This window comes from Oncorhynchus nerka, linkage group LG3 (assembly GCF_034236695.1).
Source record: "Oncorhynchus nerka isolate Pitt River linkage group LG3, Oner_Uvic_2.0, whole genome shotgun sequence".
NCBI classification, from domain to species: Eukaryota; Metazoa; Chordata; class Actinopteri; order Salmoniformes; family Salmonidae; genus Oncorhynchus; species Oncorhynchus nerka.
The window spans coordinates 46351372-46423000 of record NC_088398.1 but is presented as its reverse complement, the minus strand read 5'-3'; the positions used below and the strand labels follow the sequence as shown (position 1 = coordinate 46423000).

The 71629-nt window shown below is 38.5% G+C and overlaps 8 protein-coding genes across 9 annotated transcripts; all 8 read right to left on the bottom strand.

Moving 5' to 3' along the window:
• Positions 1-10096: 10096 nt before the first annotated feature.
• LOC115109337 (homeobox protein Hox-D1-like) lies at positions 10097-11659 on the bottom strand. Its single transcript, XM_029634134.1, has 2 exons — positions 11025-11659; positions 10097-10921 (listed from the first exon to the last, which is right to left on the bottom strand). The coding sequence occupies exons 1-2, from the start codon at positions 11587-11589 to the stop codon at positions 10581-10583; spliced, it is 906 nt and encodes a 301-aa protein (XP_029489994.1). The 5' UTR covers positions 11590-11659; the 3' UTR covers positions 10097-10580.
• A 3071-nt stretch (positions 11660-14730) lies between these two features.
• hoxd3a (homeobox D3a) lies at positions 14731-36514 on the bottom strand. Of its 2 annotated transcripts, none has more exons than XM_029634115.2 (4): positions 36231-36514; positions 19251-19313; positions 16458-17001; positions 14731-16245 (listed from the first exon to the last, which is right to left on the bottom strand). In XM_029634115.2, exons 3-4 carry the CDS (start codon positions 16909-16911, stop codon positions 15506-15508), a joined length of 1194 nt encoding a protein of 397 aa, XP_029489975.1. In that variant the 5' UTR covers positions 16912-17001; positions 19251-19313; positions 36231-36514; the 3' UTR covers positions 14731-15505. The 2 variants fall into 2 exon arrangements, with proteins under 2 accessions (XP_029489975.1, XP_029489981.1); XM_029634121.2 differs by lacking the exon at positions 36231-36514 and adding an exon at positions 23594-23876.
• hoxd4a (homeobox D4a) lies at positions 24538-29227 on the bottom strand. Its single transcript, XM_029634149.2, has 2 exons — positions 27673-29227; positions 24538-27248 (listed from the first exon to the last, which is right to left on the bottom strand). The coding sequence occupies exons 1-2, from the start codon at positions 28139-28141 to the stop codon at positions 26947-26949; spliced, it is 771 nt and encodes a 256-aa protein (XP_029490009.1). The 5' UTR covers positions 28142-29227; the 3' UTR covers positions 24538-26946.
• Positions 36515-40047: 3533 nt separating the features above from the next.
• On the bottom strand, positions 40048-42902 carry hoxd9a (homeobox D9a). The gene is made up of 2 exons (XM_029634094.2): positions 42272-42902; positions 40048-41969 (listed from the first exon to the last, which is right to left on the bottom strand). Exons 1-2 carry the CDS (start codon positions 42825-42827, stop codon positions 41725-41727), a joined length of 801 nt encoding a protein of 266 aa, XP_029489954.1. The 5' UTR covers positions 42828-42902; the 3' UTR covers positions 40048-41724.
• Positions 42903-45338: 2436 nt separating this feature from the next.
• On the bottom strand, positions 45339-47921 carry hoxd10a (homeobox D10a). Its single transcript, XM_029634068.1, has 2 exons — positions 46822-47921; positions 45339-46101 (listed from the first exon to the last, which is right to left on the bottom strand). The coding sequence occupies exons 1-2, from the start codon at positions 47555-47557 to the stop codon at positions 45827-45829; spliced, it is 1011 nt and encodes a 336-aa protein (XP_029489928.1). The 5' UTR covers positions 47558-47921; the 3' UTR covers positions 45339-45826.
• Positions 47922-50480: 2559 nt separating this feature from the next.
• On the bottom strand, positions 50481-53893 carry hoxd11a (homeobox D11a). Its single transcript, XM_029634081.2, has 2 exons — positions 53039-53893; positions 50481-52372 (listed from the first exon to the last, which is right to left on the bottom strand). The coding sequence occupies exons 1-2, from the start codon at positions 53655-53657 to the stop codon at positions 52140-52142; spliced, it is 852 nt and encodes a 283-aa protein (XP_029489941.1). The 5' UTR covers positions 53658-53893; the 3' UTR covers positions 50481-52139.
• A 3695-nt stretch (positions 53894-57588) lies between these two features.
• hoxd12a (homeobox D12a) lies at positions 57589-59329 on the bottom strand. The gene is made up of 2 exons (XM_029643951.1): positions 58756-59329; positions 57589-58529 (listed from the first exon to the last, which is right to left on the bottom strand). Exons 1-2 carry the CDS (start codon positions 59324-59326, stop codon positions 58291-58293), a joined length of 810 nt encoding a protein of 269 aa, XP_029499811.1. The 5' UTR covers positions 59327-59329; the 3' UTR covers positions 57589-58290.
• A 3255-nt stretch (positions 59330-62584) lies between these two features.
• On the bottom strand, positions 62585-63691 carry hoxd13a (homeobox D13a). Its single transcript, XM_029643941.1, has 2 exons — positions 63112-63691; positions 62585-62844 (listed from the first exon to the last, which is right to left on the bottom strand). Exons 1-2 carry the CDS (start codon positions 63689-63691, stop codon positions 62585-62587), a joined length of 840 nt encoding a protein of 279 aa, XP_029499801.1.
• Positions 63692-71629: the final 7938 nt, after the last annotated feature.

Genomic DNA, 71629 nt, shown 5'->3' with positions numbered 1-71629 from the left:
TAAAAGGGAACATTGTAATGCCCTCTTCATTGACCTGTCAGAAAACTTTCAATACTGTTGATCACTCACTGCTAGTTCAGAGGCTTTCATCAGTTGGCCTAGACCAGGCTGCGTGTAACTGGTTTACATATGACTTGACAGATAGAACTCAATGTGTATCTACTGATGGTGTTAAATCAGTTTTCCTGGATATTACGAAAGGTGTCCCGCAGGGGTCGATTCTGGGTCCTGTACTTTTTACTGTTTACATTAACAATATCGAGTTGTCTGTAAGAAAAAATTGTCACCTGCACCTGCACTGCCGAAAAGCCTGGTCAACAGTATCAATCTGAACTACAGTCTGCCTTCATTGTATTACAGAAATACTTTATTGACCTGAAATTAGGACTGAATGCAGGTAAAACAAAGTATATGTTGTTCTCTAGAGGGCATAAAAATAAGTCTGATTTAAGCATATGTACTTTGGATGGTATCCATATTGATCATGTCCCTGCTTGTATTTATCTGGGTAGATGAAAATCTGTCTTTTTAAAAGCATATTGATGAGTTAGTTAAGAAGCTGAGAATAAAAATGGGCTTCCTCTATAGAGGTAGATCCTGCCGCTCGCTAAATAGTAGAAAGCAGATTATTCAGTCGACATTCCTATCAGTCCTAGACTATGACGACATCATCTATATGAATGCAGCTGTCACTTCCTTAAAGCCCTTTAGATGCAGTTTATCATAGAGCACTGTGCTTTATTACGGGCAACAATTATGGAACTCATCACTGCATTCTCTACCAGAAAGATGGTTGGTCCTCTTTGATGTCACGTAGGTTGATACATTGCTATGTTTTATAAAGCCCTTTTACAAAAAGTCACACTGTACCTAAGATCAATACTAAACTTTAGACATATGAGTTACCACACGGTCTCAGGGATGGCTAAATTCCTTTGGTCTCTGCTGAGTTAGGTAAATCAGCATTTAGTTTTCTTGCACCTTATTTGTGGAACAATCTTCAAAATGTTCTTAAATGTGATGTTCTGGTGCCTCTAGTGTAATTCAGAAACCTGATTGGGGACCTTATTTCTGATGAATGGGTTTGTTTTTTATAACCGTGTGTTCTTTCTGCTTGCATTTTGTATTTACATTTTGATGTGTGTATTTTCTGTCATTTCTGTAATTCAGGACTCCTCTGTTATTAAATGGATCTTGGTTTTAGTATGACTCCCTGATAAAATAAAGGTTAAATAAAAAAATAAAAAATACAAACATGATAACATGCTACATATCAACACAAACTACAAGGCAAATTAAAAAGCTGGATAGAGGTTGTAAGGAAGTAGTTATGTATTTTGATATATATAAAAGTCTGATCGATTTGTGCTCCAGTGTGGCTGGGCTGAAGATTGATGAATGTACTGTTGCTATGTGCAGTCTCTGCTGCCTGCCTGTTCATATTGAGGTATGTTCGTTTCTTGCCGTGCCTTCGCCTCAGTAAGCTAGACTATTGGTCCAAGTTCAGATACAACTTGATTTTCTCTGTGGATGAAGGGTACCTTAGGGGCAGTGGGGGAGGGGTGGAGGGGAGAGTGAGTGAGAGAAGAGGGCAGAGAGTGTTAGCATTTGTAGCTCACAGAGATGCTCAGTTCGAGGCAGAGGCCAGGGCATAAAATAAATCCATTGTAGCCGCTCAGCCTTACTGCTGACAGAAATTAAATTGTGTCCAATGACTTCTTATATAACACCACAAGGTCTGTGTCAATATTGCCACAGGGCTTCGGTAGTACTGGCCAGGCACAAACGGCTTTCTGTTGCTTCTGCCATATTTAAGCTCTCATATTCTTCTCCTTCTCAACAACAATCCGAGGGGGGAAAACAAATGACATCAGTGCAGCAATAGCAAACGGTGTCCTTGAAAAAACACTGTAAATAATACTTGCACAACATGCAGAGTTTTATGAAGGTTTGATAGGATAAGTGATAATGACAGGAGTTGTCTTCCCTGGTCATTGTGCGTTTTCAGAGGGCATTGTGCCTCCCTATCCTTCCCATCACGGTCCTCTCCTCTCCCATCATCAGCATGTGTCACACCGGTTTCTCTGTCTGCAGCTCACCAACGCCCTGCTCAATCAGCTAACCAGATCTCTGAGGGAGCAAATCTACTTTCTCTTGAGCAGAAATTAATCCATTCCTTTATAGCCTGTGAACGATGGCCTATTTTATATGAGGGCTGGAACAATGTGCTCAGTCTTCCTAGAAGGAAATGAAATCAAAGTCTAATTGGATTTTGAATGCTACATTAGAAACACTGCCACTGCCTGACCGACACTCACCTACATTTAACAGAAGATATATGCAGGTATACTAACAACACACAGTGGCTATTGTTTCCATACAACCCCCTCGCTGTGAGCTGGAGCCCTAGCTGCAAAACGAGAAAGCCATCAAATCCCACGCTTAGTCACCGTTTGATGGAATCTACCAAGACAGATACAGTGCTCCGACAAGTCGAGATTGACAGGTTGATACGGGGGCGACGTTGAATGTGTTCATAATAGCTGGCTGGATGGAATGCAGGGCAAGAGCAGCGAAGATAAATGGCATCTTCTTTTTCTGCTGTATGGACCCTGCTGTTGAGCCTAGTTCACAGAGAGTTCACTTAAACAGCAGGTTCTGTCATGGTCCTTTTCATTGGATTCCCTCTCGACTATCTCTCTGGCAGCCCTAGGGTAATGGATGAGGTGCAAGCCTCCAACAAAGGGCTCATCTGCATCCACACGATAAAGTGTATTACAAAGGAGAGGCAGGTTGCTTTGAACAGGGACTCCTCTCGGAGCTTCCCACACATGGTCCTTATAAACAGCCAGTGTCTGTGATACACACAGAGGTAACCGTTCCAGAACACGGCAAGAGACCAATCCATTTGATATTTCATCATGAAACGTTGAGAGGACCTCCTGGATACAGGCTCATGTGACAACAACAAAAAGCTCATCCTTTTTCAATGCTGCTGAATGAACTATTGACCTATGGAGGACAGAAATGTACTACTCGGTTACAAACAATATTATCATGTGTAAACCAACACATTCCCAGATTTAACTTTTCAAAATCAAACTTAATGACGGAAGACGAACAGTATGGTCAACTTGAAAGGATTGGCAACGCATGTATATTATGGAGTGCAATGCACATTTATGTACAGTCTAAGATGATATGGTTCTTGCCTGGAGTCTGATATTGACTAGGGATTAGTATGGAGAGTGGACTGCAATGTGTAATTGACTGGATAGCCCTGAGGCCAGTGGATATGTTGGCCCTCTCAGCAGTCACACCTCAGCGCCTCCCAGTTGACAAGGCTGGGCTTGTAAAGAAAAATCACACTCCAGCAACGACATGTTCTAAAGCCATCCCCTGCCTGTGGAACAACATCAACATTCAGCCCTGTGAGCAGAGGACACCACATTTAAATATTAATCAGCTTAAGCCTTTAGCCCAGCTGGCTCTGCAAATAAGGACCAACCACTCCAGATCAGGAACAGTGAACACTGTGGTATCAGTTACCTTGTCTGTAACCCTAGGAACCCGGGAGAAGCCCTCTCGCCGCTCCAGCAAATGGGAGAGTCTGGCGGTGGAGAGGTGGAGCCTTGTTGCCACACCGCTTAGGGGAGAGAACAGATGGGGACATGCACTGGTTGTTGGGCCAACAGGACACTAGGACTGGCAGATTGCACATTTACATTTACGCTTCAGAGCAGGAAACACACCAGCCAATCACATGGACACAGACCACATGTTTCACTGCGTCCAACATATTCAGCATCCATAGCAGCCTGGTCAATTGCTGCAGGAATCTAAAATGGGGTCACTTATTCACTGAAGTGGGAGTTTAAGTTAGATGTTTATGTGATGGCTGTTCTATTCGACTACGCATGAAATATTAGTGCAATGGATGTAGTTTCAGCCGTTAACACAGACAAACTACATGGACTGAAAATGTGTACTATTCATCCTTTCAAAAAAAGTACATGCATTTCTGGATAAAATACCATGATATGATACATAGTATGTCTGATCTGGTGCGGTAAAGAATTGCAGGTCAGACACTTTAAAAACAAAAACAATCGGCAGCAGTGTTTCAGGGTAGAACAAATGTATTCAGATTATGTCTGGTGGGCAGGACGCATCCCAAAATCCTCCGGTTTGATTTAGCCCCATCTATCACTATTCTCTTTGGCAAACAGAATGTCATTGGTTCCCAGAAGAATTATAGGATTGCACTGCAGAAGACAAACAATTTACTGACACTTTGCCTCACTGAACAACACTGTCAGGCTGCCAGGAGCCATCCATTCTCAGCAATACGTCTTACTCCCTCCAGCCCACAGCAACATATTGGTGGAGGCACCAACCCATGATATTCTGTAAAGACTGTCCATGATATGTCTAATTTTAAAGGGCTAGCATCTCCTCAAACACTGAACTCTCCCAAAAAGCCATTTTTTCTGTACATTTTCATTTAGGATCCAACCGTGTAGTATAAGATGAACATCATAATTACAGACATAAATGTACCAACAGGAGAATGGCTGAAGTTTGCTTCTACATCAAAAGAATCAAGAATGTTTGAAGGGAATCTATCTCAAAATCTTCAACCTGTCTAATCAATATACTCCAGACTACTTTGTCCTAAAAGAGAAAACAGATAAGATCCTTTTTGGCAGCAGGCTTTTCTGCATTAAGACCCTCTCCAACAGTGTAAATTAAGTGAGGAGCCGGTGGAGTGTGGTGGAGGGAGCTCGTGGAAGGAGGAATGTGGGCCTGAGGCAGAGCTGAGTAGCAGAGCTGAGCAGCAGAGCAGCGAGATGCTCTAGGGGAGACATTGGAGCCCACGTTATACTGCACCAGGGCCAGAGAGCCTCGCTGCCTGACAGCCAGGACACGCCAGGACCACTGCCACCATATTCTCAGGACATTCACATTATTCAAAGATAAATGCATTGTCAATTTTATGTCTCCAATTACTAGATATGTGTGCTGCTTTACTCTTCCCGTAGCCAAAGGTGGGCTCACCTCCACCCGCCGCCAGACACAGACACACTACAAATGAAATCAAATGTATATGAATTATTTAACCCTGCTTCTCCCGTGCTTTTGGATTGGAGCGAGGCATAGGTTGGGGGGGGGGGGGGCATTGTACAATTGTTTGTCAAGCCTACCATAAGAATACAGTAGCATTGTATTATGATTTACCAAAAAATGCCTTCAAATTGACTTAGATCCCATACATGCTTCTGTGACACATTACTCCAATGTTTGACACACATACTACTCAGGCATGTGGACAGATGGGAGTCTACCTGTGCCTAGCACATGCCCCTTTGCCCTCACACTCGCCAAATGCCCTTTTGGTTGATAGTATAGATGTTGTTCTGAATCCACTGCCCGCAAGTCGTCGTGACGTCGTCAAGTAGAGCGCAATGGGACAAGGACATCCTGGCCGGCCAAACCCTCCCCTAACCCGGACGATGCTGGGCTAATTATACGCCGCCTCATGGGACTCCCGTTCGTGGCCGGCTGTGACACAGCCTGGGATTGAACCCGTTTCTGTAGTGATGCCTCTAGCACTGTGATGCAGTGCCTTAGACCACTGCGCCACCCGGGAGGCCCTTGGCCTTGGTATGTACTACCAAATTCTCTAAAACGACATTGGAGGAGGCTTATGGTGGAGAAATTAACATTTAATTATCTGGCAACAGCTCTGGTGGACATTGAATTTCGCGCTCCCTCAAAACTTGAGACATCTGTGGCATTGTGTTGTGTGACAAAACTGCACATTTTAGAGTGGCCTCTTATTGTCCCCAGCACATGGTACACCTGTGTAATGATCATGCTATTTAATCAGCTTCTTGATATGCTACACCTGTCAGCTGGATGGATTATCTTGGCAAAGGAGAAATACTCACAAATCACAAATTTGTGCACAACATTTGAGAGAAATAAACTTTTTGTGCATATAGAACATTTCTAGGATCTATTATTTCAGCTCATGTAGCATGGGACCAACACTTTACATGTTTCGTTTCTACTTTTGTTCAGTGTAGTTTAAATATCAACAGTACTGCCACAGCAGCATGACATTTGACTAACACTTGATAACACTTGATTCACATCATCATCAATATGTGCAGCAGAGAGCGGCAGAAAGACATAGAGAGGATCTGCTGCATCAACGACCCTCTGACTCAACTCCAGCCCTTCTTCAATGTGTCAGGGCAGAACCAACACGGGTAGTTTAGACTCTAGCTAACCACCATATGCTAAAAAATCCTAACAAGCCACTAGCCAGCCAGCCATATATCATGAGCTAGGAGACTGTGAATATTATGTTAAATTATTATTTAAGAATTTATGAGCATTGATAAATCACAATCAGTAAAAAATGTAATCAAGCTAGCTAACTAGTAGATTTACATCAATCATCAACATCAATGATAAGCTGACAGTCCACCCTCTTTTCTCTATGTCAATCATAGTCCCTCACGGAGTGATGTTAACTGCGGTCACATGGGTCATACTGGGGTACGGAAGTAAAAATCCCTGAAAATGTTCTGTTGGTGCCCATTAAAATTGCGCCAAGTTTGCCTTGTTAAATCTTGTTAATTTTCTTCAATTAAATACCATGACTGTGTTCTCATTAGCTGGGAATGTTGTTTGAAATGTCTGATACAACATACTTCGTTGATATCATCATAAACCTACTGCATACCCCTTAAAAATATAGGTTTTTGTGTGAATGGTGTGCTATTAGCCTGCATCAATATAGCTATCGCTAGCATTCACTGGTTGAAGTAACTTTTGAGTGCAACGGCGTTGACCGGTATCTTTGACATGAATATATGTATCATTCACAACATTGGTACGGGAGCTATAACCCAGTTATAATAGTACAAAAAAAATCTGTACCCTGCTCATCTCCGCTTGCGTGAATTTCGTTGAAAACATGACTTAGCCGTGTGGGGCTATGTATTTATGAGGCACTGTAACTAGCTTTCTTCATTTTGAGCACCTGCCCCCTGAAAGGTCTGTGTACTGCCCTGATACTACTACACTTTGAACCAAACCATTATGACACATTCCAAATCCCCTGTCCTTGAGGGGGCTGAGTACATGCACTTAGGTACATGTTCTTGCTGAAGGCAATCAGATCCACTCTTGGGATCTCTTCCGACGGATGGGGGTTTATCACAACCGTTTTCAGTGTTTTGGGCTTTGATGATAATGGGTGCGGCCTTCACACCACCACACATTAGAAACCTCCGACTTAGAGGATTACAGGCTCCCGCCACATCCGTAACCACACCAACAAGAGACAGGGCAAAAACAATTGTGAATTCATCCATGGACTTCAGCAGCATCTCAAACCATTACCTCAAAGTTCACGAGCCACTGAAAGTAGCATCATGTTTGCGAAACCTCTCAAATTTAGAAAAAGCATCTTCACTCTAACTATAATTCTGCTGATACTGTTTTGCTTTGGCACTGGATTGTTGAAATGACTCATCAAACAGATGAAATGCAACCTTAAGCCTTTTAAAATGCTGGTAGGCTAATTATTTCTGAGGAAGAGGTTTGACCAGCATGACCACCTAGATACATAAATCAGGACGGTAGAGATCTACTGGCCTGGCCAGAACAGGTAGGCTCTCTAACCAGAAGGCTCAGCTAATACTGATACTTAAAGTGTCACCAGCCAGTGTATGATAAGTTATTTGATTACCCATTATTTAACTTGCTTTCGTGGATGGACTGCTAACTTAAAAAATTTAAAAAGCCAACTCTTGAATAAAGCTGTCCGTACACTAATCAATTTCTCATATCTAATGGTCACAGACTATTTTACTGAAATAATGTGTCTAAGATTACAAATGAAAAGCACACAGGGTCATTCTTTATCCCGCAGACAGATTAAATTCCAGACCCTGTTACTGTAATAGGCACACTTGTAGCTCTCCATGAATTACAACTCTAATTACATTAGGGACTATTTTAAACAAAATAACACATTTCTCAGAATCCATATGTGTAATTTATAGCAAAGCCAGGTTCATTTTCCAGAGTAATCCATTTCTTGGTGTGGTAGAGGACTAATATAATTATGGGAAGAAGAGCTGAGAGCCAGGTATCGCAGTCAGCACAGAAGGTTTGGAAGATAAATGAAGATGCAATTTATTCAGTCATAATTTCATACCGAAAACGCCATCAAGGAGATCCATATTGGCATCAGCAAAGGGAAAGGCACTTGTAATAGGAAGCATTATAGACAAGGCAAGCGTTATATATTAAGGCTTATACAGTATATGACCCCCATTCCTGCATTATCACTAAGTTATTCTCCAGGTAACTGTGGAATGGAAGCGCCTTTTTGGTTATGCACTTTAGATTTGCCCTGGTTGGGTTACATATAGCAATAGTTTATCATATCAGAACTATCAAATAAGAGATTCATATATTAGAAATCTCATGAATACCTTTTTTATTAACAGTAAAAGATCAGCGGAAATGCATAGATTGACAACTCTATTATTTGACAGGGATGTGTAAAAATGTAAATAAGTGCTCATTGCAAACCTTGTCCAAAGCTGACATAATAGAGGAGGATGTTTGCAGTATAGTTAAAAGATCGAACTATAGGCTAGGCTTTGGCCTGTAACTATTGGTCTTCATTATTTGCATTTCTGACAACTACATCATGCTACAGAGTGAAACTGGTGGCTATGTGATCTTAAGATAAATGAATATGCACCCCAACTCAAATCGCACCAGTCATTTTGACATTACATGCTGTGTTTCTTTTACCACAAAAGGAAAATGCAGTCAGTGCATCCTCACAAAAAGTTCGATCATGCTACAGCCCATTGTTGAGTAGCCAACAATCTTTTACCTCACCTAGGCCGTTGTGTCCCATCATACCAACTCTAGAAGAGTGAATATTACTCCTATTAAATCAAATTCTCGAATAGTTGCTGGGTGGTTATATGGTGCATTACATGTCCATCCCTTGGTAGGCCTATGGTACAGATTCATTAATAATTTGTGAACATGAACAAGGCCAATCATAGACTTGGCTTGCTCGACGGGAAATGGGCTACAGCTTCGTTGGTCAGATTTCAACTTGATGAATTTACCAGAGTAAGACAGACCTTTGACACACTGTTACCTTCTTTTTATGTTTTATTTGTTTTCGTGTAGGTTTTCTTTCTCAATTTGGTCAGTTTGCAGAAGAAATAAATACTTATCTGACGTCATATCCATAGTCACTTGCTCCTCGATGAGCCGGGAAGAACTTATTCAACTCTCACATAACGCACACGTGCTTGCGTGTGTTTTCATTGGGTTGGGTTGAACTTGTGGTGACCCAGTACCCCTAGTGAGTTCCCCACTGTTCGATCTACACAAGCTTCCTCCTGGAGGGCCACGGTCCTTCCGTTCCTCAAATGTGAGTACTGGATATCAAAGAGGGTAAATGTGGCTATGAAGAAAACCCTGGGTTGCCGACCACTTTTCGCTCAGTGTTTGCATGTTAATTCTAGGTAGCTTAATCCTTACCACAACTCTAGTAATCAAAGACTTTAAAAGACTTTATGTTGTTCTGACAAGGGTCAGAAGCTTTCATTGTAAAATAAAAGATGTGTAGGGGGTGTAGTCCTAACATTAGCCTTTAGTTGTAATGCGTTTGCCACACAAACTCTGCGTGAGCAACACTACAGGTTTGTAACGAATTTTGACACACACGGAACTTTGTTTGTAGTTGAAAATGGACAAACCATTTGCAAAATTGACATTCATGAAAGGTGCGTTTTCAATCTGAGACTAAATACAACATGAATGTCGACATGAGTTATATGTATTTTATGAATTGCTGTCACTTCAAATGGTATAACTGCAGTGACTCTTCAATGATGCTATTATTATACTCAACAATCGTATATTTAAACCTGAGCGTTAGTGCATTCTTCAGCAGACTGAAGAAATATCCTGAGCACAACCTTACACCATGGCTTTTAAATAAAACATATTTGGTTCATTCAGGGTGACATAGACATACAGTATATGGGTAGTTAAATAGACTGTATAGCTCATGATAGAAGTCGGAGAGTAGGTTGAGAATGATGTAAACTTAATTGACATTTTATTAACAATTGCATTGCATCACTTCTAACACTTCGGGGCTTCCCCCTGCAAATGTCTGATTCACACTTGATTTTATAAACCTAATCTTTACATGATAAGGCATTTGGTTTAATATTTGGTTAATTCAGTGTAACGCTTCGATCAGTCATCAATAAGTAAGGCAATTATAGTTCAAGACACAAACAGTGGCCCTTGATTGAAACTTCACAAACAATTTCATTCACAACATGTTGGAACTTTCCCTCAGTCAGATAACTTAACAAAAGGCACCGTGTTAATTCTTAATATCATAAAAGACATTAGTGCAATTAGTGGGTGTATCTTATTTACAACAGATAAGAAAAGCCTAAGGTGACAACAGAAATCTGAGTAAACCACAATGATGTGCTCAACCCCTCCAGTTATCCGCTGTGGGAGAGCGTGATGGGGGAGCAGGGAGGGGATGAAACTGGAGAGTTGAGTTCTGATGATGGGGACGAGTCCGAGTTCTTCGATATGGGAGGCACGCACATCCCAGTAAGGCCTTCTTTCTCTCTCTTCTTTTGTTTCATTCTTCTGTTTTGAAACCATATTTTCACCTGGGTTTCATTCAGGTGCAAACTATGAGCTATCTCAACCCTTCTTGACCTGGTGAGATACTTGTTGAAATGAAATTCTTTTTCTAATTCTGTTAACTGCTTGGTTGTGAAATTTGTTCTTGGAATTGATCCGGCGTTCGATAATCCATATTCAATAGCTTTACCTGTAAAATAGTCAAATAACAATGTCAGGTTGAGTCTTTATAGTCAGTTAAAGTTAATCAATTATATGTTTTTTTTTTCAATTATAGAGTAGCATTTACTTACTGATTTTGGGGTTGCTTCTTTTGATTTTCATCCAGTCAAATGTATTTGCCAAAACTTGCGGCTCCTCTTGCCTAGGACCAGTTATTGGACAATTCTCATGGGATGGTGATGCATTCTGATGACTGGCATTGACGAATCCTCGCGATATCTTTATGCTCTGCCACTGCTGGTTTGTTTCTCTAATATCGTGGTAGTAGGTCTCTGTGGGATGGCTGGGGAAAGGACCGTTTCCTGAATATGCCGAGTTCACGCACTGGGTATGCACCCTGTTCTGTTCCACGTCGTTGTAGCATCCATACGCCAAATTATAAGCAAGTCCCTGATCCACGTAATTGCCATCAGATACAGATGCTTCGCTATCGCGTGGCACCTTAAACACACCTTGATGATGCACTCCTCCTGATAGCGACCGATTGCTGCTCTGGTGGTCCAGCATACCTGACGAAAGTCTCCCAACTATCTCCCCGTGGTACTGAAGTGTCCCTGGTTTGTGTTCGTCGTGACAGAATTTCACAGGCAATGGCATCATGTCGCCTTCCGAGTATAAGTCTAAATACGAGCTCATGTTGGCCCTTGTAAGTCGGCGTTGTAAATCCACCAGAGGTTAATGATTTCCAGCGCCCCTTGTCCTCATTAGTTAGCCTACTGTACTTCCTGGCCCAACATGTAAATATGACCCACTACTGAGCAGGCGTGGTCTGGGCCCCTTTTATCCAATCAGGGCCACAAAGTGGAGCACCCAAGTGAGCTGCACTTAACTTCGTTCCCTACGGACCGGCAAAGATGTGCATGGACTATAACTCCCAAGTACTTTCCATATAAATGACGGATATACTGTGTACGTCAAAACAATCATCATTGTTTGTGTTATAATGTGTATATAAGCTCATGTTTAAAGTTATTGTGAAGTAAACAGGAATGGGTTGGTTTTAGACATCCAATGTTTTGTAATTGTAATCATTATTACCCGTTTTATGTGTGAAAATGTAAAAGACGCGCTGGCATGCCTCTACCACCACTACTACGATTAGGCCTACTACCATAACAATAACAAAAAACTACTCCTACTAGGGCCTGTACTACTAGTAACGATAATAAATAATGACAATATCATATTTATTTATAGGCCCATATGATACTTTAACAGGGAAGCAGTAAAATGTATATCTATTATATATTTTTTTACTCGTAAATGTTATACTAAACAAGTTAACGTTGGCAGTGTTTATGTGTCAAAACAAACTGTTTGACACATTATCATGTTCACAATACATTTTTTATTGTTTAAATACATGCCGAATTCCACACACAGTTTTTCTGAAGTAGGCCTAGCGACCACAAAGCATGCACAGGCCTGCACCGCAAATGCCGACAAAGTGACTGAAATGATGGGGGTCCACGGATATATGACTAGCCATGCACAACAACAAAAAACATTTTGATAGAAGGATACTTAGCTATGTATGTTCAAGTGATAATGTGCCGCCCAGATACACACTATGCTGACAGCCAAGTACTCTAAATGCCTCCTGAATAGTACAGTTTCTGTCACCAATATCAGATAGGCCTACCAAATACAATTTCGAGATATATGAGAATAGTCTAAAATAACATTGTGGGACTTCTGTACAATAACTAATTGGAACTTATTTGAACCACATGGAGACAGACCTTAGTTTACAACCATGTGAGAGGGGGACTGGCGGGAACTACAGAGAAAGTTGCTCTTGGTTGATGCTGTAGCGTGACCAATGATAGGCTCCACCTGCACACTCTACTGCACACTCCACTGTAAACAAGAAATGTATGTCCCTCTTAATTTCCTTTGTAGTAGCTATAAGCTTCATAATAATCTTGCAATAATTAACTGAAGAGTATGCTTGAATGTCAAGCATATTGTTGACTAAATCAAATATATGGGCAAACCATCCCAGGGCCATTACCCATCATAAACCTATTAACGTTATGGCGCACGTGGGCAATCTGTTTCACCTTTATGGTGTGTTCATGTCATATATAAAACGAAAATATCACTGAAGGAATCATAGGTGCCACGTACCCTTTATGGAAGGATCAAACGTACATTTAATCTTAATTCACTCTTTGAATCCTTATTTGAATTGGCTTCCTTCTTTGGAGAGAGATTTATTTTTGGCTTTACCCCCATTATAATAGCTCCAGCGTTGGTTGGGTGCTGTGCGCAAAGTCCATTATATCAAGGTATCAACGTCATCGTTATCTGGATGGAGAAAATGTATGAGGAAAGATGAAAGGACAAGCTCACCGAGGGTTAAAATGGCCGCCATCTACTGTGTCGAACAAGATGGTACTTCAGTGCCTCTGATGTAGGGCATACAATCAAAGTAATTAAAAGGCTGAGATTCTATTTTAACATATTAGAAAAATGCAAATTATTAATCATGTGCTATAAACAGCTTTCGCGAATTACTTTAGTTTAATTTCATTCAGACGTTGAATCAGTCCATAATGCTTTTCTTATCTGAGGAATTGAATTGCATTGAACACATTTCCAGACCCACTTACTTTCTCTCGACGCCTCTAATGATACCTTCGGTGGCTCAGATTCGTTGTCTAAGCGCGCCCTCGTCCCTCTCATTCCGTGATATTTATTAAGCCAGGGCTATGTGCTCTTTGTACATCTACCAAAGTTTGGCCTCTCAGTTTGAAATGTGTTTCTAGAATTTGGAATGCAAATGCTTTGTTCACAAGGAGGTGGACTCAGTGTGGAGTCTGAAAGCGACGAGTTTTTGATTAATGAGCATTGAAATGTTCTCTCCAGTATGAAGAAAGGATGCGGGGCACTCTGCTATAGATGCCTAGCTCAACATAGCCTACCGCTGCAGCATCCATCCTTTGTCACTCACTAACGTTGAACAGACTATTGTAGAATATTAGGCCTATACTGTGGCCTATGTATTTTTCCGATTTACGAATATTTTGTTACGCAAATATATTATTTGTGCTTCTCAAACGTTAAAGAACACTCGAAGTGTTTTCTGTTGTTATACGCCTACACAGTATGTGGATTTGTTTAGCCTACAGTTTAAAATAATGACATATTGATAAAGGAAAATCCTCATTAAAAATGTGGAACGTGTGGTCTGCTTCACGATAAACTGTGGTAATAAATCAGCAACTTTGAGATGAAATATACGTTTTGGAAACAAAAAATAATTGGAAAAAGCAAATTAATTAGCCTTCCCTGTCAAAAATGGAGCTTACATTGTGAAGAATATAGTCTTCCTGCGCAATTTGACTTCAGGCCTAATAGGAGTGTCTGTGTCTTGGAAAATGTGCATTTCTTCAGCATCAAGCAGACATACACGGTATCTGGTTACTCTTTCGATTCAATTTCACTCTCCCCTCATATGTGAAAAACGGATAGTTTTCCGTGTGTGTCTGATTTGAGCGACGAGACATGCCATTTCTTTGTTAAGGCTATAAGCCTTCTATTTACTATGTAAATGGTGGCAATTTCACGTTTCTACGTCTGTTATGTGTATCAATAACGGTGCTTTTCATCCATTGTGTAAATTTAAGCACTTTATTTACAAAATGTTAAACACAATAAAATAGAACATTTTCATATCATTAGCGTTTCATAAATGTATGCATGGACAGTCCAACTGATGAAATAACAATGACGTGATATGAAAATTGGCAATGACGACAAAATGACATGCTGGTGTGTTACATTTTTATAATATTCGGTATTTCAAAAGGCTACATATAACTTTGTTTTTCATAGAGGCATTGACACAAGATAAATCATGAAAAATGCCCCAATACTCCAAGATTTACACTTAGGGGGTTTCTACTACAACAACATAAAACCACCAGCCATTGAAACCATGTCTTAAAACTAGCATTCACCAAAAACCTGTGTACCTATTGAAGGGCTATGATGTCAAAGTCTGTCGAACTATGTTGCATAAATTCTAGATGTCCATATAAATAGGCATATATGTAAATGATAAATAATGTGTGATACAAAAAATCGTTAAATAATTCATATAGGAAAGGAGATAAATGCAATTACAATCTTGGAAAAATAAATAAGACGCTTCAAATTTAGAAAATTTGAAATTAACAAACAGACACCTTAGAGTTTTTTTTTCTATAAAATCCATCCCTATAAAGATGGGTGACTACTGTCAGATCTACAGGACTTACCTTCAAGTAATGTTATGACATTTTCAGTCCCCATACTGCGCATTGCACTTCAGAAAACGAACAACTGACAAACAAACGGTCTCCCCTACGCATCCTCAACAGTCAAGAAAAATGTACCACAGCTATTCTTAGAAAATAATTACACAATAGCATTAATAGTAATATCAATAATAATACTGGGTAATACACATGACTCACTTGTAGTGTAATCATATAAATTACTTTAGACTAGTGAGGTAATAAAAGAGCGTAACATAATTTGGGCACACAGATGGAATCCTCACAAATTACAAATGTGTTAGTTTAGGCGCTTCCTGAATCCTTCCCTGAGACGCATGGTGAGAGGTGAGGTCTGTGTATGTGGGATGGGGGTCACAGGGTCCATGGTGGTGGTTGCCTGGAATCTGAGCGGCACAGCTGTAGTCCACGCTGGCGGATGAGGGATGAGGGAGATGGCCGAGGTTGAACATGGGGCCCGAGGCTGGCATGGAATCAACGAAATTTCCCCCAACGTACACCGGACTGCCTTGCAAATTAGCGTTGGCAAAGCCGCCATTGCCTTGCATGCTGTGGTGTTCGTATTCGGACCCCGGATACCTTTTTTGTTGCGGTATGCAACCACCTAATGGTGCCGTGTACGCAGCCAAGCCGTACATGTTTTGCTGGGGTTTGGCGAATGACGGGGGCGAGGGCGCATCATAGCTGAGGCTGTTTACATTTACAGAATATCCAATGTGATTTGGGCCACTTAATGGTGGGCTTCTGTCCGGGGAGTGTCCGATGGGAGAGTGCATTATCCCCTTAGCCTTCTGATCCTTTTTGTATTTCATCCTTCTGTTTTGAAACCAGATCTTTATTTGGCGCTCAGTGAGATTCAATAAATTAGCCATCTCCACTCTTCGGGGACGACACAGGTACCGGTTGAAATGGAACTCCTTCTCAAGTTCTACAAGTTGTGCACTGGTGTAGGCAGTTCGGACCCGTTTGGAGGCTGGACCAGGTGGACTTTTTTCATCGCAGGACTCACCTGAAAATACATAGTAAATACCATAAGTCTCTATGTATTATGAATGATTTCACATAGGCCTACGCAGTTGCCTAAAATGACCCATGCGCACAGTAGAATAATCGCCCTTTTACGCACGCATTACGCACCACCATGTCCAGACGAATCATGCTGAAACACACACACGCACGCGCACGCACGCACACACACACACACACACACACACACTGTACCTTCTGCAGTTGTACAATTGTTGCTGCTGTTGCTTTTCTGTTTGGCGTTCGATCGCGTCTCCTTCATCCATGGGAAAATTTGCTTGTTAATGACTGGGGTGGCAGTATTTGAAGCATTGTTTGGGGGAGATTTCTTCTTCTGAGATGAAGTGTTGCTGGAGTTAGGGGAAGATGCCGACAATGGAGGTGCCTGCGGCTGTTCACCAATACTCGACTGTTGGGTGTTTCCTTGGCTGCTACTTGGTCGCATGCAGTTGCCATTCATGTCATTGTCTTTATGAGTTGGTGGCCGTACAGTTGTGGTTTGTATTGGACAAACTGGACCCTGATAATCACTCTCAAGGTTAGAAGTGGGGTAGGGCTGGTGAGATGGGCCATACATATATGAGTCGGATTTGGGGTAAGAGTAGCTTCCAAAAAGTCCAGAATTATCGTAGTATGTAGCTTTCTGCATTGTGAAGATTCAAACCAAGGCCCTATCCAATGGCATGGGTGTTCTTGTATCACGTGATTGGAGTTTCCCACCGCCTCTGTATTCCTTGACCTACGAAGAGAATAGTTGTTAGGCTCATAATGCAGGCAATATGAATTGAACGTGTACTAAACCATGATTGAGCATACACTGTACTCTGGATTGAAAAATAACCTTCCATCAATAAACCGAACATTTAGTCATTTTCTTAAGATTCCTGATGTCTGGTGTTGGTTTCAGTATAAGTCCAGGCCATATTACAAACAAATACAATCATATTTGATCACGTGATCTATTATGAAAATAAAAACAAAAAAATGCTGTTTTGTAATAGTTATAACTTCACTTTCCAAACGATGCTTTCTTTAACTATCAAATCATCAATAGGCCTCTTCTTAACCTCTCCCCTTTGAACCATTTGGCATGTTTGGCACAAAAGAGTTAACGTTTAACTTTTGCCAAAAGATCTAAAAGATCTTCTTGAATGACTTAAGAAAATACGCTGAATCAGCATTTGGTTACCCACACAATATTCCTTTCAGTAGCCTAACTAATCACAAACCACCATCAGCTCTTACTTTCCTATTTAACACGTCAACATGTAATACGACTTCTCTCGTTTGATTTGGAAATCTGATTTATAAACGAAATCTCGTTCATATGTTTTGTTTATTTGTTGTTAACTTATTAAGTCCATCTCGCGCTCCTGTGTTTTTTTTAAATATTTTGAATGCTACTTCCATAACCTTATTCAAAAAGCAATTATTAAACCATGAAATTATTTTAGAAAATATTATCACAATGCACGTGTGCTTAAGGGGGGTTATGATGCTAAAAGAAGTGCCATCCCCTCTCCCTGTTTCTCACCAAAAATATTGGGGTGGTCGGAATGGGTGGGATCCCTATATGCTAATTATGTGCATATAAAACAAATGCATCGGTGTCAAAACTTTGCTCTTGAATTCTGGCACCCTCATGTAGCCTGTAATCAGTAAGCCTATATTTAGACTGTAGCTACCAATCTACCCGAGCCTAGACTACATATAAAAACGATATTTTTTTCACCCAACATATCTCACTGCTTTTGGAAACGATTTCACATTCAATTCTTGACATAAGTAACACACTGAATGACCAAGGCATGCATGGAGACAAACTAATAGCCTACAGTAGTTGAATCAGTCTTCCCTGAATGTCCGCGCGTGCATATCAATGCACCTGTCATTGTGGACCGCAGCAAAATTTATGACTGCAAATGTTATGGTCGTAAACGCCTTAGAGAGGAATGAAAAGAAAATCACTCCTCAAGACTTGCTACCCTCAGAAGTGTAAAACTAAGCGTAGGAGGAAGGCAAGCTAAAAAATGTCATACTCTGCAAGTTCTGCAGCAATAATAGAGAGGCCGTTTATATAAATCGAGCCTCAACAATCATTCTGCATTGCCGCTACTACGCTCTCGCAAACGCACGTTTGAAACCGCAGAAATGGAATCGTTTTGCTTATAAAGAGGACCATCGTCACTGACGCAAAAGTGGACATATTCCTGTTTGAAATTCGTATTGAGGTGATGGGATGACTGGTGAATTATGTTTTGATTTTAAATGCTACTTCTGAATGTCCCACTGGGCAAAAACTGGTTGAATCAACGTTGTTTCCACGCCATTTCAACAGCAAAATGATATGTCATGACGTTGACTCAACTTGGAAAACTTACTGGAATTGCAAAAAGCATAAGGGAATTTCGTATTTTTCCAAAAACCCTACTTTTAACCTAAATCCTATGATATTGAGACATTTTTTTGTTGATTTCACATTGAATTTACGTTAGTTGACAACTCAACCAAATGTAAATCCAAACTAAACGTTGAAATGACATCTGTGCCCAGTGGGGTATGTATATTTCATAACCAACTAGTGTATGTATATGTTCCCTATGTTCTGTTTAAACAAAGAAATGATGTTCTGTTGCAACTTGCATCTGGCCTTACTCTGCATTCTTGCATGTCAAGATGATGAACATTCTTCAATGTTTAAAGGATAAAGTGCATGTTTTAAACGAGCCACTGGTAGACTTGGCTATATTGGCCTACAAGGGAAACTGAACATGCTAATCCGAAGAATTGAATTAAACAGTGGAATTTATCATCTAGATCTTCTGTTTATCTTTACATTTTACTTAACTTTACCTTTTCAACACAGTTTTTTTAGAGTAAAAAAATGCATGCATAGGCCAATATAGGCCTATGGATGACACATACAGGCTTGTTTCCTATATGTGATGTGAATATGTAACGGAAGTTCATTAAATAAATGCTGCTCACCGTATTTTATGCAGATATGTGTCGTATTTTTCTTCACGTGCTCATCATTACATCCACCTCGACCTGAAAGCGAAAACAATACATGGAGTTTCACAAAACTGTTTGAGCACCACCATTTCCTCATTTTATTGGAAGGACATTGGATTAGTGTAGGGTAATCATTTCATATAACAAACTGCACCATTTCTATTGCTTAGATGTTCTATTGAAATGCCATCGTAGGCCTACTGGTTTTATTTTTTTTACATTGAGAATTTGATATAGCACCATAATGAACTTCTATGAACAAGTATCTATTCTAATCATCATAAGAGCATACGCGAGAAGAAATGGGACAATTCAGCAACCACAAATTCCAACACAATATTATTTATTTTAAGGCATTTTAAAACCGAAAATGTAGTTCAGTGATGGAGAAGAAAATCTTACACTGAAGATTCTAAACAAAGAAAGAGCTGGCCAAAATATTTAGCAGTCATAAGCCTTTTGGCTGACCTTTGGCTTGTTCAGCAATAACTCATAGATTAATGAACAACGAGCGGAAGGCGTTCAAGAAAGTCACAATGAAATCCTAACCACAGTACTTTTCACCCGTTTTTTAAAAGCTGAAACACTGCCTGACGATGGGACACATGGCCACATTTGAGGAGATAATCATCAGAAATAAGAAACTAGTCTGTAGGCTACTTGATGTAAGTTTTAACTATGCTTTACTTAGCTATCTGTAAACTAATAGAACATGATTGAGAATAGTGTCTCTCGGCAAATAGCAAATGTTATCATTGACATATAGCCTAGCGTGTTTTAGAAATGTGCAGAACTCCAAAATGATGTTGAAGTCGAAGTCGATATGTTTTGAGTGGATTTGAAAGTGTATTGTTACCACATGTTGTTACTACTCTGGCCAGACATGACTTGTCTTTTCAGACAACAATGTTTCTCGCCTACGCATTGCTACGGTAAGTTTGGTACATACAATGTCTGCTTGTATTTCATCGTTTTCTTTGTGTCCATTGTGCGCTTTGGATATAAAGTTTACTTTAAATATGGTTTATTTTGAACGTTTACTTTAGTAGTCAAAAATAACCAATAATATCCCTTTTGTGCAAGATATGATATAATTAACTAATTGTTCATACTTAAACATGTGTATAAAGCAAAAGGCCTATAGCTTTTATAAGCTTGTTAATTTGGCTACATTTAAGACGAATTTGAGTGTAAATCCTCCGAATTATTGGATGTGTTGTTTTTGTTATTGTCATTTGATTCTTATCGCTAGTTTGGCAGCTCTTTATAGCTTCCAGGCATATTTCCATTCAAATGTGTTGCCACACACATTCTAAACTAAGAATACTTTGCAAATATTTACTTGGAATACAATTGGTTTAAATTCAGTATTTGTCAGCCAGTCATATTTCGTTATCAAAGCGCACTATAGTCAGACAATAGTGAATTAAAAATCATTCATAATGACTTGAACATATATTACAGTCAATAACATAAAAGGACAAGTCAACCTGAGCAGTATTCGAACAATAGCCTATTGTGTAGACCTGTTCTTAATTCATATTTGATTCTCAAAGGCCTATAAAAAAAAACATTTGCGATTCAGAATTATCCAATAACTTCACGAAGGAATCATGTAAGCCTAAGTAAAAATGAGTGCAGAACGTCAACTGAAAGTGTTTCATATAGCCTATGTTATTTAAATAAAAAAATACGTCTATATCTATTTATATATTTCTTATTTACAAATGGAGAAATCCTGAAAGTAGTTCTCTAAACACAAATTAAAACAATTGAATCCATTCAAAATATTATAACATTTGCAGGTTAACAAAGCCATATAGCTGAAACCACATAAATCATGTCTAACATCACTGTGACGATAAGACAACAAATTAATGTGATTTACGATCTAACAACCTAGGAGTCCGAATGAAAAGTTCCTCTGCTTCTTTTTCCTTTTCTTTTGGTCAGTTTTCATCAAACTGCAAAATCAGCTGAAAACCAATTGTCAAAATACGTCTGTCCAAACTAACCTTTCAAAGTGGTTGCTCAAAATTGTGAACCTGCCTTAAAATCGTATCTAAGGTCCATAAGACTTAAGCTATAAGCGTAGTTACCGACAAGAGCGACATTAATAAAGATCAACTCCTTTGAATGGAATAAATCATATTTATTCTCTAGCATTGTGTAAAGCTATGGTTAAAGGTTGTATTTTGCCATACAATTGCTTACCTGTAAATCAATTTATCATATACTCGTGTTTCTTAGTCTCAATTCCTTTCCTTGCAGTCTCTAGAATATATCCTTCACCCTTTGTCTGTAGACAATACTGTCCTAAACCTGATCTTGCGGTTTTTCAGACATTTCCATATACCAATGCAGACAGTATTCCCGATAGAATGGAAAGACTCACGCTCAACTACCAATAAAAAACCAAGGCATCCTTATTCCACCCAAAAAAATCTGGCAATCATCTCCCATTGAAAAATACAGGTTTTCAGACACAGTCACCGAAATGAAACTATCATTAAGATTGTTGGTGTTTCAGGAAACCTTTATGATGACAAATAAAGGCACGGCCTTAAAATACAAGCATATTTGTTCACGTGATCGGGATGTTCTGATTGAGGCTGCTTCTGCAAGCAAACCTTGACTCCCAAATCCTTTTTTTTAAATGATGGCGTTTACATTTCTTTATCTGACCTGTGTCCATAGTGAAAATGATCAACTTGGATTTCATTCTGGTGATGATCTTCTTTCCATTGTAGAAATATAATTAGATGTTTTATTCGGTCAGGTCACTGGGCATACTATGCCAATTTAATGACACGGGTGGCTATTTAGTCATCTTTAAGAGATAATACATACATACAAAGTGCATTTCATGTTTACCTGATTATATAGCCCTTATACGGTATTTTGGTAATGTTTCATTTCTCATAAAACTGCTGTTGAAAGAGAAATGAATTAATAAAAATACAACCTTGATTAGAATGTAGTTTTGAGAATTCTGTACAAATGTGGGGTTCTGAACATAATTTCTGATACAGGATTGTACATTTGGACGTGTATTTAGATGCATTATTGGTACTTGAAACTGCTATCACCATTGTTATCACCATTGTTTAAAAAAATAAAACGTTTTTTTACCTCTACAATATGAGATGTGAGATGTGCATTTTAGAATGTTATGAAATCTATTGACCAATATTAATGCATAAGAAAAGGCCGGTGGAATTTTATACAAATAAACCAATTTGGAAACCCTCGTCTCTTCTGTGCTATTTCTCATGGTGTTCGGCCGTACGATAACTTGCTTTTGAGCCTGAACACATTCAAGGAAAGTCACATTTTCTGTTTCAGTCACTGTTTTCGATGTAAATAACAAAACTCCTTCAAATGACAATTCGTGAGCTCAAAAATCAACTGGAAGATGGAGATTTAACGCCATAAAAGACAGCGGGGAAGCTGGCCGAGAGGTAGGCCTATCTCGTACTGAGGAAAGGACGCAGGACTACTAGCGTCGCAGCATATGTTCATGGGGTAATAAAAGTGAAAGATTTACAGTGTTCGCCCGACCCCCCAACAGCCTCGCACCCTTTCAGGAATTACTGAGAATGATTTACAACGAGGCAGATAACTGTCAACCTGCTCAAACACTACTTTTACTACTCTCAGAAATACATTTCAAATTATGCCCCATCAACAATATAAACAATGTTAGCAAAGGGGAGTCATCCGAGTTCATTCCAAAGAGATATATTCTTACAACGTTTCCGATTTTTTGTTTTTTCCATTATGCAGGTAGCTGGCGTGTTATCCAAAGAATAGTCTAATATAAGCTTTTGTATTATGACATATTGCACTTGTACCACTTTGAAATGTTTTTCATCTTAACACACTGTTTACATTTTGTAACAGGCAATTTGGTGTAAACCAATAACTGAGTTGCTCTCTTTGGTGATATTATAAATCACAGAGGCCCGAGCATACAGCCCTCAAGAACGAACTAGAACTGCCCAACAGTGCTGCATTCATTCTGCCCACACATTCATAATCACAACCATTTCACACAGTAAAGGTGGCTGAAAACATTTACTTACTCACTTGCTAAGAAACATAACACGGATCTTAGTTGTAAAATATTACCACTTTATAATATCGACATTGTCCTCTTGGTCTATTGTTTTTCATAAAACCCACAGCACTGAAGAACCCATAACAAGTTCAGCCTGTCCAAGGCGCACTCATCAAAGGGCGCTATTTATCAAATATCTGACAGATATGGTCATTTACCATCTTACTCAAAAAAATAATTTAAAATATTTACCTACCAAGCTTCCATTGGTTGAGATGCTGTGCTAAAGTGCTGGCTACAGTTGCGTTGGGTATCGGAGCGTTTGGATATTATTTTCTTGGGATCTCTTCAGTTTTCAAGTCTGATAGAGTCCTCGCGATTAATGACGACGCCGTGTTTCTAGGGGACGTGCTGCATTAATTATTTAGACAATCACGTGGTCAGAAAAGGAGAGAGGAGCGGTATAGACTCCGAATTATATATTTGAATGCAGACAGCACAGTTTAATATATCTTAAAGGGCTGTCTCGCTTGGCGAAGACAGTTTCTGCGAACAGCAGGAAATCAAATATGGCCGTTTGAAAGCCATTGTGAGCGCGGCAATGGTGTATACCATATTCGGTGCAGTGTCATTAAAAATGGCACTGCTTATGGCTCTCATTTATTGTGTTCAGACATGTAGGTCAATGCACACTGCACATTGTCGGGCAAGTACTGAAATATGATTGCTTTTCTCAAACTCTGTGTTACATAAAAGGCATTTTATGATTATTCCCACGGTCATTTCAGTGAACAAGAGAGACCATTTACATGTTTACATGCCTCATAGGTCCACTGTGGAAAAGAAACATGAAAATATAATATTCAGCAATCCATTGGGATAGTCTTGAAAACACACGTACAACAACATGGGTTGCATGTGGAACTGTTGTTTAGCCTATGTTTAGGCTACATAAGGATTTTCTTGGTCCGAGTGAAGTTGGTGCAGTTTTCTTTCTTTTGCAATGACATCATCATGCTTGCACATTGAAATATATATAGTGGCAAACTGAAGATGAATATGTGTTAAGTGACACAAGGCTTCCCCAGTTAAACTTATAAAGGAGTGCGCGCAAATGTGAGGACACATGCACACCCGTGCACGCACGCACGCGCGCACACACACACAAAGAGAAACAGATAAGCACTCAAATGAAACAAGTTTTAATCCAAGCATGAACATTTTATTTGATCACAAATATAATCCCACTGATCCTGCATTCATAAAACCTATGGCACTGAATCTAACATTGATGTGGGTTAGGGGACATTCATGATTCTTGCTATAAAATGTAACTTACCGGCCAATGAAACACGTTATGTTAGTCAACTATGCCAACATTTTTTCAAACAAGCACAATTAAGTAAAACGTTGTCTGCGAGATGTGTGGTCAAACCCAACCCATAGGCTAAATCCTAATTTGAGGTATCGACTCGTAACCTTTGAGTAAATCATGGGTTGATGTCAATGAGAGAGACATGCATAAAGTTCGAGTTATGTGGGTGTATCGCAAGTAAGGCCATATTCCATGTTCTTGTATGCTTTGCTATGGAACCCAAATGTTACAGAATGCCTCATTTTACGCATTATGGAAATATTTTGGCGGTATCTGATATTTCACGATCACGAAAGCCACCAAAGACCGTGTGTGTGTGCGTGCTCGTGCGCGCGCACACATTGATTATCTATTTTATCTGCTCAATGGCCCAGCATGAACCTCTGAATACTTGATAAAGAAATCTATTGACAAACGTGAGTGCTCTGTGCCACCATAATGCATCAAGTAACAATCTTTATTTTTCCATGAAAGTTGTGCACGACACCTGTGAATGTACAGAGTAAAAAGCAGGTACAAAAATAAAGTCAGACAGGATTGCATATTAACATGGTGAGACATGAATACACAATCAGTACCGTTTGAGGTGCATCTGGCAGAATACATATAGGCTTTAAAAAGTTAGCCTGCATGTTTAACCGAGTTACATAAGCGTCCAATATTCTATAGCAAACCAATACTAAGGTAGAATAGAAAAAGTATCTAAATTAAACTCAATGTGAATAGCGCCTGTAAGAGAAACAAGGCTGTATTGGTCGGACGGGTCAAGGGTTTAGAGGTCACTCCTCGCGGCTGAAATGTGTCTAAGGCGATAGAAACAGTGTCCTCTGGATGAACCTGCCTCTGGAGCTTTTTGTCGAACTTCAGTTGAAATAGCTTTTCAACTTCTCATCATGAAGACTCTTCAGAGGGAAGACATCTTCGCAACACAAGAGGTTATGATTATTTTTGTCACGAGGACGATGATTGGAGTAATACAGGAATATCTGTCTTGAAACATGACATGAATGCCTGTGTGGCTTGGTTTGGTATAAATGAATGCCATAGTTAGATTTTAACGCCAGCTAAGCGCATGAATTAAACGATTTTACAATGCATAACAAAAGAGACAATTCTAATAATCCACAACAGTTTTGAACATATCTCATTAAATAAACGTTTGTGTCTCAAACATGTTCAGAACAGTTGTGGGTTTTAGGAAATGTACAGATATTTAATTAAATAAATAATCATAATGAAATGTAAACACTATATTTACAAAATTAGAATAATAAAAATGGGGGAAACATATGACACCTATTTTTAGTCCTCAACGTCCTTCACATTTAATATAGAGTTTTAATAGTGTTCTGTTTGATATGGATCCAAATAAAAATAGCGAAGTATCTTACAAAATATCAATTCGATGCAAAGAACAAGGGAACTCATGAAAGAGTTTCAGAAGCCATATGTGAGACCCTCTTTAAATGTACACTGTTTACAAAGATGTCAAGAGAGATTTATAACCGAATAAGGGCACTGGGAAAGGTCTGCACACAGGAATGTCTTGTTTCTCAATAGAATTTAACGCCATTTTAAAAACTTTATTGTATAAAAGATCAGAAAACGTAAACAGAAAAATTCAACCAGTTAGCACCCATAAATACGAGTTCACTACTTTAAAAAAAAACTAGGCTATATAAAAGTAACAAATATTGTCACAAATGTATGGATCAACTGATGCTTTGTGTGCAATGGCCATTTTATTTTTGCAATATATGAATCAAATATGGTTCTTTTTAGAAGCTTGATTTCATCACAAGACAATTTCCTATTAACGTGTACAAAAGTTTCACATAATTGTACGTTTTTTCCCCCTTTTAAATAAAGATATAAATGTTCAGGCAGTACTCTGACTTGTGTGGTGGAAAGAGAACCATAGCAAGCAAGAAGAGTAGGCCTACCACATGAAAACCTCTTTAACAGGCTTTCGTCCGAAAGCGAAAGTTCTCGTTCGATCTACTGCTACCTCTTTGAAGCATGTGAAGCATGTAGTGACGCACTCGTATCTTCTGAGCACCTATCAGTTATAATGTTGGAAGTTGACTCAATTCAGCGAGCCAACACACATCGAGGGTCCTTCTGAATGTAACTGCCTATGACGAAAATGCCATGTTTGAGATCATGCAAAGTCAAATGAGAAATCGTTTTTATAGGCCTACAGTTCATGTAAGATTCAAAATTTCCCACAATATTCATAAAGTTGTGATATCAGTCTGGTTATCCTTCTGAATACTTTGTAAATGTTGGCTGGAAGCCGATGCAGATCTTCCCTTTGTGTTCGGTAGTTTGTGGTCTTTTTTCCATTTCATTCTTCTGTTTTGAAACCAGATTTTGATCTGACGCTCGGAGAGAACGAGTGTATGGGCAATCTCTATGCGACGCCGCCTGGTCAGATACCTGTTAAAATGAAACTCCTTTTCCAGTTCCAAAACCTGCTGTCTTGTATAAGCTGTCCGAGACCGTTTCGGTTCAGGTCCTGTGTAGTCCGGGTTTACTGTGAGAAACAAAACACCAATGTGAGCCAATTAGGTCCCAGTTAACAAAAATAACAGCCCTTCACGGGACGCTCCAAACTTCTAGCTAAAAACAAAACAATGAAAAACTTGATCCAGAAATGAAATTGGACGAAACTATGACCAAACTTTCATTCAATTTGTTCTATTTTCACCCTCTTCATCTGAAATATTGTCGACACACAATAAAATAAAACAGTCATAAGGCAAGTGGACATTTCAAGAGCTCTGAGACGGCCACATAGACAGCGGCCTATTTCCTTAGCAATAAACATTTATGACTGGAGTAATTGACGGCCCCTTCAAAGAAACTCATAAATATTTCACGCAATAATTTTCATATGGCTAAATTCCTGGACCTCAGCTTGTCCCAACGAGACGTGGGGAGGAGAGAGTCAATCTTACCCGTAGTAACGTGGTGTTTCTTCATCCAGGGGTAAACTACTGTAGGCTGCTTGGCTTGTATCCCATGTTGGTTCTTTGTGTTTTGTTGCTGTCCACAAGTCCGGGGGCCAGTCACTTGGACCGGGGGACACGGCTCGGTCTGTGCAGTGAAAGGGCTAGGGTGGCTGGCTCGCTCATGCACATGACCCCGCGGCTGCACTGTAGAACCCTGCACAGTGGTACAACTGAAGGGTTGCTCAGTGTAGTTTGACCGTGGATAGATTCCTGGATGCTGGAAACCTGGGTCCTGCGCTGGACCGTAGTAGCCTGTCCCCTGGTCAGGTATATAGCTATTTTGCGAATATTCCTCACAAGGAGGAAATTTTGGGTCCACATACTTAGAGTCCACCATAAACGAACTCATGGTCATTAATTTCTGAAGGTAGAAAATACAAATTTTTCTCGAGTTGTCTTTTTTTCCACCCTCCATAAAGCCCTCCTACTTGCTGTCAACTGAATAAAGTTAGGGAACCATGTGACCAGATTGGCCAATGGAGGTAAAGCTAGTTCATTAACGGGTATACACTGCACACCTACAGCAGCAATTTCCACTGACTTAAAAAAAAACACCGAAATGATTTTGAATGAAAACAAATATTTAACCAGTTCCAATGCAGGATTGGCAATGTACTCGCTATGCTGAAAAATAAAATGTAACATTTTATGTACCTAATGTCAACAGTTTCATATCAATTGTGGTCATCCCTAACAGTCAATGGAAAATAATCTGAATGGATTAAATACAAAGTTTGGGTAGAGATGGACATTTAGATGGTTTTGTGTAATAATATGGTTAATATGCGTATTGTTCTACAATACTAAATCAAACTAAGGCCAGTGAGTCTGACAGATAAACAAACAAAAGATACAAAACGTCCCCCTGGCACAAAAAGAGGGGAATAAAGCCTGGGGACAATTGATGGGGACTGTCTTTGTCAAGAAGGGGTCATCCAAAAGTTACAAGAATCTCATCATTTCATCTACCCTATCCCTTTCAAAACTATTGAAAGAGCCTCGTGGCAACCAACCAATGCCAAACAGTCAATAATTCAATGATTGAAATGTTAAAACGTATGAAACCGTAAGAAAAAAATGCATTACTTTGATGCCATGTTAAAATCTGTTTAGATTTCAGTCTCCTATAACTTTTGTTATGGCAAGTTACTTTTTGTTCACTATCAAAACGAAAGGACTGTTTGGCTGTAATGATACGTGAACAGGCCAAAAAGTGACTCGTGTAAAAAGGCTTCTCCAAAAGCATGACTAGGACGATGTCTTTATATCAACGTAAATCACCAAATGAAATGACAAGTGACACTGAAAGAGCATATAACTCGAACATTTACTTTCACTATTAGAACAGATTCTACTCAATAGAATATATATAAATATCATTTTAAACAACCATTAGACACAATAGCTGGTACAATCCAGCAATCAAACGATGTGCACTCCATCATACAATGTTATAAATAGTTATGATTAGAAATTCTATAAAAGCAGTAAAGTAAATCGAAGTTTTTGCATCGACCATATACTCCCCTAGAATCGAATCTGTGACTGTTGTTTTATCACACAAATTCGGTTCTACAGGGTATATATAGACGACGGAATACAGGGGTCCCATCATTTCTCTCAATTCAAGAGTCCAGCCTTTAGATTCCGTTCTCAAAAAGACAAATAAAAAACCTATTCATACTCAATACACTCTTATACCGTCGACAATTGTAAGCAATGGATGTGTATCAAAATATGTTTCGATAAATTCCATCAAATCATAGCCCCTGATTAATCAGATCCAAAGTAGTTCATCAGTAAAATTAGCAATTCTGTTCCAGCTTCGAAATGCATTTAAAAAAAAATGTCAACCGGTTAGGCCTATTGGTTAGAGGTATAGGCAAACAACATAGGTCATTCACTATTAATTGGTATAGACTACCGATACTCACTTTGGAAGGATTCCATTTTTAAAAAACAAGTTAACCAGCCTACGCTCTACCCACAATCCGAGGCTTGAATATCGAGTGGACCCATAAGAAAAAAGCCTAAAGGCCACGAGGTCAAACTAAATCATTTGCAAACGTATCAAAAAGTTCAATTATTTTTACTTTAGCGACAGCTTAAAAAGTACAAAAGTTCACGATTCCCAAACGACCCTTCAGTTGACTACCTCCGTTGGTCTAAAGTCTAGGGAATATGCCACTATGCTATTGTCCTATAATAACATACCTTTTTGAATTAAATTAATATTTAAATTAAATTGTTCGTTTTAAAACACTTGATTGGCCATGTGCTTCACTTATTCACACAGGCCTTATGGTAAGATGCCCGAAGATGTGTCCTTAAATTATTTTCTCAAACTTATAGGCCAGGCCGACTTCATGTTTTGTTACTGGACAGTTTCAGTAGTCTAATTTCGGTAGTCGAATTCTAGTAGTTTAAGAACGAAGGTTATAGGCCGAACGTTTCACAACACGTCTACAACGTTTTCAAAAACTAAAATTGACCACATTAGAAGCCCTTATTTAACCTTGAGATAGTCGAAAGGTTTTCGTCCCATTTTCAAATGATCTTATTGTAAAATATTAATCACACTCTTTACACCTTTGTAATTACACGTCACAACATTTTAATGTGTTGGACAGCTTGACCTAGGTTTCACCTTGCCCTGAGACTTGTTCAGACAACTGCTCGGTCAAAGCCGAGATAGGATACCGAGGAACAAAAGAACGATGAAGTCAGCACTTGTCTTTATCCTTCGTTTGAACCAAGAATGAACCAACTTGCTATGTTTTGTGATCTATTTAGAGTTATGTTACTATACAACTGTTAATAGGTCATTGTTCCGATTTCAAGTAGCTATGTCACTAAAGCCAGATTCTATGCCAAAACACCATCGACAACATGTATAATTTAGCCTATGGATTTAAGTTGCAAAAAACATTTGTATTTCTCCTGGAATCTTATTTGTGGGCTATTTCTTATAAATAAAGAGACAATAAAGCTACTCTTTTAAACATGCCATCTTAGACTACTGAAATTCTTTTAGAAATGCAATTCTCATTTCAATAAAAATACCATCTCAATATAATATAGCCTGTCAATTGTAGGCCTATTAAAGCGGTTGTCAGTGCATTGAACTTCGAAATACACTAATTGTCAAAGTGGCAGACAGGCTGCAGAAAAACAATTTTTAAAAAGACTCCTTTACATTGCTAAAAGAGAAGAAAAAAAGAAAAACCTAGGCCTATGCCTACTGTAGTGTAGTCCTTTATAACACAATTCTGATTCGTGCATGTTGTCCTTGCCTCATGCTGCCTCATGTAAAAGTGTTTGTATTGGATAACAAACTAAATCATCACTTCCAATGTCATCACTTCACTTCCTACATAACGTCACAATGTAGGCCTATAGAAACACCCTGATATGGGTCAATTGACGATAGTACAAGGAATTATGATTCGATAATATTCTGTACACTACTAGGGGGCGCGATAGAGCATGGCTATTATTAAGATATTGTTGGGGTATTAAGATTCAGAAGGACTGATGTGTATTTAACTTAATTAATACAGTGTTGTAACAAGGCCTATGTCACCATAACGTAATTTAAGGAAACGCTAATAACTGTAAACGCCATTAAGTCTGTGACAACAGGTTGATATTTTTCCCTCCGAATTCAAAGACTTCAGATCCCCACAAGCCTATTAGCCATTGTCATTAAAATATGTGCGTATTGCAGACAAATTCAAAAATGTTACAGGTTTTAATAAACCATCACGCAATATTAGTCTATTTGAAGCAAAAACGAATATGCCTATAGGCTACAATATTAGCCATTGTCCAAAATGCATTGTTTATCTAACGACTGATTTGAACGATTATTGGTTATAACAGCCGTAAACAGCCAAGTATTGACATATTCAAACACTTCCTAATTGTTTCCCGTACATCCTGGCCAATGCAAAATACACATCCTACTGTGGTTAAAGTCGTGGATTTCGAAGCAGGCAAACAAAACTGCAGGAGACAGACATGTATACCTGATGACATCAGCATGCGCACGCAGTAGTTTTAGTAGCCTATCAAATGATAAAACAGAGCTCACCGCAAAGACCAACGTATTGCATCGAATAGGCAAACATATCCATGTTCAGACAAAACCAGAGGTTTATACTTGCTTCCACCAATTCCAAGGTCTATTCCAAGCCATCTGCACGGCCTTACTAATACACAATGAGGATTATATTTTGGCTTGTCAACTCCCAGGCCATAAAACAAAGTTTAATGGCATCACGTGCTCCCCCCACAGCCATTCATGACACCGCACTGGTGCCATAAATAACCCTCAAAGTTGCACTTATTCAATAATGCCGATTAGCTTGATGGTATAAAAAATAAAAGGGATGTATAATTATAATACATGTTATGCAATAAAAAATAAAAAATAATATATATATTTTTGTTTCACACTTGCTATTTCAAGTTCACCTTGTTGTGGAATTTAATGTGCGTCGTTAATATGAATATGTGTTTTTAGGTCAATAGAAGACATGTCAAAAGTCTAATAAAGTAATCTGTTCTATAGTTAGGTTCAAAATGATTGGCACCCTTGATAAAGATGAGCAAAAATAACTGTATAAAATAAATAATTACAAATACTGAGCTATATTGTATGCTCAAAAAGATGGAGAAATTAAATTATTTTATACTAATACAATTACTTGGAGAAAGATATCTTGTCCAGCAAGTAATAATATATATTTAATTTAAAGATGTTGGCACCCCTGTTTTTAATAACTTTCAATAGCCTACCTCACTTACTTTGCAAGGATAATGAACTGAGCCTTTTATTAAAGTATTTCATGAGTTAGAGAACACATTGGGAGGGATCTTAGAGCATTCATCCATGCAGAATCTTTCCAGATCCTTGATAACCTTCACTTCTTCAATTCAAATCACAGGTTTTCAATGAGGTTCAAGTCCGGAGACTGAGGCGGCCAATGCAAAATGTTGATTTTGGGATCAATTAACCATTTCTTTGTAGATATTGATCTGTGCTTGGGGTTATTGTCTTGCTGGAAGATACACTTCCGGCCACATTTCAGCCTCCTGGCAGAGGCAACCAGGTTTTTGGCTAAAATGTCCTGGTACTGTGTAAAGATCATGATGTCGTTGACTTGAACAAGGGCCCCAGGACCAGTGGAAGCAAAATAGCCCCATAACGTCAAAGATCCACCACCATATTTTACAGTAGGTATGGGTTTCATTTCTGCAAATGCCTCCTAATTTTGACGCCAAACCCACCACTGGTGTGTGTGTGGCCAAAGAGCTACATATTCATGTCATCTGACCGTAGCACCGGTTCCAATCCAAGTTCCAATGCCGTTTAGCAAACTCCAGCCATTTACATCTGTTGGATGACATGAAAATAGAACTCTCTGGCCACTCACACCAATGATGTGTTTGGTGTTGAAATGAGAATGTACATGTAAAAACGTACCCCATATACCTACTGTAAAATATGTTGGTGGATCTTTGATATTATGGGGCTATTTTGCTTCCACTGGTCCTGGGGCCCTTGTTAAGGTCAACCGCATCATCAACTTTACCCCAGTACCAGGACATTTTAGCCAAAAACCTGGTTGCCTCTGCCAGGAGGCTGAAACGTGGCTGCAAGTGTATCTTCCAGCAAGACAATAAGCCCAAGCCCAAGCACACATCAAAATCCATTGATACATTGTTAATTGACACAAAATCAACATTTTGCTATGGCTGTCTCAGTCTCCGGACTTGAACCCCATTGAAAACCTGTGGTTTGAATTGAAGAGGGCAGTTCAAAAACGCAGACGAAGGTTATCAAGGATCTGGAACGATTCTGGATGGAGGAATGGTCTAAGATCCCTCCGAATGTGTTCTCCAATATCACAAACATTTTAGAAAAAAGACTCAGTGCCATTATCCTGGCAAGGTGAGGTATTGAAAGGTATTGAAAAAAGTAATTGCCAATAACTTTGAACCCTATCTTTTTGATAAAATTAAGTATAACCACAAAATCTCTTTCTGTGGGCAGTTGTATTAGTATAAAATAATATAATTTCCCAATTGTTTTGAACAAACAATATAGATTCATATTTGTATAATTTATTTTATACAGTCTTTTTTGCTCATCTTAGTCAAGGGTGCCAATCATTTTGGACCTGGGAGAAACAGGTCAACATCTACCTATATCTACCATATTTGTTCTGCTTGACTGCTTGCCCATAAAGGCCTAACTTTTAAAAAACGGATGATGACTCTGTGATCCCTGACGTAGTCTACACACATCTGTGGGTGTTTCGCTCACCGTTTCCTTTCAGTAAAGTTTCATAAAAGATGCCCTGCTGGCTTGAGGTGATTCAGAAGCACACACGACTATTAAAACGTTCTAACCATCAAATGCATCACACGCATTTGTGTAGGCCAGTCTCATATGACTCCAATACTCTCCTTATTAACTAAACCCTCTTAAAAAAATAGTTTGGGCATACGAAAACGTCACCTACATATAGACTGATATTTCAATTCAGAAACCACTTCCTTTCAATTTCTTAGGCATACTACGCATCGCTCGGTCATATTGTGTAAGGACCAATCATATTCCAGGTCGGTGACCTATAAGGTAAACTATGCGGAAAAAGAACCAAGGGATAAGTGAATGTTGGACAACAGCGCCTCTTGCTGGAACATGATAATAATTTCCCTTTTTCAGCGTGTTCAGTTTTTCTCCCAATCAATATGGCACATAACCAATTTGTAGCATTTTAGCATAACCTGGATTTTAGCATAAACTTGCATGCCATTATATTTTGCTATATGTTTAAATGGTAGGCTTTGTATGCAGTTCAATCCGAGAAAAATCCATAGATGATCTAGGTTTATTATTCGTTCATCCCTTATACCGCAGATGATTGGATTAATATGCTCCCACGATGTTCAATAATTGCATAATGTATAGGCTAAACTAGACTGGCAATCCCAAAAAAATCCTTCGTATGGCTAACCACTGCAACCGCAAAATGTTTAACACTGCAATACAAAACACACACCAAACATAATAATCAAGGGAACTGTTCTCTCGCTCTGTTTATTTTTTTAGATCAATTATATATCTATACGTTGATGTACAGTGTAATATTGTATTTAATTTATGGGCGATATGATGTAAGAACGAACGAAGAACGAAATGACAACGCTATATCCATATATATATTGGGACGTGATGTGATTTCCGATCCAGAGTTAAGACTAGAAGCTAATCGAGTCATTTAAATGCTCCGCGTTTTGTCATTCGCAGGCCCCACTTTTATAGGCTGCCCTCGTTCCAGGCTTTCTCTCGTTTGCCGCATTGCAGTAAGGATGTAAATACTTTCGCAGCTGCCTGTCAGGCAACAGTGAAATACTGTCTTTGTTCCGTTGCCCCCCATCTCAGGCAGCTGAAAACATCTATGAAAACTGCTTCTCTGGTGGGAAAGCTCAACAACTGCATTTCTGAAAGGTTAACATTATATGTTGCATTTTTTTTCCACACGTGTGTGTGTTACAACATGACAAATTCAAATGTTCTAAACATCCATATCTGAAAATACAATGCAAATGGTTCCCTTGTTTAGTTCAACTATATAACAATGTGTAGGTCTATTGTTGTTATTATATGGCCTATGGAGCAATAGCTTGAGTGTAACGATATATTCACAAGTAGGCCTACACAACGTCCTTGATAGAACGTGGAACTAATATTAAGACCATATCAGGTGACTTCATACAAATTCCATCATGCAGATATCCATTACCTCGCACAACCGTAATGACATCGACTTCATGCACCAAAAGAGGACTAATGAATAGAATTCACTTAGAAAATCGAACTGTCTAAAATCATCTGGCAGCCAGCTCCTCAAAACTCAATTAGGCTGCGTGTCACTTCAGAGACATTATACAATCAATGATATATATATCAAACATACACAAAGATACACATATATAACGAAAACATATAGACGGACAGACATACAGACAGACGGACAGATACTGTTCAGACGTACAAACATCGAAATAACCCATCCCCGCAAGCACTTCAAAGTTAGTAAACATTCGTTTTAGGCTACTGAAGCTAAATATGCGTCCTAATATACATTAATCAGTTTGGCTAAACTAACATGAACACGTCAACCCATTGTCACAGCAAATTACAATTCAATCATACGTAGCCTATTGGTAAAATACCGATCACAGTTTTATGCGTTCAGATTCATGTTAAATGTAAACGTTCATTGGTGTTGACTCATAATACATGCATAACAGCAGTTTTAGTTATCTTAAACATGTGTCTTTTGGCTTTAGTCTATACATGTCATCTCGACTGAGGTTCTGATTAGCCTATACTGCTAATATACCCTGGTGCAACGAGACAGGAAGTAGCATAGAGAAATTCAATAAACAACCATTCTAACATGATGTTTGTAACATTAAATGCTTACCTAATGCAGTTGGGTAATCCATGTGTTTTCTTGTGGTGACTCTGTATAAATAATACATGATGTTACAGTGAAACTATACGGATGATGAACAGCAGAGGCTCTCCTTTCGATGTTCGGTATGCACACAGGAAGAAACGCTAGCCCTGACAAGTCAAGTAAATAACTATATAGTTATCGAGGATCTGGTAGGTTCACACTTTCATTCAGGCAATAATAAGGCAACTTTTGAGCGAGTGTAGGCTGAGCGTTTTGGTTGGGGACGGTATAGCAGCAGAATGCAGAGAAAAAACCGCTTGGGAAATCAGGAAAAGGGCCATGGAGACGTTTGCCTCTTGCACATGACCAGTGGCATCCAATGACAGGCGATAGAGGCACATAAAAAGGTCTATTACCAAGTTGTAAATTCTCCTCTCACAAAAAGACATTTCGACTGCAGCAATTCACCCTGTTTTGCGCATAATGGCGGGGGCCATTCCCCATTTCTTCTCAGAAAGCTTTGCTTGAAAATCTCATTTGGAAAGTTAACGAACAATGCCCCTGCTTCTTGAATTGAAATTGTACATGTTAGATTTTAACCGCAGAATAACCACATTTGCTAGTTTTGAGTCAGAAGATTCGTGCATACGGAATATATTATTTTTTTCTAACATTATAATAACATATATATTACCATGTTGACGAGCATAAACATCAGTTATACTAAACATGTTGAGTAAATGTCGAGCCTAAATATTTCATACAGCTAATAAACTATATTCTAGAATAGGTCAATGGTTGTAATAAAGTACATTTGGTCTTATATAACAGGAAACATGAGGCCAACATAGTATTTTTTTAGTTCATGAGGCCAACATAGTATTTTTTTTGTTCATGAGGCCAACATAGTATTTTTTTAGTTCATGAGGCCAACATAGTATTTTTTTTGTTGTAAAAACAAGATACAAAATAATAATGAAAACCTTCATTGGCACTGGCACTATGCAATATTTTTACCACTAATCAAAGATAATATTTTCATTAGCAACATTTCCGTTGTGGCTAAATGTATGTCTTGCGTTGGTTACAATGTCGCATAACGCATAACCGAAACAAATTCGACCAGGCTCAATGTGGCGTTGAAAATAGGGTACAACAAATATTTATTGAGAAGAAAAAAACTCTTTAGACCTACTAAGCTATGCATGCAGTAGTCCTCACACACCTTTTTGGCCAGACTATCATCCTTTACTCCTAGGATATTAAAATCATAAAATGAGGTGCTGTTCTAACTAACAAGTTATACTTGTGGGCCTATTTTTCATATATTGAATTCATAAAGGTGAAATAAAGGACCATGATTGAATATTTACGCAAATATAGGCTACCTAAACACAATAATACAGCACACATGCACGTATTATTAAGGCAAACCAAATGTATCCCTATTAGTCCAGGGAATCCAGGACTATGATTTTTTAAAGACTATTACGCATTATGTCATAAGATGTAAAAAAAATTTTTTTAAATACTATAATGTATTTTGGCGTATTAATCATTGCTCAGTATTTTCTTGGGGAAACTAAGCAACAAAGAAACATAAACTTACATTACATGTGTATGTTATTATTATTATTATTATGAGTACAATTCATTGTAGCAGTCTTTCTTTCATGATAGTACCAATGTGCTTCGGGTCTGTAAAGACAGCGAGAAGGCAGTGTACACAAATGGCCTTTAGGATGTTTTCGTGTGTATATTTCAGCGTGATTCGGCTGGGCATGGGTATGCGTAATGCGTGCGTAAAATGGGGATTGTATTCTGTTGCATTCTATTGTTGTGTTTCAGTGGGATTGGTACCATTGGAGACAGCATTTTTTAAATGGTAAACTCATTTTCTTAGTGTGGGGTCGACAGATCGAACCTTATCTCCCTGGTCACATGGGGTTGGAGGCAAAATTCTTTCTTCTGCTTCAGTTTTATGGCCTACCGACTGTCTGTTTCTTCTCCTCACTAGGGGTTAGAAGACTGCATTATGCAATGTTCCATTCCAGCATATTATCATTATTTTCAAAGAATTGTGCAATTTTACGGCAAGAGAAGGATATTTTTGAAAATAGTAAGCCTAGGAATTGGGCCTGTACGTGATTTGAAAGCACATTTTACGAGAATCAACCAACCTTGAGGTCTCATCCAGAGGAGCGTCTGTGGAAAAGACGGGCTTTCATTTAGGCGCTCTGGTAGTTCGCCAGTATTACCACCGGACGATTTATAGTCAAGGTATTGTAGCAGCTCGGTCTCTTGCGGTGTCGTAAAGGCTTGCTGTCTCTGTAAATTATCGTATTTGTGAAATTTAGAGCAGTCGCCATGACACGTAATTCCACAAGGATTCGGTTGATAACTTGCGCGCTGCTTTGCATGATTATAAAATTATTGAACTTGATGCAGAGGCTGCTACAGACCCAACAGACAAGCTTGTGGAAAGGCTCAATTGTAAGCTGCAAGAAATGCCTTTTCTGTTTGTAGGCCCAACTGCAATATAAAGGCTCGAAATAACAACACATTTCTGCCTAATTTTAAGGACAATTCCAACGATTCAATTGTGACTGGAGTAGGCTAGTTTTGTTGTCCAACAGTCTTACGGTTGGTTTAGTTTTTTAAATTCCAGAAGTCAGTAACTGTCGACTGCTGAACATTGATCAAGCACACCTAAAGACACATTTTCCGTTTCTTCTGATCCCAACGCATGAAAGGAACCAGGGACGGAAGAATGTTTTGCTATAGGTCGACTTGTCCTGCGGTATATATTATTTATATGTTTGTTTTTAATGAGACTCATAGATAACTTTGTCCCCAAAATAGCGGAAAAAAGAAACCTACAAAGAGGCAAGGTCAACAGATGATGATGATACAACCGCATACCGTAGGAGCAAAAACATCCTAGAATTATATGTACAGTAGTTAACATCACTGGATGAGGCTGAAAAAAAATACAAGTGGAGGGACTTCAGAGTTCAGTGTTTGTCCCATGAAAGAAAACAGTTCTAATATTTTCGTATATGTAGGCCTATCCTTTCCTTTTCATTGGTCTTCGCTAACATTTCAAGGACATTTCTGCTAGGCCTAGGTGAACCAATAAATCAACTAATACAAATAAACAAATAAATAATCGTAATTAATAATAATCCTATTAATTATCATAGTAACTCAAATCATTAATTACAAACTATTATACCGATTGCTCTAATGTAAAAGCATATTTTCACTGTTTTCTGTTATTAATGTAGGTATGGTTATAGGCTAATTACGCTCATTATATTTAAGGGTTAAAATAAAAAATCTAGTCAGCGACACAATACTAAATGAGAATTTTCGCCAAATCTATAATTGCAACTATAACACTCAATATGTTATTTGATGTAGGCCTATAGGCCTATATTCTATCTACCGATAAAAGCGATCTAACAAAGCCTCCAATCTTTAGAAAATATATATTTTTAATTAATTAATTGAATATTATATTTGAAACAAACATTTAGGGCCTATACCTCGATCAACCCATCGACCGCCATTGAGATGTAGTCTTGTGTAGAACAACGTCGCCCTCTAGCGCTCTTGATTACCAACAAAATGCTCCCCCAGTATAGAATAAGTTGTCTCTCTTCATTAACCAATAATACTATCTAGTAGACCACTTTAGCAATACTTGGAGAATAGGGGGAATTAATGTGTCAATCATCATTATTTATTTTCAGCAAAGTAACCAGAGCGATTACAAATTATGCATCAAAATCCAACTGTATTCTCAGATGTTTCAACACCCCCTGATAAACAATGTACGTTTCACATAAAACGCAGGTCTTTTTTTTTTACACACAGAACAGTAATTACATGTGACATTTCATGGAATTTCAGAAACAGGGTCTAAATCCACCCTTGCAGTGCCAATAGATCCACCGCTGTAAACGGCCTTCTAGGCAGCAGTCAAAGTGAAGTTTTGCCCTCTCAATAGGAAATGCAGTTGATGAATAAACGTGACTTTCTATCCATTAGGGGGTCTGATTTCCTCTCAGTCACGAAGACAGACAATTTATCGACCAGACACCCTGTAGAAAAAAATGGCTGCATTTCTGTTAGTCAGCAACAGACTCAAACACCCCAAGTAAGAGTGTTTCAAAGGAGAGTGCAATTATTGCCCTGGCTCATAAACTCATTTAGACCAGACGTCTAGCCATCTATATGGGTTTATTGGACCACGTTTCTTCCTGCTTTAAAGCAATTATACGTACAGGTTGGACAATAAATTGGAAATCCGTGCAACACCTCTCCCAATCATAAATTCTTTATTACTAGTCTTTTTAAACCATGTTCATTCTCCTACTTTTCAAGTGAAGTCCAACCACCTTGTAAGCCAAATTCATACTAGGAAAACAATCCTGAAATGGTAGTTCACTACACCAAGTGGCACCTTTTAGATGTTTCATTCTGCAGACCTTAAAACATTTTTTTAAAGACAACGAAATGTCCAATCATTGAATCTCCAGGCTCATACAGATTAACCAAAATAAATGTATTTAAGTGAAAGAAACGTTATCATTAAGCCTACGTCGCCCCTCATCAACCCATCTAATTATGTTTGCAATAAGGCGTTATTAGTCCTCCCTCTCAATTCTTACGAAGTACTGCTTTGATGCGATGGGGCCTACACTAGCCCATAGCTTTATATTAAGAGTCGGTTAATACACGTTGTTGAATTGGTGTTCAGAGCGTCAGGAATAACTATATACAGCAATGCATCTCAAATTGAAATATATATATATATATATATTCAAATACAATGTAGCTAGGCTAATAACAAGCATGTCTATATAGGGACAACCACTGCAAAACCACTGAGCAGAAAATGTGATTTAAGAACAATTTAACGGTTAAATACAGCCGGAATTGGATTGTAAAAATGCAGGAATATTAGCCTATGTAATGATTAAGGCTACGCCCAATAGCATTCTTGTCTTTTTGCAAAACTAGCAACCTCAGAAAAAACATGATGACAATATCATAAATACTCAAAAACATGACCCTTTCGTTTTAAATTCTTGCCCTAGAGTAGGACAAACATACTCAGTTGGCCTCTACTTTGTTAAATCATTTCCAATTTGCGTGAGGATTCTTTCGCCGAAATATAAAGCATAAATGCAACTTCTTAAAACATTCGATTTTTTTTTCTAAAAGGCTACACGACTAAGAAAACTATATATGCAAGCATATTATTCCCTGGTCTCATTTTGGGCATAAATACTCGAGCTCGGGTTAATCAATAGAGTAATTCGTTTAAGACTCAACATTTACTTTGATTAAAACAAAAAAGAAAGACAGCGTATTTCCGGGCATGTTGAGTCAACCTTTCCATTTGATACATCAACACAAAAATGCATAGCTTAAGCTCCAACCAACCTTTTATTCTAAGTAATCACAACAATATGATACATCAAAAGGCGAGGGACTACACCCAGTCTAGTTATAAGTGATCCTTACTGCCTCTCTCTCTGTTCATCTTTTTCATTTTCATTCTTCTGTTCTGGAACCAGATTTTGACCTGCCTTTCAGTTAAATTGAGAATTCGAGCAACTTCGTATCGTCGATCTCGTGTCAAATACATGTTGAAGAGGAATTCTTTTTCCAGTTCTAGTGTCTGATATTTCGTGTATGGACATCGCTTCTTCCTTGTTGACCGTGCATGAATCCAGTTTGCTGCAGGGTTGTCTGGAGAAGAGAGGGGACAAAGTTGAAACTCACATGAGAATAAGCAGGAAAACGAAATAAAATAGCAAATACAAGCATCGGAATGTAATTAAATACTGTATAATTGTGCAAAAGACTGAATTTGTGGATATAATTATTATCACACTTTTGTGTTAAATACCCACTTTACAGCAGTGGGTAGTTTTTTTCGGCCCGTGGTTATGAGCTAGACACTTTTATAGGTTAGTAAAACCTCCAGTTTTACACACCCAGCTCCTACAGTTCTTACGGTTGTAAATCAGGGGGCAATTCCGTTTACTTACTTGGGTCAAGTTGTTGTTGTTGTTTCTCTTCTTTAGGCTCGCTGTGACTCGACATATCACTGCCAACGCTCTCTTTGGTTACTTTTTCTGGGCATTCGGATACTCCACATGCGTAATCAGGGCCAGGGTCGACCACCGGAGTCTCTGTCTCAAAAGTGGCACTCTCAGTCCTTTTCGGTGGTAAACTTTCGGGCTTGGTTCCATAATGCCGACTGTTAGAGTGAAAGCCGGAGAAAGAAACGTTAGAAATTGGGTCTATCCAGGACCGAACATATCTGCTGTCTGCTGCGGAGAGATGGGACTGGTGGACGTAAGGATGGTAAATCCCTGACACTGCGGCAGTGGACTGCGTGTGAACAGAGGACCAAGACCCTGGGAAAACGGCTGACTTGGGTGCAAAACTGCAGGAGGAAAAATCTGCATTGTCCCCAACACCTGATGGCCTTGAGGTCGTAGTGTGCGGACCCTGGATAAAACGCGCCCCGTACACATCCTCCACTTCATGCCCCATTATAGAGTCCACATAATAGTTACTTAGAGTGCTACTGGTCGACATTTTTGGATCCCTTCGTAGTCATATAAAAGGTTACACTGTTACGGAAACCTTCCCTCTGAACAATCATAGTATTTTTGCTGGCTTAATCTTCAGGGATTGGTTACATGAATCACGTGATCATATTTACCAATACAGTGAGTAAATCAGTCCGCTGGTAACGGTAGGCCTATCTTTAATTTGCCTATTTATTCAAGAGTGCCAATAAAACCAAATGTTTGAAGAGAAAAAATGTAAAACCTTAAGAAATTCTGTGTTTCTGGGCCTTTTGAATGTGCATACATACGGTTGAGGGCGGTGCCGGACTATTTTTTTTTTTTTTTACGTCAACAGATTAATACACACATTTATTTCACAACCACCACTCAACATTGATGCCATTGCATATTATGCATGTAAACTCTTACAAGATATCGTCATAAGGTATGTCATACACTCAATGCCTGTAAAACATTTTATAGACTTCTGAGTTGTAAGTCCTCGTAAAATAAATGTAATAACATGCTGTAAAATAACGAGACACCATTTCCGCACCGACTCTGTTTTGGAATTGTTCGTTTTTATTAAACAGGAGTCACTTTCACTAGTTTGGTTGGTCTTGTAAGTTTGAATCCGGAAGTATTATTTGTATACAAATTGTATGTATCTAAAGGAGAGCCATAGGCCTAATGTTTTTATGATCAATAAAATCTTTATGAGGTGCGTTTGATTATACATTAATGTGCCCTTAATAAAACGGACTCTTGGCGCAACAAAGTGGATCTGTGCAGAGTAATGTCTAAAAATCTAGATTTAAGAGGGCCTTTTAGGTTTTCTTACTTTTGAGAACACATAACTTCTTGATTAGGCTATTAGTCGACGACTCACCGCAATAGCATTGGAACTAGCCTACTTTTGCAAACTCTCATCAAGACACATATACAATGAATAGGCCTAGAAACGTAAATAAAATCCATAAACCGATGTATTTCAAATCCATGGTCAGGATGGAGCAAAAACAAGGAGAAAGAAGGAACAGAACCACACCGCGGTGAGCTGCCAATGAAGTTGTGCTTGAACGTCATTAGGTCCATACATTAGGTCCCCGCTTCGTCAGCGTTTGCTCGAGAGACATAGCATATTATAGGTCTTGTTATAAGACCGTATAAGGGCTCACATATGCTTATAACACGTTATAGAGCATTAGCCTATACCTGGATGCTTTAAGTAAAGTGTTACCAAACGAATGATGCGGCCAAGGGGGCCAATGTTAAATAAAACCATACAATCGTTGTTGTTGGTGGTGGTGGTGTGTGTGTGTGTGTGTGTGCGTTTCAGCATTCATTCATCTGGACATGACGGGGTGATGTGTGAGTAAAAGTGAGGCAAAGGAAAGCGGAAAATAGGAGTACCGAGTTCAAATAGTCTGCACAGATAAAGAGCTATACACTTGGGTTGGACTGTACACAGTGGCTGAAGACAAGTCTACTAGTGGGCAAACTATATGCAATTATAAGCCTACAAAACAAAACAAACCATCTCATGACGTTTAACTGCATCAACATAAGCAACATTTTGAATCATGACAGAATGTTGCGCCAATATTTTATTTCAATTATTATTGTTTTTAATCAGAAGTAAACATTATTGTACACTATATATACACTATATTATATTTAGGTGGTATGGAAACAACCGTTTTGATCAATAAAGCAATTTAAATAGGCTATTGTTATAGGCCTATCCCTCTACACACTGAGAATAAATAGTTCTATATGGAAACCCTAATGAACCGTTTTTCTAAGAGTGTAGCGCATTTATAGTAGCATATATCCAGACGCCAATGGCTGTTTTGTAGGTTGATTAGGAACCTTCCCAGATCCGTGTAAATATCGTAACATGTTAGCTACATAGTTATATAGGGCATTATTGGATATTAGTCTTATTTTTGTGTATTTGAATAGAAGTAAGTATAAATGTGTATTTGGTGTATTTGAATAGGTTTTACAGTCCACGAACGCCAATTAGATACCTTATTCACAATCAACAGCTAAAATTACTTAACTTTACAGGCTAACTTTCTTTTTCATTACAGTCAAGTTGCTGAAAGCTAATTGAAAATAGTCCTAATAACTAATTAATGATATAATAATTAAAAAATAATTCAATAGATAATAACTTAAGGCCTATAAGATCATTTGAAAATAGCCGGGCCGAAATTATGTTGAGTGTAGCTTAACGCTAAAATTGAGATGCTTCATATTTGGGACCCTGCACACAGGCCTAAAGATAAAATACTTATATCGTTATTAGACTTGTTTTTCTCTTACTTTTCATTTACTTTGATTCTAGCACGATAACAATTTGAAGCTACGGACCAGTCCCTATGAATTTTAACGGAACTGAAAGAACGTTAGGGCCTATAGTGTACCAATTCCAGAAATAGTGCTCTACTTGACTTTTAATGTATTTCTTACACACCTGCCCGATGAAAAATCCTTGGCTTACTGCAAAACAAAACACTGAAATAAGAAATTACATTTGACAATCAATTTATTGCAGGATACATGCCACAAACATGCATAAGATGTACACTCATTTACATTGCTCACCACATTTATAAGCGGAAACGTTTAGAAGATTACTTACGATTCAGCTGACGGTTTGCGCTTAACTCTTAAACGAATGTTTAACTATTCAACCACTATTAATGTGCTTTCATGTCCGAAAAATAATAATCTTACAAACAAGTCACTGTGACTTCCTTAGACTCAATCAAACCAAACAGTCCAATAATGAATACCTACTATATTTTAATAATTTAAGACCTAGCCTCCTGTATGTACCCTGTGATGAAACATTCAAAATACACAATGCGTCACAATGTAAATGAGACAAAAATAGCAAATACAGTCACAGTTTCAGTGAAAAAAAACAACAACAAAAAAATAAGTCCAATGCTGCCACAGCACTACTTTGTAGAGAGAGGAAAGGGACAATTAAACAAGCATTTGTAAGCATGCTCACGAAAAGGTGAGATTTGAGGTAAGTTCCCGAATTCGGTTTTCCCTGCTCATTTTCTTGAGCTTCATCCTGCGGTTTTGAAACCAGATCTTGACTTGCCTGTCGGTGAGGTTAACGCCTTTACTGATCTCTAGACGGCGCTCTCGAGTCAGGTACATGTTGAATAAAAACTCCTTTTCCAATTCCAGCGTCTGGTGCTTTGTGTAGGGGCATCTTTTCTTCCTGCCGCTTTTTGCAGTCAACCAATTGCTCGTTGGAGGGTCAGTTTTGTTGTCTGAAATGAAATCAAACCAACACATGTTTTAACATGGCAAAATATGGAACTATCACAACTATGTTTTCTTTAGTCACACAGCTCTGATCAGAATGATAGAACGCTTCCGTTATATTGATTTAGTTTTAGCTTGTATGGGTATTGTTGGTTAGTAGTCGTAATCTGCTACTACCATGTTGAAATATTACAGGCTGTAAACTCTAACTAACAACACCTGCTCTAAATTACACGAGTTTTTAGACCAAAGTCATATTTGACATGCATATTAGGCATACTGATGAAATCCACTACAATACACGTTTGTTAGAGCCTGCCGGAGTATTTCCGTATTATAATTTCGGAGGAAATTGATAATCACAACACTGAGGATGAAGATACAAAACAGACTACAAGCCTTATGTCTACTAGATGTTAATAATATGGATTACACTTCAATAAATAAATATCATTTTCCCATATAATATTTACCCAAATATAAAATGGAATATTCTGTTTTGCTACAATCAACAAAGTAACACATACATTATAAATATAGAAGAGAATAGACCTCAATGCAAATATGTGCGGGTCGAACAGTTTCCTGTAGCATTTTACTGCAACCTGAGTAAGGCTCTCATTAAACATTACGACTTTAGGGCTGTTTGTGTTTTATATTGGGTTTTATGATGCTGGAGCGTTCATATTACACCATGACACGATTCATCCTTGTATTGTACCTACCTTTCGCTTCCTTCTTTGGCAACTCTGGGCTGGAGACTGAAGCTTCAGTGGAGCAATTCTTCTCCTCCTGCGCGCTCGACTTTGGATCCGGGCTTTCCGCGGGGATGGGTGTCCTGCTTATCTCCCGGTTATGCGGTATATCAGCAGTTTTCTTTTCCACTTCGACAAAGGAAGACAACTGCGGTTTGGGAGTAATTCTGTTGAGCTGCATCAATGTGGTGTTTGGACTCGTCATCTCGTGGCCATAGTCCTGGTGTTTCCCACTCGCGTAAGTTTGGCTCAGTCTGAAATAGCCCGGAACAGGGATCTCGGGGCCATCAACTGAACACGATTCGGGGATTATATTAGAATATACAGGGACATCGGACGAGTTGACCTTTGCTATCTTGTCTGAATACATGCAGTAATTACTCTCCTCCTTAATGTTTTGTGAAAATGTGCAATTGGGCATCTGGTTGGATGGTTGCTCTATTCTGCAAGATCTATTCGGATCTGTCCAGTTATCAATTTGAGGTATGTAAGAGTGGACATTCATGCCCATATTTTGGTGGTTGACGTCCCCTCGTTTACCGAGAGACGGCAGGAGTCCACAGGTTTGCATTCCATAAGTTCCCATTTCTGCACCGGACGGCATGTACATGTTGCTGCTGGAGTAAAAGCTGTCTGTTCTGCAAGCGCCAATCAACGAATCAACTAAAAACGTATTTGCAGCAGGAGAGCTGTTGGGAAAGGACATTTTTGGAGAAGTTTTAAAAAGGAGAGAGATGTCCTTTGTAGGCTGACATATCTAGCACAACAATCTCCGTGTTGCTCAGGATGCCTCTCTACCTACCACATGACAAGCTCACCAATGAAATTTGAAAATGGCCTTGAGACGCAGCCTCTTTTTCCATCACATGGACGAATTGACTCATGGCTGGGAGGCAGACGTGGTCAACAGCGACACCTAGAACACGGACTTGAAATTGATTCCAAGACTGACAAAGGACATCTTGAACATTTAGCCTGTTCTCTTTGCTTGGCATGAAACAAAATCAAAGCTGATGTGCATGGTCTTAACCTGAACATAATGTACAGTTGCATCAAGCTCCAATGCCCATGCCAATGCCCATGCCTTGACAACTTTAAACACCTTTAACACCATTTAAGTTCACGACTAATAGGTCATCTACTCACTTTTACAGGCTATAGAACTACTAAAGCCAATCCTTTGACATTAACTAAAAATAATGACGGTGTAGTGATCAAAATCTAATCCTAACTGGATAGAAAAATCCATTTTACAGGAGGTCATTAAACAAAATTAAAAACAAATATGACTATTATAGGCCTATATTTTTTTTGTTGTCGTTGAATTCTTAATTAAACAGCGTCTGGTTTATGTAGGATGTTATTCTCTCAAAATGAAAATGCAAGGAAAGCCTACACAGAGGTGATATCGATTACCCGGTTCAATTTTTTTCAGAACAATTGTAATAGCCTTTGAATGCCTGCTCTGGGTATGGCGCACGTAGTTTCTTTGTGACCTATATGACGGAATAGGAAACTAATGCATTTGAATAACAATCCACGACAGCGCTAAACACACACCTTTTCTCAATTCAGCATCTCACATCGGTTTAGCAGGTCCGCGTTTTCAAATAGGTAGATGATGTGGATTTTTTTTACCCAGAGAAATAGCATGAATTCACAAATCAACAAGTATACAGAAACAGATTATTTGCTGAATACGACTACTAATTGTATTTAGAAGACGCCATTAATGACACTCTGAATAGGCCTACCGCAATGAGCCAAGTTTGTGCACGTAGATTACTAAACAAAATAAATATGGGAGGAAAGTATCAGCCTATAGATTATATCTAATAGGCTATATATTTATTTGTGGCCTATGTACATTTGTTTCATGATGTTTCCTGAAATTTAAGCATCGATTTTTTTATAAATGAACCTATGATAGCCTACATGCCTGTAAATGAACCCAAATACATTGCATGCACGCGTAAGGGGAGCATTGTTTTTTAAACATGATTTCAACAATGAGAGCGCACATCCAAGGACGTCCAACAACAGCCTAGCCCTACGTCTGAAGCTTAACCTTCAAGGTTGTAGGCCAAAAACAATGCTTCTGGTCAACCCTAATATGAAGATGCTTCAAATGCACGTTTGAGAAATCTAACATATAAGCTCGATCGAAAGAAGAGTGCGAAAGATTACAATATAAGGAATTAATTACAAGTGCGATATATATGTGTAGGCTGCTCCAATATATGTCTAAATGAACAATAGCCTCAAATAGAATTTGCTCTCCAAAATATTTTTTAAGTTATAAATGTCCTATACGGATATACATGCCAAATGGTCAATTACGCAAAAAAATGCAGACATACAATATGCTTCTATTAAACATAGAAAATGAACAACTCACGTTTTAGGATAAGTTACGAATTCACCAGTGTGCCATGTGTTGTTTTTAACTTCAGGAATACAACATCAAAACCATCCAGGTGTTCTGACCGTGATTATAGTGCATTTAATAATTAAGCAAATCATTCCGTAAAATACAAACCCATGGTCTATTCAACATTTTAGGTTTACACATCCCATTTTAAATCATCCTTTTGCCCTATCAGGTAACATCGGTTGAAATGATTAGACATCATATTTACTAGATAAGGCTTAACGGCCGTCCAAATCAAAATACCTAGTTTAATGCATCGATAATGCACACGACAATTTCAGTCTAACCAGGGTTGATTGAGGAATCCAGAGAGGTCATGTGCCTTATTCCATCATGTAACAAGTATTTAATTACTTTAGGGTTTCCTTGGAATGGAAACTAAGTTTAACCCAGCATTATTTCAAGTCATGTTCAATATATGCCAGGGTCAAGTTGGACTTGGTGTCTTCTATAGGCCTATGATATACAAATCCACATAGTTAAGGCTACGGTTTAATCCACTTTAAAATGGTGGCGTTAGGAACAGTGATATTGACCCTTTGATTGCAATGCATGGAATGCATGAACGAAACAAAGTCTGCTTGGGCTACTGTGTTTTTATTTTATTTTAATTAAACTACGTTTACCAGAAGGAAGTCAAGTCAAAAAAGACAGCCAGATCACCGAACGTATGCTATATTCTATCACCAAACCACAAACAAGAACATTTACAAGCCTTTCAATAATATTCCAGACCACAGCTGTAATTCAACCTATGTGTGTTTTCATGCACAAACTCAGACCGAAACTTGCTACACGTCTGCCCTCGTGTGGTTAGAATAGGAACGAGCAGTCCTGCACATTTGTCTGCACAAATGTTTCTTCCCCAACTAGGCCTATTTCTTGAACCAAAAACCCAATAAAAATGTTAAATCAAAAGACTGACTGATATATGTGTGTTTGCGACTTATTTCCTACAGCTAGGAGTACAATTCGAATGATCAGATACACTAACATGTCCAACATGGCATGCCTATTAGACCACCTGGGCCTACATTTTTCAGCGGAAAGAAAATCATTACGCGATGCTAAAAGTGAAAAAATCACTGGTCACAGAAATATTTAGGCTTATTTAGGATGACACACTGGTCGACTGGTTCACTTTTAGTACACTGCAGTGCACTGCCTTACTTCGTTAAATTCAAACACACGAGGGACCTATCCGTGGATTCGAATTAAACCTTTGATTATGACACATATTTTTGGTTTCAGTGTTGTTACTTAAGCTAAACTATATTATACTCTTGTAAGACTGTAAGAAGTCGTGCGTAATGCTACCACATCAGAAGATTGCGGATGATTTCATGAATATTGCATTAGGCTAAATGTAATGCAACATCTTAATTGGTTAGTATGTAGAAGACAGTTATCAACTTCAAACAAGAAACTGTATCCCTGAATCTGCTTACTTTTCATACAGGAAAACTCACTGCTTCGCAGCCATATTGGAATCCTACTGCAATGCAGATATCATTCAGGAGGCGTCGTTTTTCAAGACATCAGCCAAAAGGCGCCAATAGCCTAGTTATTAATAAATAAGTGATAGGTGACGACATTGAAGTTATACGGGAAATTCAAAGGCAGGGAAGAACATTTATTAATTCAATTAACAATAGGCTATTTGATACAAATAATTAAAACAATTATACTAAATACGCCACTTTTTTAAAGCTGCCAAATCAAATCATAGGGTTTGGGTTTTCTTCGCTTGTATGTTAAATATGAAAAATAAAAAATATATATACTATAAATGCTTATATAAAGTAATAGATCGTTTTGATCGTGTACATTTTGCGTTCCTTTAAATTCAATAACCTGACAAGTAAACAGTAGCCTACTGCATTCTTCTAGACTATTTTGGGGTAGGGCCGCATTTGGAGTGGCCAGAGGGTCCAATAGCCCCCAATTTAGACATTTACAGCTACTTTTTAGTATACTGTCTAGACGGTTCAAGGTTTAGAAAACCGCCTAAGTGTAAGACAAAATAAAGGGAATAAAAGGTCTAGTCTAAACTTTGAAGTTGAAGCAAGTAAGAGGCGCTGCTTGGCTATAATAACAGGAAATGCACTGTATAGTCCTGTGGCCTACTGATATAACTACTAGTGCCAGAGCAATAGGTCATTTACAAATACATCAGATTGCTTTGACAAGAGCATCCCTATAGTAGAGTCTGAAAAACCTTGTTGAATTGTATGAAATTATGCATAACTGTTTTTCTATGCCAAATGTGGATCCTGACCAAAGTTATACGAAATGAGTTCGTTGTGATTGCAATTACACGAGGTAACGCATAACTACATTTGCCATGTGTACTTTATTTTGATATCACATAACCACAATATACATCACATGCTTCTACTAAATGCATACATAATTCTACTATTATAAATTACTTATTGTAGTCTACCTGACTGATTAATCTACTCAAAGCACGCGTTGCTTACTGCAATATTTTAGAATCCACCAAACGCCACCATGTAAACTTAAATAAATAAAAAAGATATGCATAGCCTAGAGATTATAATTAATTAGTATAATGATATACAAATGGACATTATGACGAGGTCTCCTGGAGGATTTCTTCACTGGATTGAATCTTATTTTAAATAACAGGATTCATGTGTTCATTGAGGTAAGTATTTATGTGACAGATGCCAAGAGCCTTGCATAGATAGATCCAGCCTGTTTGCAATGTTCACTATGCTGTGAGGTGTTTCACCTTCTGTTGTTTTGATAGATTATGAGATGTCCCCCAAAAAACTCTTTATTCGATCTGTTGTGAAGCATTTAGCAACTATTGACTCCAAATGCGTAGAGTTCAGAATAAGGGATTCCCAGTGAAATACTGAAGCCGGTCCCGGTTGAGCTTTTTCTCTTTCATTCTTCTGTTCTGGAACCAAATCTTCACCTGTCGATCTGTCAGGTTTAACATCCTTGACAACTGGAGCCGCTTCTCCTTGTTTATGTACACATTGAAAAAGAATTCTCGTTCAAGTTCTCGGATCTGGTATTTGGAGTAGGGGCATCTCTTTTTTCTGGACTTTGAAGAACCTAAACAAAGACCAAACACTTTATTTACTACAAACATGTAGTACAATGTAGTTCAGATCAAAGTTGGCTCAATGCTAGTCAGTAAAGAACATAATTAACAAGTTAGCCGAGTAAAAAGATCATCGTCCCACATGCATCCACAAACACACAAGCCGATATGCTCGTGCACGCGCGAGTGAGTGCGCGCGCACACACACACGCACACACTTTGAGTCCATGTCTGTCCTACACGGTTATTCTCTAAGTTATAGGTAAACCATTATAATGCAGCCAAAGAAAACCTCTTCACATAGCCTAGGCCTGTAGCCTACGTAGGCTATCCTCTATCTCGAATATTGCAGCATTGCCTACCTCTCTGTTTATATCATTATTTTATTACTTTGTAAATGCATTGTCATAAACAAATAGGCCTAATAAACATGCTTGCATTGTAATTTACACCATGCAAGCGAATCAGAGAACTTTAATTAAATCAGAAAACACAACACATCCGAAATATTGCAGTACAGCTCACCTAAACTGCTTTCCCATCGTAAATATTTTAACAACAGAAAAGTAAATCTTATTGGGGTATATAAAACCTTTGCATGCTTATAAAGGGGCACATAAAATCGGACCGACAAAAGTAGTGGACTTACTATAACCCCATTTAATGCTTGTACCTACTTGGGCCGTTGTTCTTGTCCCCAGCGCAGTTTGATATCGAATAATCATCTTCGTCTATGTCCTCAGTTGGGTCTCGTATAGACTCCTCAGATGTAGGCCTATCTGAAGTCTGTTTATTACACGCAGCATCTCCGGGGAGACTGGAGTGTGTCTTTTGTTTTGAGTCGTCAGGGTTGGGCTTCTCAGAGTTAACAGTCTCTAAGAACTGATCGAACCCTTGTGGAAGAACCCCATTTCGGCCGACATTTGTGAAGAAATTGCATGGCGAGCTCGTACCGCCGTGATGGCCGTACAAGGAATCATTTTTGAATATCATTTCCGCCCTGTTCGACGACTGGATTATGTCTCGGTGCATTATCTCGTCCGTTGAGTAGTAAGAAGCGTAATTGCCCCTGTAATGCCATTTGTTTGAGTGATCCAGTCCATAGTCTCTGAAAGACACTTCTCGAACAGGTTGGACTTGAGCTATGTTGGAAGAATAAGGAAAATTGATTTGACACGAAGTAGTCTGGGGTAAAAACGAGGAGACTGAAGAAAAATCAGGCGCCGAAACGTAATATGTACAACTCGGTAAATACATATTTGACGCACAGTTGCCACGCTCATCGTACTCCGCCATCTCTCCCCTTCACCCTTTTGCTATAGCGAAATAGAATTGGCAGCTTGAGTGTGTTAAACTTTGTCTATCTATTGCACCATAGGCGCGTGGAAAGGACCCGCGAGGGAGAAAAAATCGGAAACGTAGGCTGACGTGCAATTCATCTTTATCGATTCTCGAGGTAATTGTGTCATGTGATCCGGTTAAGGAATTACCATATATCAATATCAGTCATTAAGAACTGTCTAGAGCAACTCATGTGAGCGCACACGAGAGTTCATTGGTTGCCTGGATTCAGAAGCAACTCCTATGTAGATCTGCGCTCGCCCTCCGAAATAGACATTACTAAACAATCCCTGAGATATTTCATCAATGGGTTATTGCAATAGAATTCGAGTTAAAGAATGGCAAACCCACAACTTTGTATGTATTCCATGCAAGCCCTATATGTACGCACTATTATGAAAGTAGGACATTTATGCATCATGGTAGTTGAATACATATTAAGAAATACTTGTAGTTGACCTCCCCTTGGAGTCCAAGTTAAAGGGCACAGAATGTTCCCTCGTGCACAGTCTACTTCGCATCGAATACTATACACACACTTTTAACATTAGCCTACAATTACGCACAAGTTACGCGCGTAATAACTTGGACGGATAGATAAAACAAAAGTACATTTTTAACGCTCGTGCCTCAACAATACAAACAAATACACAAAATGCACCAAAACAAACTTCACAAACCTAATCTCAAATTATATTTCATAATCCACATAGGATACCAAAAACACAGAAAAGGTGAAAGGTAGAAAAGAAAAACATGAAGAGAACGAAAACAAGAAAGAGAGACATATAAAGACAATTTAATTATAGAGAAAGATTAGGACTAAGTGGGGGAAATATACTTTTCTGATTTCAATATCAACTATATTTTGACTCGCTTCCATTATATTTCCAGGCCCTATATTGTCTCCGAGCATTCATATTTTTTGTATTTTCCGATTTCAGAAACATATCCAGGCCTGAAAAAGGGATACATGGAATTTTTTTACCTGTTTGTTCGCCCCAAATCCAGAATCGTTCATTTTCCTCGTACATATGTAATTAGTGGTTGTTCGGATAAGATCTTCCAAAACATAAATTAAAAATAGAAGCGTCATCAGCATGATTGGCTGCAGGAAGTCTTTGCACTGCCAAGTACAAAACATCTCTGCTGGCTTTGACCGTCTGCGGTCTGAGACGATGTGCACCAAGCAATCACCAATAACGTCGGCACTCAAATAATTTTATTGCACAGACAAAAGGAAGTGTTCTAGTTTAAGTGTATCTTGTAGCTGTTGGAGGATAAACACTATGGTGGGTGGCGATTACTTTGTGCTTTAGACATTTTGAAACCGTAGCCTGAGAAATGTCTAGCCTACTTTCAACAGTATTTTAGAAGATAGTCTACAGGAGTTTCATTTTCAAGTTACACAATTTTTCACTTTACGCATAGAAATACATATGCCTATTAAATAATATATATAACGTGAAAGGAAAGTAAACAGTATAGCATTCAAATCCCTAACTAATTAGATCTCTAATTATTTGCACGGATAAAAATCTACACAAAAGAATCTACGTTTCTTTCGACAGGCCCAGGTTTATTTTGTAGTTGAACAGGAACACAATACTGAATTATTTTTGGGGGGCACTAAAAGTAACAAGTTATATATTTAGATCCTCAAACACACACGAAAAGCATAGTAGGCTATAGCATATATAAATAACCCCGAGAACAATAATAACACATGACGTTTGAGCGTTGCTGTTTGGACTGAAAAACTTGGCCCAAATGCAAAATGTTTTTGCAATGACACGTTTTCCATTCAGTCTCCCCGAAATGCTCGTGTTATTTTTCTATATATTGTACTACAGTGAATTATCATTATTTCTATTAATCTTCCAGTGAAAAATAAACCGTGAAACACACGAGTTAATACAATGTTAAAAAGTAATTACGCACAAATTATCCAGAAAGAATTTCCAAAAACTGGGAGCTACACAAAGATGAGAGAGTACTGTACATGCTACCCATGTACTAACTATATCAAAACAACATTATCTAGTCCTATACTACCAACAGTAGCATAATGCAAAAGAGATTGCATTGGCAATGAATACAGGTTGGTTGACATCGCAACAATGAGTAACCTGCAAACGGTCCTTGTAGACAAAATGGGCGATTTGGGCCTTGTTTTCACGCCCGTCTCATGTGGATGTGTCATCAAATAGATATATTCCTTCTTGCAAATACCACGTCTTTAAAGCACACAAAAACAAAAATCATTTGATTGTTGTTGTTTTCATGCCAAAATGAGTTTGAGTGCGTATTTTGCAACGCAAGATTACACACTAACTTGACCTTAACTTTGTTTTGGCGCCCTCCTATCTTGAGAGCATGAGCAGACGTCATCTGGCATAAAAATACCTTGCTGGACCAAAAAGACACCCCATTCCCCTTTGATCGCATTAAAACAATGGGATTGTAAACTAGCAAATATGATTTCAGAGTCATAAGGTAAATAACGGAACATAAACAACAAATGTTTAGCTATATGCCATTCTGAAGCATTTCAAGCGCTTGTGTGCTTTGGGAATAATGCTAGATTGTTTATAACAGTTAGGCCTATAGCCTCCTGCGTCCCTGATAGCCAACTAGAGATGACAATATATCCAGTGATGTAAAGCACTCAAGTAAAAATACTTTAAAGTACTACTTAAGTAGTTTTGGGAGGTATCTTTACTTTACTATTTATATTTTTAACAACTTTTACTCCGCTACATTCCTAAAAAAACTGATGTAGGTTTTACTCCATACATTTTCCCCGACACTCAAAAGCAGTCCTTACATTTCGAATGCTTTGAAGGATCTGATATGGCAGACTCTTTAAAAACAAATGCTTAATTTGTAGATGATGTCTGAGTTTTGAAGTATGCCCCTGGCTACAAGTAAATTAGAAAAACAAGAAAATCGTCCCATCTGGTTTCCTTAATATAAGGAATTTGAAATGATTTATACTTTTACTTTTGATAGTTAAATATATTTGAGCAATTTCATTTACTTTTTATACATAAGTAGGCTATATTTAAAACCAAATAGTCTACTTTTAGAATTTTACTCAAGTAGTATTTTACTGGGGGACTTTCACTTGGGTCATTTTCTATTGAGGTATCTTTACTTTTACTCAAGTGGTATTTTTTCCACCACTGAATATATCCTACAAGTTACTCCCTCGAAAACCCCAAAACCATTTATACATTTAACAATCAATTAATTCGTGTAAGGTAGGCTATTAAATTGAATATTTACAAGCAAACAAAGCGGTAAAGGTCATAGGCTAAGGAGTGAGAGCGATCATATTCAGTAAGTAGTCAATTCCTGTAGGTCTGTTTCGGGAATAGCCTAGCCTATATGTGTCGATGTGCCGCTTGAATAAATAGATCATACAAACATGTAATCGTAGCAGTAGGTACTGCGGTATACTAAGTGGAATGCACATAGGCCTAACTATGCAGTAAATGATACCCTACGTGTACGTGCTGGACAGATATGATGAAATTGCACCACAAGTGGTATAGTGGCATTTTGAGCAATGCATGTAGCCTCAAATGTCAACACAAATGTGCACATGTACCTGCATATACATGTATACCAAGTCGTCATGGAATTGTATGCATTGATGTAAAATATGTAGCTTTTCGATATAACGTCGATACCAATATCACACGTGATATGTGCCAGTAAACTGTTCTAATTATTCATAAACTGGACCCCCAATGCAGTTATAGGCCTACAGAGAATACTAGAGCCACCCAAACGCCTTGAATGCAGCAGAAAAATGGAGGCTGCGTTATGCACCATTACGCAAACTCGAACACACCAAAAAATAAGACAAAAACACATTTATTGTGTTGAATTAGATAGACATGCAAACACATTTAAAAAATAATAATAATCCAAAACACATTTCATGGTTCATTTTTCCACCGACAAAAAACACGAACTTGAGCTTGGACGAGCAATTGTGAAGGCCTCGTAGAAGGACTGATCACAGATATGAGCAATATACATTTCTAACCGTATAATCATGGTGTATTTCGTCAATACAATAAGCCTACATAACTTATACATGTATTAAGATTCAATTATAAATAACATTCATAGCCCAGAAACAAAACAAAAAAAATGAACGCTTGCATAGCCTGCCTATATTAAAAACAATCATCCATTGACATTGCCATACCTTATTATACGCTCAGATATAGTGTGTGAGTCGTTGAATAAAATCATTAGGCCAAGAGGTATCCTATTGACCTAAATCGCATGCTTTACAAACACTCAAACACAAGTTCAATACGTGACTTTCAGAAAATAAATAATGCTTTCTTCATCACCAACTACCTAATAATACAAGGCCAATAGTAACAACAATTCACAAGCTCAGTTGTTTGTATAACCATCCAAAATATACAATAAATCGTTCTTAAAATAAAAATAAATGATGGCCTATAACTATATTGCCAAGATCAGTGGCTCAGGACAGAGGATTGAAGTGGCTGCGCTTGTCTGAACCGAAGCCACACGAGGTCATTATCAAGACCTAAGGCTCTCAGTACATGGAAAATGCATGGTCACGCATCATCAGCCTCTTCTTTTTCATTCTGCGGTTCTGAAACCATATTTTGACTTGTTGATCACTCAAGTCCAGTCTTTCAGAGAGTTCCTTCCTTTTTTGCCTGTTTATGAACTCGTTCATCATATATTCGTTCTCAAGTTCAGCAAGCTGTGGCTTTGTGTATGGTTTTCTCTTCTTTCTGGGTTTCACTTGTGAAGAGCACCAGGGTGCATCTGGAGAAAGAAAAAAAAACAGTCCTTAGCAACTTGTGGATACACTTGTGGATCTCCCACACTTGGTAAAAAAAACTAAATTATATTTTCAAGAATCCAGAAGCATGTAGGCATGGTCTGCAATTATCATTGTGTAAACATCAAATATAACAAAACAAGAACTATGATTTGGAGGTGAAATAAATAGTCTCGACATACAGTTTAGAAACCGTTAGACGTATCTTACCATGAGAAAATGACGCCCTGGCACCTGCATTACTTGAAGATGGTTGAATTGTGGGAATTGAATGGGCCGACTGCTTGAAGCCGGCGGCACTTGCCTGGTTGGTGGGATTCAGTTCGTGTTGTGCCCCGGAATTATGTGACCGTCTATCCAAGTTCGAAAATTCATATTTTGAGCTACCGAAATTGATAACTCCATGTTCACCAGAAAAGGCCTGCGCATGTCTAGAAGGTTCTTCTGGCTTGTGGTTTACATCCTGAAAGTAGTATTTATTGGACTCGTCAAGTGGTCCCTTGTTGTGGTTGTTGGGATTAGTATTTACAGGGACTGAATTTGATAGAAACGGCGGAGAGTAGCCACTGAAGGCGCGGCTCTGAGGCGGAGATGTGCACGAACTTGGAGAAGTCCACGGGAGCGAGCACACCTCTCGCCTGTTGTAGGAAATCTGATGCAGCCCAGAGAGATGAGCTCCATTGCCCCGCAGGTTGGAAAAATATAACGACTCCGGGGTAGGAAAATTCAACAAAGAACCAACATAGCCAGAATTCAGAAGATTGCGCTCACACATTTCCATGGAGCTCTCTCAAACGCTTCTTACAACCCTTTTTAGAGACTCCTAATGAATAAAGGGAAGGTAATTGTTGATTTGCTCATACAGTGTCACGTGATATGCAAAACATGTTGTTCAGTCCCACCCTTGGCCTTAATACTGCAAGGCAAGATATTCCATAAGGTAATGTTATGCAAGAGTAAAATAAAAAAATACATAGCCTATATGAGAAATACAAATGGGAGTGTTATTCTCGTAGAGAAATTATATACAGTATCGTCAAATGGAAAGGTGTTGGTTAGATGGCTCTATCAAAATCAAAGAGATCGTTTTCAATGCCAATATATTATTATAAGGTAATGTTGCTAGGTTGCTGAACTATGATGATACTGATTATTGTTATAATTGAAAAACAATTGGCTATATGTTCAATGCAAGACAATGTAATTTACGCAAAACATGCTCAAGTTGAGAGATGATATAGCTAGCTAGGCTGGTCTATGTGAAGTGACTAAGATTTAGCTACAATTATAAGGCAGCAGTGTAAACAAAAACGTTCGATAAAATAACCAAGATTAACATAGACATATGGATAGTTTTCTGTGAAGGCTATTCCTAAAACGATCTCACAAGTCATTGACGATTGACAGACAGGTACGGCTGCTACAAGTCCAATAACCACCACTATATTATAGGCTATGCGGTATTTTTTTTTTCATACAATCTCAAAGCCATAATACCAATTCTACTAACGAACGATTCTTCCCCTGTTCACAATTCATGGATATAGGTCTACACATACCCCTCTACAGTTTAGTAACAGTTTAGTGTATTGAAAAGTAACACACAAAAAATAGGCCTGCAATGGTTCAAACAAAACTGTAGCCTCGCATAGGCCTACCTTTAAATGAATTGCTTCTGAGAAGACCATAGTATAATAAGGAACGAATAACTATATTGGAAATAATAATAGATAGCCTACTATAGTCTTATTTAGCCTACCCTTTGTGCCATATGAAAAATACAAATGATTTTTGGGCCTATACGCTGTGATTCATTTTTTATAAATGAAAAATTATATGAACGGATTTTTTGTTCACACGTTCAGGCTATTATCTCTTGACATATAGGCTACAGTAAAGACATTTCCCCCTTTTGTACTTTTAATTTACAACCCTGGTTATAAATATGTAAGCAACTGGATTAGACTAGACTACATAAATATATATTGTTATCAATTTCACAAGATAAATGACTAGCTTCCCGATTCCTATAATATCGATATTAGCATAGCATACTCTAAACTGTTGTTTTCATACTGGCCCTTGACACATATCTAGATCAGTCATCTTACCCAGGCTAACTAATACTTATCCTTTAGTTTTCCCAGCAAAGCTAGACAGTCAGGATCTTCGGACTCGAGAAATGACATTTGTAAACGCTCCGTCTCCGGAAAGAAAGGCGACAGCGTGGCCTCCCATCTTTTACGAGTCTAGTAAATTTAAGAATACCCTAAAACGACATTCTTTTTAGCCACTCATAAAAACTAAGGACCAAAATATATTGTACGCATATTGCAAAAACCAACGTTTTACTGAAAGCGTTTAATATTGGTATAGTTCAAGGTCAATGTCCAGAGAGCTCAGATTAAGCAAAAACAAGTCCAAGTGCATGTTTGGTGTAGTTTCTTGGCAGAGGCGATTGTTCGCGGATTACAACAAAGAATCGTCTCTGATGTCCTTTCTTGAAAGATAATGCATGCAACTTTTCATGTGGGTAGATCACTCCGTAAGATAATAGCCAACAGCACTAAAAACTTAAGTTCAGACGTATGTTTTATATGAACTCTAGTCGTTTTCTGTGCCTCCGTGGGTGGGTGAATGTTAAACTCACACCAAATGGTAGGTTGTTATATTTTCATTAAAAATGTCCCCAAACCGACTATGATTTTTCAGCATATAGAATATAACGATTTTCAATCAACTTGTTAATTTTATTCGCAATAAAATTGTTTTTCAATTCAGTTATTAGTTTTAAAGAAAATCCCTCTTGTGGAGAAATTGCGTGCTGAAACCAGTAGATGGCGAAACAAGTCCATGAATAGTTGCAATTGTATCATTCATTCCTTTGAGTGAGAGCATAGTATTTACAATAGGTCAGAATGAAAATGTATATAAAATTGTCATAAACAATGATCATGAAAATGTTTTGATTGATTGATAAATTATATTGATATAGACCTTAAGCCTACCTATTGATAAACACCCGCAGTTCTAGTGGAATTATGGAATTGGTTCCCTCGCGATGGCCTACATACCGATATGACTTTCTCTTAGACCCTATATAGTAGCCTATGTGTAATTAGTAAGACCTGATTGTAAACATTCAGCTAATTCTGCGTGGTGGAAATGTCTCTTTTGAGTTGAATGTTTGCTTTATATCCGTTACACAACAAATAAAATATTACTATATATTTGAAATGATATGATCAAAGCGGCCTAATCGCACAACTTTAGGTAGGCTTACGTGCAAGTATATAGGCCTATAGGACTGCATACCCTCACAGCCACATAGCTAAAATTGGAATGTTGTTAGACCATATACATGACAAGCACACTTAGTGTTTTAAGAACGGACTTGATACGTCTTAGAAATATGAGGGGAAAAAACAATGATTGTCGGGAAATTATTATATTTTATTCACCCAATCATACCTAATTCACCATTTGCTTTGGCAAACATATTTTTACCTGATCAACACAAAATACGTAACTTTTTCGAATAAGCTTTGACCTTGAAACAAATGTTTCCATAACGGAGATTCTCCATTGAGACTGCTTATTAGTCCAGGACTAGCACTGTCAATGGAGAATCTACATTGAGAATCACTGTCAATAGAGATTCTTACATTAAGAATGTTTTTTTTGTTGTCCAGGACTAGGCGTAACCTTTGTCTGGGGAAACGGACCCCAAATGTAGACCCATCTTTAAAATACATCTAGGAGATGTTATATTCTTACAATATACTTGGAATTTGACCTACATAACCCAACCCTATAATTTCAACAACAAAGGTAAAGAGCAGGAAAAATATTTTTTCAGAATTGTACAAATACAATTTCAACATCAGAATATATGATTTAATATAGCTCTAAACAATTGACAGCAGCTTAGTCTATCAGTCAGCACACATTATAACACATGAATATAAATATTTACCTAAATATTGTGAGACTAATACCTGAGACAATTCAGCATTTCATAAATGGTGAAATTAAAAAATCAAGAGAAAGTTTCAAGGTCTCTATCTTTTGACATAAGCTTCTTGTTTTTGACACGACGATTTTGAAACCATATTGTTACTTGTCTCTCAGACAAGTTGGTGGAAGAAGCTATCCGTTGTCTTTTCTCCTTGGTAATAAACTTGCAAATGGTGTACTCTCGTTCAAGTTCCTTGAGCTGTAGTTTCGTGTAAGGCACCCGTTTCTTCCTCCCACGTCGGTATGAAGTGCAGACATCTGGCTGGTTCATTACTGCTTCCTCTACAAGTATGGAACAAGAAGACAGTTCATGTTTCGAGAAGAGGAAAACAAATTACCACTAAACGTAATTTACAGTTAATATGATGGTCTTTATGTGTAGGACGTTCACTGACAACAAAAAAAAACATAGGCTACGTGAAGACTTTGTTAATTATTCTTCTGGATTCCTCGGTTGGGCTAAACTGATCAAGTCAATTAAAAACAGACTAAAATGCAAGTGGGTGAAATAATAGTTAAAAAAAAGAGGTTAGAGAAGATATAACCTACCTGTGAGAAATGACTTCCAGAATTGCGAGCCCTGCTTCTGTTCTCTGGCATAATACAGTGAATTGCTCCAACTATTAGCCCAGTTCAATTGCTGATAGGCCTCATGCCTCGGATCTCCAGGACCAGCCCTTGTTACAACAGGTACATCAATGTATCCAGGGATTCTTGGGTAAAGACCTTGGTAAACATTTCCAAAGTCTCTCAGTCTGGACTGCATTTCACTGCAGTGTATGTTGGAACTTGAAACCCCTGAGAAATGCGTTGGTTTATCTGATGAGTGTCCAGATAGAGACGCCTGAGAAGTAGGTTTCATCACACCGCGTTGGAATAGATTGCTGTCAGGGATTGTGCAACCATAACAACTGCTCCCCAAATGACAGCCAAATGTGAGTGACGCATTTGTGGCTACTGTAGAAAGAGGTGAATATGGTTTAAGAGATTCTAAGCCAAAAGAGTTTGGTTTGTCCGAAATTGTGTATACCATTACTCCTGGTACAGACCGGCTTGGGTTAGTCCTGGGAGCAGTGGAATAAAAACTTCTGCGATGGACAGAAGTGATATTATCTCCCAAGCCCTCCATTTCAGTTTGACGAACTGCCAATGCAACTTTTCTCGGTGAAAACCTCACATAGTCCCCTCAGATCCAGAACGTATTAGCAAGGATGAATACAAATAACCCTTTCGTTTTTTTTGCTGCCTGACTGATTACAGAACTGTGACAACTAAATGTGGTTGGTCGGTTGCTTTCACGTGACATGCAAATATATATGGCTAATGGATCTTCTGAGTACTAGGCTATTGTGGTTTGGTTTTGGGCAAGAATATTTGTAAAATATTGGAGAATGTTAAACATATAACAGCATACGCAGGATTCCAAAATGATCAATGAAAGAAAAAAACGTCAATACACTTGAATATCAAATAGGCAATGCTTATAGCGTCAAAAAAAATAATCTTAACGACGGTTTTGTTAACAAATATAACAATAGCCAATGTTTTTGTATCAATGTCAGCTTTTATTTCACTGAAAATATAGGCCTACAATTCCATTTATAATGTTATCGTTGCAAACTCCTGATATTTTCCCACGGGTGAACCAATCCAATCATTTTCACGGGTGAAATAAATCCTAAATTGAACAAAAGAACAAAACCAGATCAGAAAAAATAGACATTATTATCTGACAACGTATATCTGTATACGTATGCCCACTTGTTAAACATGCAGGGAGGAGTCTACATTTGAAAACTGTTGCAGGCTTTGTATTGACTTCCTTAGTTATTCTTGAAATGTTTATATCAACATATTTGCATGTAATTATAATGAGAAACGTCACTAAGGTATATTCAAAATAATTCCATAATTTAGCAATATTAACACATTTTTAACTTCGTGTTAAATACAATTAATGATTGTTATAGGCTACAATGATCACATATAGGCCTTCACATTTTTACGACTAATAATATATGTTTAACTTAAAGTGGCTATTGGATATAGTTTTCTTTCGTTGGGGGTAGTTTTGTCCTACTCCACAAACCATGGTGCCAACATTTGATTAAAATAGGAGTCTAACAAGAATATCTAGAATATCTAGAAAGTCTACCACTCCTCTATACATAGGCCCATATTCTAAAATTGTAGTAATATAATCATGTCCTTTCAACAATTATTGGATCCTTATACAAACATTGACATCCATGTCACTATATAATGAATAATCAGCAAATAATTTAAATTAAGTCTTAGAAATGAATTTAAGCAATATACAATTTTAGTAGAAACCAGTACCCTAGGCCTAAGTCTGCTCAAGTTTACACCATATAGTAAATAGTCAGTAAAGACACCCAACTGATTCAAAAGCCTATTGACAAATTAGCAGAAAATGGAAACGCTATTGCACTTGAACATCACTCTTGAACTTGCTGTCTGGACGTAACAATGTAGGCCTGATGGTAGACATTTCCCCCATCTGAAAGCCCGTGGACACACAAAGTTGCATTTTTCAAATAAAGTACATTCTTAGAAGAAAAAAAAATGTTATTTGGGGTTATATATAGAACCTTTCGGTTATTTTGACGAGATGAAAGACCCCTTTACTAAAAAAGGTTATATATATTAACCTGAAGGCAAAGAAGCTTGAGGGTTTCATCCCTTTCCCAGAGTGTAATGTGGATTTTAGCCAACAACAGAAAACAAAAGCTAACACAGTCATATCAAACTCTGAAATGACAGCTAATTAGCTGCCTTTTCACTTGTTTTAGTGTTGTTGTTGTTTTGAATTGACAGGTATATCCATATTGATGATGCTGCTGCATGATTTCTCCTGGTCAGAAAAAAAGGCTAGCTGTCTCGTCCGGAAACAGGCAGGGGGAGATCGAAATCATATTTTGCAACATTGTTGCCGAGGTCTAAGTGGCAGACAGCAAGGTGCATACAAACCTCTGCTGTTGCAAACTAAATGCTACATAGAAGCAAGAGAAAATAATGCGTTTAATAAAAGTATACACTCTTAGATTAAAACAAAAATAATGGCGTTCTATATAGGCATCAACGGCCATTCCAGCATGAAGACGCAAGAGCAAGGTTGTTGCAAATACCCTAGCAATATGCACGTCATTTTTACATTTCTTAAGTTAAGCAAAGTTGATTATTTAATTGAAACACATTGGGCCATAATCATATAATGAACTAAAGGCTAGGTAGATAAGGTTATTTCAGAATCAGCTGACGCTAGACAGGAAAAAGCTTATGGGAATGGCTACTTTAATTAGCCACTTTAGAAGATAGCTAGCTAGCTAACTATTACAAATAAATGTACATGTTTGTTATTGAATATGCCAAATATAGCTATTGACTACAGCATGACATTATCAATGATCTAATTGTTACTTTATTTCAGTATTTCAGTGTTGAGCCAGATGAGGGAACTATGTTTCATGAAGGCATTACTGTTGCTGACCTCTGTTGCTGACCTCTGTTGAACGCACGTGGTGGGCAATGGGCTGACTGAAAGGAGGTACGTAGCTATCTGAATTATTTATAGTCAATTATTTAGAATAAGTCTTGGTGATTCAATTGCCTAGTTAATCATTAGCCTACATTACTTTTAAAATAGTATCTATGTTTTGCTGTCTGACAGTAACCCACCTATCAGAGACAGAGGATCTCTCTTTCTGTGGCTGCTGACAACAACTGCATGTAAATTGTTCTTCTACATCCTAATAATTATACTGTATCTGTGTAGCATTTTGTCTTCATTTTAGCAGATGAACTCGTGTTTTTGCTCATTTTTTCTTCTTCTTAGGAACCAGCCAGGCAACAACTCATAAGCTACTGTAGGCCTACTGTTCCGTAAAGAAGTCTGCCAGAGTTGGTACCAAGATTGACATAGGTTATCATTCAAAAAAGATCCCTCCCTGGCCATCAGTGAATATTTCCAAACTACAGTATGTTTGCATAGATGAGGTAAAGATGTCAATGGAACTCGACCAAAACAATGGAAATGCCATTTAAACGCGTTTGGGAAAGATGCTGTGGGGGAAAGATCCCAAATCTCCTCATTTCCCCCCAGGGGCATTATGCATACCAAAAATCTGAGTGGGCACAAAATACTTGAAGATGACTGGGGGGTGGTCAGTAGGGGGGCTATGCCCCCGGTCCGTAAATTTGAGAATTTTGAATAAAAAAAAAAAAATGAAATAGCTTCTTCCTGCAATCTAGAGTCATACTCATTCGATTTAATTCTATGAAAAACATTTTTTTTCTGCATATCTCTGCATACCTCTTGAGCTGTCTGTATCCTCCTGACTGGTGTTTTGTTTTTTTAAATAAACTAAATATGCTTCGCTGCATCTCTGCTGAAATCTGGGTAAAAGATTGAAAGGAATGTGAGTCTTATTCAGTACATTTAATTTTCTAAAGTCTACCAACCTTGCCAGCAGGCATGCCAGCTAAGATAGAGTAGCTAGCTTGTCTAACTAACTTGATTGATAGCCTGAAATGGCTTTTTGGTAACTAATTATAGGGTTGGGAGATTGGGAACCTATCTTGACTAGCTAAAGCCAACTTCATAAAATTGCTAAGTGGCTAGTAGTATTCCAAAAAGATATTGGTTATTATTATTATTCTAACAGGACAAATCTGAGGGGACAAGTGCCCCTGTGCCCCCTATGGGCATGACACCTCTGTTGTCCCCCATCAAATTGTGTCTACTATTATTTATATGTGTATTCAACACTATGTTGAGGTAAAATATCTGAGTATAATGCTTGAGTGGATGTCAGTCCCAATACACATTCATGTATTTTACAAAGGGAAACCCAGCCTCTAGCTGCCCAGTGACACAAGCTAAATGCCTTCTATGCTCTCTGCGAGGCAAGCAACACTGAACTATGCATGAGAGCACCAGCTGTTCCAGACGACTGTGATCACACTCTCCATAGCCGATGTGAGTAAGATTTTTAAACAGGTTAACATTCACAAGGTCACAAGGCCATACGGATTACCAGGATACATACTCAGACTATGCGCTGACCAGCTGGCAAGTGTCTTCATTTTCAACCTCTTCCTGACCCAGTCTGTAATACCTACACCATAGTCCCTGTGCCCAAGAAAGCCAAGGTAACCTGTCTAAATGACTATTGCCCCATAGCACTCACATCTGTAGCCATACAATTATTTGAAAGGCTGGTCATGGCTCACATCAACACCATCATCCCAGACACCCTGGATCCACTGCAATTCATATACCGCCTCAACAGTTCCACAGATGATGCAATGTCTATTGAACTCAGCATTCAACACCATAGTGCCTTCCAAGCTCATCACCAAGCTAAGGAACCTGGGATTAAACAGCTCCCTCTGCAACTGGATCATGAACTTCCTGACCGGCCACCCCCAGGTGGTGAGTGCAGGCAATAACACATCTGCCACGCTGTCTTATCACAGGCAACAGCCTACAGGGAGGAGGTCAGAGACCTGGCAGTGTGATGCCAGGACAACAACCTCTCCCTCAACGTTAGCAAGACAAAGGAGCTGATACTGGATTAAAGGAAATGGAGGGCCAAGCACGCCTCCATTCACATTGATTGGGCTGTAGTGGAGCGGGTTGAGAGCTCCTTGGGTCCACATCACATGGTCCAAACACAACAACACAGTCATGAAAAGGGCACGACAAGACCTCTTCCCCCTCAGGAGGCTGAAAAGATTTGGCATGGGCCCTCAGATCCTCAAAAAGTTCTACAGCTGCACCATGCACTTGACTGGCTGCATCACCACTTGATATGGCAAATGCTTGGTATCCAACCACAAGGCGCTACAGAGGGTAGTGTGTACGGCCCAGTACATCATTGAGGCCAAGCTCCCTGCCAACCACAACCTCGATACCAGATGGTGTCAGAGGAAGGCACTAAAAATTGTCAATGACTCCAGCCACCCAAGTCATAGACTGTTCTCTCTGCTACCACACAGTAAGTGGTACTGGAGCACCAAGTCTCGGACCAAAATGCTCCTGAACAGCTTCTAACCCGAAGCCATAAGACTGCTGAACAGTTAATCAAATGACTACCCGGACTATTTGCATTGACCCCCCTTATTTATTTTGAGCAGACTCTCTTGCACTGGCTCTATGCAGATTCACTCTACCCACACACTCACACATACTACACTGACACTCTAACACATAAACACACAAACACACTCACTCACTCACTCACTCACTCACTCACTCACTCACTCACTCACTCACTCACTCACTCACTCACTCACTCACCACTCACTCACTCACTCACTCACACACACACACACACACACACACACACACACACACACACACACACACACACACACACTTTCTCTCTTCAAACACCCTGCTGCTACTCTGTTTATTATCTATCTTGATTGCCTAGTGACTTGTACCCTACCTACATGTACATATTACCTCAATCACTTTAACAACTCATACCCCAGCACATTGACTCTGTACACGTGCTTCTTGTATATAGCTTTGTTTCTATTTTGTTGTTGTTTTTTGTGCTCATGCTCTAGGTTTTTAACTCTGCATTGTTGGGAAAGGGCTCGTAGGTAAGTGTTTCACAATAAAGTCTACACCTATTGTATTCGGTGCATGTGGCAAATTAAAATATATTCAATTTGATGTCATCATCGCCAATTAACTGCATTACAGTTAAAAACAACTGACTACCACCACCGATTTCTGTAAGTATGTATTCATGGAAGCCGAGGGAAGTCAGGCTTCCCCAAAACATGGACCAATACAAACATACAAAAATAATGTTTTGTCTCTCTGTGTTTCATAGTTTTCCTTCAATTTGCTAGAGGCTGAATGTATCTCACAGGAGAAAGCATCTGAGCCAGCGAAACAGTGCCCCTCTGTCTCTCTATGTGTAGGCCATCTATCTGATGCTGTCTGGTCCAAACGAGTATGACATTCTTGCCGTCCGCAGCATTGAAGGCAAGGGAAGCAAGTGAGCATCTGGTCTCCCTTAATTAACAAAAAATATATAAAAACATTGACAATCAGCGTTGAGCTAAACTTAGCGAGCTCAGCTATGAATGGTCATGGCGCACCAAAAAAAAAAGTGTCAAGGGAAGCAAATTTGGATGTGGCGTCACTCCTATCAAATCCCATTGAGAGCATAAGTCATTCACAGAAAAACTTGAACTGTTGCATCTCATGGTGTTGTTCTCCTCCGTTGGCTAGCTAGCCAGCTAGCTAAAATTAGCCCTTTCCTAAATTAGCCATGGATGGGGATAGTGATTTGGATAGTGGTTTTACTTAATTGTCCATCCTGGTCAATGATTATAATGTTGATTCTGATCCAACCATTAAGAGGTAAATTCATACATTGTTGTACCCCTGGCATGAGAAGATGGAAGTTCAATATGTAGCTAGATGTAGAAGGCTAATGCTAACTATTAATGTTGCCCATGAATGGAAGTTAGGCTAGCGAGTAAGAATTTTAGCTAGGTAGCCTAGGACAACAAAAAATAAAAGCGTGTACTGTATGACAGAGTGATAAACAGCTTCATAAACATGAAAGAGAGGAGGATGACATTGGCGTTTCTCTGCATGTAGGGTTAGACAACATGTTGTTCTACTTGCACGAACGCATGCACACAGAAATCAGAACCATGGACAAACACATCATATTTAGCTTAGTTTACGTTGATTTGACTAAATTGTATTGGGTATGTTTTAGATGTCACTGTATTCGACTAAGCATGATTTTGAAATGTTGAAGTTGAAATGGTGCTGGAATAGTGGAGGCAGCTTCTGTTTTCTTTGCGACTTGCGGTAACTCTCTGTGGTTCTAAATCAATAGTCGTTTAGTGGTCCAAAAACGTCTGAAAAATGTACTTGCTTGACCATGCTGTAGGTCATGTACAGTCTGTTACTGTACATGTAATATGCTTTGTGGACTTCACTGGACAACGGTTGCTATCGGTTTTTTGATAAAACAAGGGTGCCACTGTTCTGCCGCTGTCTTCTTATTGTCTCGGCCTTTAGGCCTATAAATCACAATCGGTAGGCATATGAATTAACAGGTTATAGAGCAAACAACGCAATTATCACAACACATAGGTTGTAATATGTTTGTGGGTGGGGACTTGGCTTCTCAAGTGATTTTACCCACGTACCTCTATGGTTAAAACACTTCTAAGCCTATATTCCGTCACTATAAGGAAACTGGGCCCAGCCTTCTCCACTCATATCTTACCTTAACATTAGAATTATTTCACAACACTGAAAACGGATCTGCTCCTAGCGAGATATTACAACCTGTAGCTGCAAATATGGAGGCGGCTTATTATGCTAACCCAATAATAATACACTAGGCTAAATCACAGATTGCGCACGTCATTGCCCAAATCTTGTTACACATCATTAAACCTATTACAGACAGTACCCTCGTGGAAAAATACAACGCAATATGATTTCAATATAGGCCTATAGGGCCATGTACTTATGTTTTAAAGCAGTCATCTAATTTTTCATTTGAAACATATTTTTATCTTTCACTTGTTTGTAACAATTGCAAATACTGTGTCAACTTTGTATTTGTAGTCAACTTCGTTCTGAAGTTATCCGCGGTCACAAGTCAGACAAGATTGCCTACCTAGCCTAAACATGTTGATTCTATGTTTAGCGTTGTTCATGTATGAATAAAGTGACGCAGAAAGGCAAAAAAAAAACATAAAACGATGCATTTTGGCCGCTCTTACAAGCAGTCTGGTTCACTCGTAGATGTGCGACTACTAAAGATACACCGTAATATGGTTCTAAGGATGATCTTAACGCTACAAAGGTTCTGTGAAACGAGGCCCAGATTTGTTGAATGTGCGTTATCCCGCCTTCCTTTTTCAATCCCACGGGTCTGCGTTCCATTGATCTCTTTACCGCATCTATATAATTACAATCTCTAAACTATGCTGGTATTATTTTGTCAATAATTTAATTGTTTAATATACTGTAGGCTATTCTTAGCTATAAATA

Bases quoted from the DNA above. Each gene is read 5' to 3' on its own strand.
- hoxd13a (XM_029643941.1), bottom strand. From the start codon at position 63,691: ATGGAGGGCTTGGGAGATAATATCACTTCTGTCCATCGCAGAAGTTTT. The intron at 62,845-63,111 runs GTAGGTTATATC...CCATACTTGTAG, and splicing joins CTGGAAGTCATTTCTCACAG to AGGAAGCAGTAATGAACCAG.
- hoxd10a (XM_029634068.1), bottom strand. From the start codon at position 47,557: ATGTCCTTTCCCAACAGCTCTCCTGCTGCAAATACGTTTTTAGTTGAT. The intron at 46,102-46,821 runs GTAGGTACAATA...ATTTCATTTCAG, and splicing joins GCCAAAGAAGGAAGCGAAAG to ACAACAAAACTGACCCTCCA.
- LOC115109337 (XM_029634134.1), bottom strand. From the start codon at position 11,589: ATGAGCTCGTATTTAGACTTATACTCGGAAGGCGACATGATGCCATTG. The intron at 10,922-11,024 runs GTAAGTAAATGC...ACTATTTTACAG, and splicing joins AAGAAGCAACCCCAAAATCA to GTAAAGCTATTGAATATGGA.
- hoxd12a (XM_029643951.1), bottom strand. From the start codon at position 59,326: ATGGAAATGTGTGAGCGCAATCTTCTGAATTCTGGCTATGTTGGTTCT. The intron at 58,530-58,755 runs GTAAGATACGTC...TTCTTTCTCCAG, and splicing joins CAGGGCGTCATTTTCTCATG to ATGCACCCTGGTGCTCTTCA.
- hoxd4a (XM_029634149.2), bottom strand. From the start codon at position 28,141: ATGGAGGGTGGAAAAAAAGACAACTCGAGAAAAATTTGTATTTTCTAC. The intron at 27,249-27,672 runs GTAAGATTGACT...TGTTTCTCACAG, and splicing joins GAAACACCACGTTACTACGG to TAAACCCGGACTACACAGGA.
- hoxd9a (XM_029634094.2), bottom strand. From the start codon at position 42,827: ATGTCGACCAGTAGCACTCTAAGTAACTATTATGTGGACTCTATAATG. The intron at 41,970-42,271 runs GTAAGTAAACGG...TCTCTTCTCCAG, and splicing joins ACAACAACAACTTGACCCAA to ACAACCCTGCAGCAAACTGG.
- hoxd11a (XM_029634081.2), bottom strand. From the start codon at position 53,657: ATGGCGGAGTACGATGAGCGTGGCAACTGTGCGTCAAATATGTATTTA. The intron at 52,373-53,038 runs GTAGGTACAAGC...GTCTTTGTTTAG, and splicing joins GGACAAGAACAACGGCCCAA to GTTCTTCAAAGTCCAGAAAA.
- hoxd3a (XM_029634115.2), bottom strand. From the start codon at position 16,911: ATGCAGAAAGCTACATACTACGATAATTCTGGACTTTTTGGAAGCTAC. The intron at 16,246-16,457 runs GTACAGTGTGTG...ATGTATTTTCAG, and splicing joins CAATTGTACAACTGCAGAAG to GTGAGTCCTGCGATGAAAAA.